Source organism: Vigna angularis, chromosome 6 (assembly GCF_016808095.1).
Source record: "Vigna angularis cultivar LongXiaoDou No.4 chromosome 6, ASM1680809v1, whole genome shotgun sequence".
NCBI classification, from domain to species: domain Eukaryota; kingdom Viridiplantae; phylum Streptophyta; class Magnoliopsida; order Fabales; family Fabaceae; genus Vigna; species Vigna angularis.
In genome coordinates, this window is record NC_068975.1 from 18,821,036 (window position 1) to 18,893,124 (window position 72,089).

At 34.1% G+C, this 72,089-nt stretch overlaps 2 protein-coding genes and 1 non-coding gene across 8 annotated transcripts; all 3 read right to left on the reverse strand.

Moving 5' to 3' along the window:
• Window positions 1-8,504: 8,504 nt before the first annotated feature.
• LOC128197634 (small nucleolar RNA R71) lies at window positions 8,505-8,607 on the reverse strand. Its single transcript, XR_008250262.1, has one exon. It is a non-coding gene; the product is annotated as a small nucleolar RNA R71 (small nucleolar RNA).
• A 19,812-nt stretch (window positions 8,608-28,419) lies between these two features.
• LOC108343543 (scarecrow-like protein 21) lies at window positions 28,420-31,601 on the reverse strand. 3 transcript variants are annotated; one of them, XM_052878746.1, is made up of 2 exons: window positions 31,401-31,601; window positions 28,420-30,382 (listed from the first exon to the last, which is right to left on the reverse strand). In XM_052878746.1, the coding sequence occupies exon 2, from the start codon at window positions 30,240-30,242 to the stop codon at window positions 28,602-28,604; it is 1,641 nt and encodes a 546-aa protein (XP_052734706.1). In that variant the 5' UTR covers window positions 30,243-30,382; window positions 31,401-31,601; the 3' UTR covers window positions 28,420-28,601. The 3 variants fall into 3 exon arrangements, with proteins under 3 accessions (XP_052734706.1, XP_052734705.1, XP_052734707.1); XM_052878745.1 differs by having other exon boundaries at window positions 28,420-30,387; XM_052878747.1 differs by having other exon boundaries at window positions 28,420-30,387; window positions 31,292-31,601.
• Window positions 31,602-67,494: 35,893 nt separating this feature from the next.
• On the reverse strand, window positions 67,495-71,579 carry LOC108341215 (zinc finger CCCH domain-containing protein 18). Of its 4 annotated transcripts, none has more exons than XM_052878749.1 (8): window positions 71,063-71,579; window positions 69,623-70,547; window positions 69,374-69,529; window positions 69,115-69,294; window positions 68,736-68,818; window positions 68,418-68,591; window positions 68,227-68,317; window positions 67,495-67,983 (listed from the first exon to the last, which is right to left on the reverse strand). In XM_052878749.1, the coding sequence occupies exons 1-8, from the start codon at window positions 71,133-71,135 to the stop codon at window positions 67,911-67,913; spliced, it is 1,755 nt and encodes a 584-aa protein (XP_052734709.1). In that variant the 5' UTR covers window positions 71,136-71,579; the 3' UTR covers window positions 67,495-67,910. The 4 variants fall into 4 exon arrangements, with proteins under 4 accessions (XP_052734709.1, XP_052734708.1, XP_017434383.1 ...); XM_052878748.1 differs by having other exon boundaries at window positions 68,673-68,818; XM_017578894.2 differs by having other exon boundaries at window positions 68,673-68,818; window positions 69,623-70,572.
• Between the last annotated feature and the right edge of the window lie 510 nt (window positions 71,580-72,089).

Below are 72,089 nucleotides of genomic sequence, written 5' to 3' on the forward strand. Positions count from 1 at the left end.
TTTATTTATTTTTTTTTTGAAAAAGGATACCGGTACTGTGACAACAGTCTCGGTGGCAACGACCGGAACTATTGCTACAGTGGAAACAATTTGCCTATAAATAGGCCAATCTCAGCGCCTGAGTGGCATTTCCTGACTTCCCACTCTCTCTCTGCTCCTGTCTTCTCACTACTCCTCTCTCTTCTCTACTCCTCTCTCCTCCTCTCTCTTCTGAGCATCTGGAGTCTGCGCGGAGCCTTTGCCACCGCGCCTTCTGAAGAGTCTGAGAACCTCGAGGAGCCTCTGCAAGCCCTACTACTCCAGGTAAGTCCTCTACACCTGGATCCCTTTTTCTTTCTGCTTGCTTTACTTTTCCTGCCGTCTCTTTGCTTCATTTTTCTTCTTTCCTTTCATTCTGCTTATTTTGCTGTTATGCCTTCCTGCTTTCCTTCTTCTCCTTTTCAATTTTTTTCTAAACATAAAACACTTAAAACACATAAAACACAAATGTCTTAAAACTTAAGGGGTATATCGGCTGGAAACCAGACGTTAATCTCCCTTCGTTTGAAGGTATGACAGAGACAATCGGGTAGAACAACGCCACGTACCCCACTTAAAAACTAAATAAACACAAAAACAAAATTAAAACAAGAACAACACGGACAAGGACAACAGGACATAGATCCGTTTAGGACCCTTTTGCAAGGACCGTGAAACAGATCTGAGACCAGACCCAAAAACATCAAAGACAGACAGGACAAATAAATCTAAAAGGAAACAAGAACAAATAAAGAAAACACTCAACTAAGAATCTAATTATATTTTTAAGCTCTTTTCTTTTTTTTTTCCTGTTTTTGTTCTTTTTTTTTTTTATGTTTAAGAATAATAGAGAGGAATGATGAGTGAGATGGAAATCGAGAGATACACGAGTCAGCGGTGGCGTCCAACAGATGATCAGGTCAAGATGATGACCAACATCTTCAACTATGGGGTCACTCATCCAAGCCGAGCGCAAGTCGTCGAGATCACGTCTCGACTAAGGACCTTCGGAGATGCCAGCGAATACAACGTGCACTGCTAGTTCAACAACCACGGCAATCGGGTCAGGCGTTGGCAAGCGGAGATAGACCCCACTGGCACTCAGTTTTCACAACTGCCGCTATATATGTACGGTAAGACCTCTGATCAAATCTCACTTTTATTGATTTTTTTTTCTCTATTTTTATTAACAAGATTTTTTTGTTTGTTGAAAGAATATGGCTGGGTGGTAATGAGGGCACCAAGGCTGCTGGATCTGTTCCCCGTTCCAATCATCATTGATGACGACAGAGACGAACGACAAATCCCGCCACCTATGCTCCCTGCATTCCGCACCAGAGCTCCCTCGACGGAGCTTACGCTAAGATCGCCACCCAGCAACAACTTTCAACTTTAATTTTTTATGTTTTTTTATGTTTTAATGTTATTATTTATTATGGTGTGTAATATTAACGATCAGAAATGATCGAACCCCGAACATCTTTATTATGCTTTTTATGTATTTTATTTTTATTATTTTTTTTTTGTTGGACTGTAATCCTTAACTATCATTACTGATCGATCACTGCCCATGTTTTATTATGTTTTTTTTTATTATTATTTATAATTAACAGAGTAAGACAATATGTTTTCGGTGAATTTGGTTTTCAATAAAAGTACTCAGATAGTTTCAGCTCAAATAACACCTCTCTGCCCTTACATGTTAATTATGCTCTTTGTTGATTTTATTTTTTTATACAAAAACTAAATAAAAAAAAAATAGAACACAAATTAACAAAACAAAAGACCTAATACCGAGCACAAAATATCAAAGCACACAAAACACAAATGTCAAAAACAGCAGACAAACATATATTTACAAAACATAAATTAACAAAACAACAGATCTGAAACATAACACACATTTTTTTTATATATAATTTTTTTTAAAGAAAAATAATAATAATTTGTAAACTAAGAAAATCAGAATGCTCCCCTAATTCGCCAACTAAGAAAATTAAGGGAAGAAGAAAAAAGAAAACTTTCCTGGTTATGGTGGCAGTTTCCAAACTTGGACAAGTAGGGAGATGTTTTTCACCACAGGATTCAGCAAAGAAAATTTGAGGAAGAACTGCTTCATCAGCATTGCCCTATCATCCATAGCAAGATGTTTCTTCTTTCTTTTCATAGCAAACTGTTGTAACAATATCCCTCCTTCCACTAGCAGTTGTCGAGTGTGTGACACTAGAATAGATTTCTCTAGCTCGCTCAAAGAAGTAGCAGTATACTCTCCTTCATTAATCGTGCATTCCTTAATGTCAACACCTGCATTCTCTTTTAACTCTCCATTCTTGTCATCAGACTCACTGACACGACTGTCGCGGTCATACAAATTTTATACAACAAAATTAATGCAGTACAGGACTAGGATGTGACTCCTAGGTCGTCTCTCAAGGACCAATTTTGGTGGTTTAGTCTCAGATTTTTTTACACAAAGTGGGGGGGTTTGTGAATGTTTTGATTTGGTAAAATAAAATTAAAACTGACTGGAAATTAAATTAAACAAAACTGAATTTAGAAACACTGAATATAAATTTTAAAAACAGTAAAATCAAATGGTAAAAATGGAACAGTAAATATTCAGAAATGGTAAAATTAAACACAGAAATAAAAACATTAGCGAAAATAAAACAAACGGTAAAACAAAATTACAATATTTAACAGTGCAGAAAATCATGAACGGTAAATTGAACAGATAAAAACATTTAACTGAAAATGGAATTCATGCATTCAACACTTAAATTAAAATTTTTCAACAGTACAACTAAAAAATGAAACGAGCAAAGTTTACACAATCAGAAATAGAAACTTCTTTTTGAAATTAAAATACAGATAGCTTTGGAAGAGGAAGAGGCAAGAGCCTCTTCCAGACGTGGGTTTTATACTGCACTACTCCTAATATTACTCTAAATATCTGCTTCCAATCTCTGCCTGCTGCTGTCCTTTTATTGCCAATTCTCTAATTTCTTTACTCAATTAATGAGCAAGTGGGATCTCCATTTTGTGGTGTCCGTTTCCAGCCCAAGATTCATGTGAATTCCCCTCCAGCCATTCCAAACTGCTGTAGCTTCCTCTACTGCCATGTCCGTGAACTACTCTTTCTTCCAACCAATCCATCACGTGAATAACTCAACACTTAGTGAAGCACTTTCTCCTTTCTCACGCTGGACTTTGTGGTTGCTGCATTTGAAGCTACTAAATGCTTGCTGGCCGTGAGCTTTGCAGTAAAATAACGTGAATGGTGGTAGTTGTTCTTCTTCCAGCGTGTGCATCCTCCAAGCTCTTCTCCCAGCTGGACATCGCTGCTTCACGGTGCTAGAATGGTGGAGGGCGCTGGATTTGTGCTCCAACCGTGACACCTTCTTCTGCTCCCAGCCATCAACGTGCACATCTTCTCTACTGTTTGTGTGAATGTTCAGCCCATCATCATGTGCATCTCTTTGCTCAAAGCTGGACGTGACTTGTATGCTCCTTCCAACCGTGGCACATCTAGCTGCTTTCATTTTCGTCACAGCCCCTGGAAGCTGGATTGTGTCCATCTTCCTCCAAGCTGCTGGAATACCGTGTGCTTTCCAATACTTCAAGTGCTCCAGTTTTGGCGTCCTTCTCCCTGCCAATGAGTGCAGCCTGTGCTGCTTTTGCTCCATCCATTTCAAACTTTATGTATGTAGCAGCTACCGCCATGGGAAGTGACCGAGAGCTCCACTCCAAGCTGCTGGACTGGTGGAGAACGGTGATGGTTTTGCTGGTGGAGGACGCTGCACTGCTAGATGCTTGGAGGCGGCCGTGGCTTGTTGGAAGATGGATGAAGTTGGAACGTGACGCTTTTGCTGGATTCAAGACGTGAGATGGTGGCTGCTAGACGTGGGCTATGAGTGCCTCTTCGTTCTTGCTTTGGCTAAATGCTGGAACGTGGAAGTGCAGCCCCGTGAGCTCCTTCCTTCACGTGGCCCCTGTCATGCTTTTTAATCTTAAAGAATAACATTCCTGGCAGCCCATACTTTTTACCCATTTGTCTTTCAATTTGTAATTTGGACACATTCAATCATAATGCTCTGAAACCAAAACCAAAACCATTAGTGGTGGCCCCATGTGTCCCATGTATTTATAATTTTCTTCTATCATTTTGACAAAAGTAAGAAAGGGACTGTATATTATTCTATGTTTTCAGATATTCCAGCAAATGACGTGAGCTAGTTTTCAAATGTAAGTTTCAACACTAAATGAGTGTGATGAGTGGAAGAGTATGGTAAAAATAAATCTGCACATTCTTTTCAAGTTAAGGTGGGCCGTGACACATTTTAATAAAATTCAATACTTCATTTTGGGTTTGCTCCCAACTAAACCGTGAATGGTCGTGTGGTGTGTATGTTTTGCAAACCAATTTTTACTCCTTAAAAATTCTAAGAAGGGAGATGTTTCCAAATGTCCAAAATAACACAATGTGCAAATGAATATTCTTTTGAATGTCCCAAATTTATTTCCAAAATTTTCCATGTAATTACTAAAGCGAATAATTAGCTCAGATAATTCAATATTAATTAAAATAAGAATTTCTGATCAAATTAAGCACAATTAGCAAAAACGCAAAATACCGGACGTTTAAGCATAATTCCCCGACTAATTCTAGCACATTAAACTAAGTGAAGTGAGGAAAATATTGGTTCATCACTCACATTTGATAGCATCAATCTCTAAGTCATCAGCTGCATCCTCAGGGATATCAGTATCAGAATCCAGAACAGGCTGCTCAGGTTCTTCCTTTGCTACCTCAATTGGACTTTCACCAGCCAGCTTGCAGAGCAACTTCCTCGCTTCTGTTGGGGTTATATCCATCAAACATCCACCAGAAGCTACATCCACAAGTATCCTTTCACTGTCCAGGAGCCCTTCATAAAAATAAATCAAGAGCAAATGCTCTGAAATTTGGTGGTTTGGACAAGTTGTGCAGAGCCTGTTAAACCTCTCCCAATAATCTGCCAGGCTTTCTTCTTTAAACTGCTCAATGGCAGTGATCTTCCTCCAAATGCTGATCACCCTTGCTGTTGGAAAGAACTTGTCGAGGAATTTTCGTTGTGTTTCCTGCCAACTATTAAAAGGATACTGGTATATGAACCAGTCTCTTGCTTCATCTTGAAGGGACATGGGAAACATTTTCATTAACACTGTCTCCTTTGAAACACCAACAGGCCTCATAGATAAACACACCAAACTAAACTCCTTGAGGTGCCTGTATGGATCTTCATGTGCCAACCCAAGGAATTTGGGAAGACACTTAACTAGATCATACATCCAGTCTTGAGAATCTGTCATCTCCTCTGTTGTAGTTCAAAACCTATCTCAGACCTGGACTTTCACTTCAAGCAAAGATTATAAAAAAAAAATACGAAAGCATAACACGAAGTAAAACTAACAACTATAGTTTTTTTTTACTAACAGATAAAATACATATGACACGCATACAGAAAATAGAACATCACATCCAACACAAAATAAAACACAACACAATTAAACATGCTTCAAACAAGACAGAACACATTTTTTTTTAATTAACAGATATAATACAAAACACAACATAATAAAAATATAAAAGACTAAACATATATTAACACAACATATATTAACACAGTAAAAATATAAAACAAAAAACCTGAACTGAAGTGACAACGCCGCCAAAATTTGCTGAAGGTGTCGTTGTCGCCTACAAAAATACAAAAGACAAAACACACATATTAAGAGAACAAAAATTTACACAACAAGAATCTAAAACCAAACCGTCATTGGTCCCCGGCAGCGGCGCCAAAATTTGGTACGACTGTCGCGGTCATACAAATTTGATTGCAATTAAGTAATGCAGTATAGTCTAGGATGTGACTCCTAGGTCGTCTCTCAAGGACCAATTTGGGTTCAGTCTCAGATTTTTAACACGAAGTGGGGAGGTTTTGTTGGTGTTTTTGGTTGTGGAAAAATAAAAGTTGACTAGAAATTAAATAACACAAAATTAAAAACACTGAAATAAATTATAAACACGGTGAAAACTGCACGGTATAATACGGTAAAAATAGAAAACATCTGAAAATAAAACGAACCGTAAAACGCAATTACAAAATTTAACAGTGTAGAAAATAATTAACGGTAAATTTAACAGATAAAAACATTTAACTGGAAATGGAATAAAAACAATAAAAAAAATGTTTGACTGAAAATGAAATTCAACATTCAACATTAAAAATTCTGAACCGTAGAAGTGAAAATGAAATAAGAAATGCTTCAGAAATAAAAACTACATTTTTGGACTATTTGAAATGGAAACTCAGCGAGAGAATTGAAAGACTGTCCTAAACTACTCCTAAAACTCTACTAAAATCTGATAATTCTCTTCTCTGCCGCTGCCCTTTTATATTGCCAATTTGTCTGAACCCGTGAGCCTCTCTTTTGCCAATTTGTCTTCTTCAATCACTTTTTATGGACATTCCACCCAAGCACTCTTCTCCCTTCTCACGTGAATATGCTAAGACAGTGACATTCTTTTCATTCCCGTGAAGCTTGATAAGTGCCAAGAATTGCATATCCTAAGCACTTATTTTAATCTCCTTTGATGCATTATGGAGTAAAATCTCATGAAAAGTTGTATAATATGTATATATTGTTGATTTTGTATCAGTTTGAGTGTTTTTGTGTGTTTATTTTGCAGTTAAATAAGGATTGGAGAAGAAAATAAAGAGTCACTGTTCACGCGTTGACTTTACTGTTTGACTCGCCCAGCGAGTTGACTCTGCTCGCCCAGCGAGCCAGCTCGCCCAGCGATCTGGAACAGCTCGCCCAGCGACCGACGCTCGCCCAGCGAGCGTACGTTCGTCGCCCAGCGAAAAATCACTTAAGGTTCTTTCTTTAAAAACGCGATCCAGAGGCTGAAACCAGGCAGTTCTGGAGGGGAGAAGCTAGGGGAGACTCTGCAGCTCGCGTCCATGCTCGTTTTGGGTGCTCCGGAGTGGAATTTCACCACTTTCTACCATCCAATCCATCCTTTATCGCTTCTATGATGTATATGTGTAGCTAGAACTCCATTTCACTGGGGTTGAGAGTACATTTCTGAAACTCTTTGTAATTTCTATATTAATGCGTGATCTTGTATGAATTTTGTGTTCTATCTTTATTATTCATGCCTATGATGAGAATCTGAGCTATTTGAACGGTTAAATCATTGAGAAATGTATGAGACCGCGGACATAGGATAGAACTGCTAAAGGATTTCGAGTCCTAGACATAGGAGGAAATTCTTAGTCATCTGTGACATTGTGATTAAGGCAAATCTGATAACTGAATTATCTAAGAGATTAGGATTTAGTTTGAATGATTCTGAACGGTCATCTGAGAGATCAGGACTGCATGCGCCTAGGATGTTGATGCTAAATTTTGAGGAATTGTGTTAGTAGAAAAATTACTTGAGTGATGAACTTGAAAATCAACCCCAGTGAACTTTAATTCATCTGTTTTTACCACTTTAATTTCATCTGCATGCTAAAATTCATCTGTGTTATTAAATTACGTAAAATTTAATCGCTAAATTAGTAAACTTTAATCAATCTGTGAATCAAAACAAATCTCTTGGGAAACGATATTCGGACTTACTGATTTATTACTTGTACGATTCGGTACACTTGCCGAGGTCTCAACAAGTTTTTGGCGCTGCTGCCGGGGATTTGTTTTTTGTTTTTGTTGATTGTTTGTTGTTTATCTGGTTTAGTTGATTTTTGCTATCTTTTGTTTAAGTTTTTATTGTGATCGTATTTGAATTATTGTGCATATTTGTTATCATTTGTAGAAATTGTGTCTTTTTTTTTGGATTGTTTTCTTTTAGTTTGTGTTTTGTATGAGAAGCAGAGAACAGGTTGAAAATCTACTCTTTGATCCGGAAATTGAAAGAACTGCTCGAAGAAACAACAGTAGAAGAAGGAGACAAAGTAGAGAATCTAGAGAAGCCTCTGCTATTTCTGAAGAAATTTTGAATTTTTCATCTAGTCAAGACAAAGAAGAAATGGAAGATAATCGTACTGGAGAAGGTTCTGGGCAAGGAAGACGTACTCTTGCAGATTATAATACTTTCTCAGGACCTCTGCACTTCAACAGTATTGCAAGACCAGTGGTGAATGCTGCTAACATGGAGATGAAGCCAGCTCTTATTCATCTGGTGCAGAACAATCAATTTCATGGATTATCCCACGAGAATCCATACACTCACTTGGCTACTTTCATGGAGATTTGTAATACAGTGAGGATTCATCAGGTTCCAGATGAAGCAATTCGACTCAGCTTATTTCCATTCTCATTGGCTAGTAATGCAAAAATGTGGCTGAATTCCTTTCCAGAGAATAGTCTGACAGTATGGGATGATGTGGTTGCTAAATTTTTGAATAAGTTTTTCCCTCAGTCCAAAGTCAATAAGGGAAAGCAGGAGATCTCTTCTTTCCAACAAGATGCTGATGAAACTCTAGGTCAAGCATGGGATAGATTCAAAGGCCTACTGAGAAAAACCCCTACTCATGGATTTGATGAGCCTACAATGTTAAATTTGTTTCTTGGAGGGCTGAAATCCCAAACAAAGTTAATGCTAGATGCATCAGCTGGAGGTAGTATCAGATGGAAGACGCCTGAAGAAGCACATGATCTGATTGAAAACATGGCTGCAAATGATAATGAAGTTCAGAGTGAAAGAGCTCAATTTCAACAAAAAGGTGTTCTTCAACTTCAATCTCAAGATGCTTTACTAGCTCAGAACAAGATTATGACTCAGCAACTTGAGACATTAATGAAGAAGTTATCTAAGCTACCTAAAGAACTGCAGAATGTTTCTCAAACTCAACATCAGATGGTTCAAAGTTGTGAATTATGCGGAGGAAATCATAATAGTGGTCAATGTGTAGTGCAAAGCATGTCTCATGAAGAAGTGAATTATATGGGAAATCAAGGTCTTCAGACGAATTATAATCAAGGTCAAAGTTTTAATCAAGCATGGAGACCTCATCCGAGTATGGGACAAGCTGTTCCTTTCAATAGACCACCTCCACAGAACTTTCAGCAACAACCTACTCTGACAGACAGAACTTCAAAACTGGAAGAAACTCTTCAGCAGTTTATGCAGGTATCAATTTCCAACCATAAAAGTACAGAAGCCTCACTTAGGAATTTGGAGATTCAGGTGGGTCAATTAGCTAAGAAGTTGGAAGAAAAACCAGTGAAGGACTTTGGGGCAACCATTGAAGTAAATCCAAAGGAAGACTGCAATGTTATTACTACAAGATCTGGAAGAATGCTGGAAGAAAGAGAGAATGAGAAAAAAGTGAGTGAAGAAAAAGATAAGATGAGTAAACAGGGAGATGAAGAAGAAGAGAAAGAGGATAGAGAAATTGAAAAAGAGAGAGAGGGAGAGAAAAGGAAAGAACAGATGTATGAGAAACCTCTTCCTTATCCAAAGGTTTTCTCTAGAAACGAGAAGGAAAAACAGTTCAGGAGTTTCATTGATATTTTCAAGAAGCTGGAAATCAAGATGCCCTTCTCAGAAGCACTGAAACAAATACCCGCTTACTCGAAATTCATGAAAGATTTGCTCACAAAGAAGAGAAAGTATATTGAGGAAGAAACTATAGAAGTACAGGGCCAATGCAGTGCTATCATTCAGAAGTTGCTTCCACCAAAGTTTAAAGATCCAGGCAGTTTTACAATTCCATGCACCATTGGTAAACTGGCTATTGGGAAAGCGTTAATTGATCTTGGAGCCAGCATCAATCTTATGCCTCTGTCAATGTTTAAGAAGATTGGAGAATTAGAGTTGAAGCCCACACGCATGACTCTACAATTGGCAGACAGATCAATCAAATATCCGCATGGAGTAGTAGAAGATGTGTTGGTAAAGGTAGACAAATTCTTATATCCAGTGGATTTTGTTGTCATGGAGATGGAAGAGGATAAAGAAATTCCTTTGATTTTGGGAAGGCCATTCATGAAGACTGCTCGAGTATTGATTGATGTTGATGATGGAAAGCTTAAATTGAGAGTTGAGAATGAAGAAGTAAATTTTAATGTTTTTGAAGCAATGTCTCACCCAAATGATGAAGATACATGCTTTCAAACTGATGAGCTTGAGGAAGTCTGCATGATGGCACAGAAGACGATGCACATATCATCACCTCTTGAAAGAACTCTTGTTGATGCTTGTGAATTTTTACTTGTAGATGAAGAGAAGTTAATTGATGAATGTATACAGAGTCTAGATGCTTTGAAGGAGATTCCATCTGATGAAAAAGAGATAAAAGAAAAGAAGCTGGACTTGAAGTTGCTACTTTCACATTTGAAGTATGCTTTTCTTGACAAAGATGACAATAAACCTGTGATCATCAGCAATGCTGTATCCACTCTGGAGGGAGAAAAGTTAACTGAATTCTTGAAAGTGGACAAAGGAGTTGTAGGTTGGTCAAATTCTGATCTGAACGGAATAAGTCCTTCTTCTTATTCCATGCATATAATATTCATGAAGGATGATTTCAAACCATTGGTTCAACCACAGAGAGCTTCTTAGTGTCAAGCTAAAGACGTTAAACAAGCGCTCACTGGGAGGCAACCCAGCTTTTCTAACTCTATCTATTTATGTTTTCAGTTATTTTGGTTGTGTGGATTGAATCTGAATCTGTTGGTTGTGTGGATTGATTTATGTTTCTGCAATGATTTGATTGTGAATTGTGTGTTTGAAGTTTGAATTTGAATTTGGAATTCTGTCCATGATAACTGGCATGATTGTGAGATTGTTATTGCAAAATCTGAGTTTTAGAACTTGTGTTATGATTATATATGAGTTGTTCTTGAATCTGATTGATTGTGACCCAGAAGTTGAATATCTGAGTGTACTGAGACAGCTTTGAAAGCAAGTGAGAAGTTGTTATTGCTATGAATTCGATTTTTGCATAATTCTTATTGATACAGATGCATTCTGGTTTAGAAATGAGAAAGGCAGTTTTGTTTGATGAAATTAGCTACTTGGCCAGATGACTACCCATATGTGAATATTCATCCTTTGTTATCCTGTTTGAGCCTTATATATATTTGTTGTGAACCCTGAGCTTCTTACAGAAAAATCTACCTTATCCAACACTCTAGGAGAAGAGAACAAGAAACATATTTGTCAAGATGATAGGTAGAAATTAAGTTTGGGGGAAATCATAATCAGTTGAATCTTAAACTGATAAAAAAAAAGGGGTTATTGTATCATGTAAATATGATAAAGTATCAAAGTTAGAGAAAAATTCAAAAAAAAAATGTGTTATGTGATGAATGAAGAGGTAGTTGATGAATAAAGTTTCAATGTTGTTATGTTCTTGTTCTCCTCTTCTTTAGTGTTGTTTTGTTTCCCTGTAAAACCATGTTTCTTCTAGCCAAGCCAAGTTATAACCTGAGAAAGTCCTTTTGATTTAAATCAGAATGTTTGATGTGTATATGAGATGACTTGCAAAAGTTGATGAAGTAGTTGATAACACTTTGAGCGTGAATTTGAGTGTAAACACTTGCAGGTTGAGGTAAACACTGATTGAGCACATTTGTACTATTCTTTTTCTGGTTGTCTTATCATTTCGGATTCAAGAACTTGTTAATATAGAAGTTATAACATTTGATCTGAATATTTGGAGGTGTAGGTACAATCCTTACTTTCGTGACAAAGATTATGTGATGGAATACTAACTGCTTTGTTGGGTTCGTTTTTCTGTTGATATTGCTTTTCATGAGGACATGAAAAAGTTCAAGTTTGGGGGTGTGATAAGTGCCAAGAATTGCATATCCTAAGCACTTATTTTAATCTCCTTTGATGCATTATGGAGTAAAATCTCATGAAAAGTTGTATAATATGTATATATTGTTGATTTTGTATCAGTTTGAGTGTTTTTGTGTGTTTATTTTGCAGTTAAATAAGGATTGGAGAAGAAAATAAAGAGTCACTATTCACGCGTTGACCGGCACTATTCATCCGTTGACTTTACTGTTCACGCGTTGACTTTACTGTTTGACTCGCCCAGCGAGTTGACTCTGCTCGCCCAGCGAGCCAGCTCGCCCAGCGATCTGGAACAGCTCGCCCAGCGACCGACGCTCGCCCAGCGAGCGTACGTTCGTCGCCCAGCGAAAAATCACTTAAGGTTCTTTCTTTAAAAACGCGATCCAGAGGCTGAAACCAGGCAGTTCTGGAGGGGAGAAGCTAGGGGAGACTCTGCAGCTCGCGTCCATGCTCGTTTTGGGTGCTCCGGAGTGGAATTTCACCACTTTCTACCATCCAATCCATCCTTTATCGCTTCTATGATGTATATGTGTAGCTAGAACTCCATTTCACTGGGGTTGAGAGTACATTTCTGAAACTCTTTGTAATTTCTATATTAATGCGTGATCTTGTATGAATTTTGTGTTCTATCTTTATTATTCATGCCTATGATGAGAATCTGAGCTATTTGAACGGTTAAATCATTGAGAAATGTATGAGACCGCGGACATAGGATAGAACTGCTAAAGGATTTCGAGTCCTAGACATAGGAGGAAATTCTTAGTCATCTGTGACATTGTGATTAAGGCAAATCTGATAACTGAATTATCTAAGAGATTAGGATTTAGTTTGAATGATTCTGAACGGTCATCTGAGAGATCAGGACTGCATGCGCCTAGGATGTTGATGCTAAATTTTGAGGAATTGTGTTAGTAGAAAAATTACTTGAGTGATGAACTTGAAAATCAACCCCAGTGAACTTTAATTCATCTGTTTTTACCACTTTAATTTCATCTGCATGCTAAAATTCATCTGTGTTATTAAATTACGTAAAATTTAATCGCTAAATTAGTAAACTTTAATCAATCTGTGAATCAAAACAAATCTCTTGGGAAACGATATTCGGACTTACTGATTTATTACTTGTACGATTCGGTACACTTGCCGAGGTCTCAACAAAGCTCCCTTGGACGTGCTGGAATGGTGCTGTGCTGCTGGACGGGTGGAGCTGCTGTGTTGGCTTCTTGTTGCTGGCTTCCGTGGTGGCTGTTATACCGTGAAGCTTCTTTGCTGGAAGCAACAACCCGCTGGATGAAGCTGTGTGAAGGCTGGCCGTGAAATGTTTATGGCCGTGTTCTTCTCTGGGTTGTGGACGTGGTTGTGTTGGCCTCCCATGGCTGCAACCTCGCTGCACTTGCTGGACTCCACTTCAACAACATGTGTGCATCTTCTCTTCAAGCTACTGGATACCTTGTTGCTATCCACCTGCTTTCTCTTCTCCCAGCTGGACCGTCTCCATGCTCATCTTCTTTAAGTATGGCTGCTGGATCTTCTTGCTGGGTGCATGAAGATGTTGGACGTTGCTGCCCACTAGCCATGCCGTGACAGCAACTCCAAACTGCTGGAGCGTTGGACGGTGTTCTCTCCAAACCGTGAATGAAGCTCTCCAATTGTGTGTTATTTCCTTCCAGCTGGTGTGGGTCGTAGCTCCTCATTACGCGAGCTCTTCTCCAGACGTAACAACAGCCCCCACTTCATCAAAATATTATCCCCTCTCCTAGTGGAGGCCCCCACTTTTATCCCATTTGTTTGCTGCCACATTTTGGATGTAACCGTACACTCACAATCAAATGCTCGTCATGAGTTTTGCCAAGCAAACTAAATGCCAAAAAAATGAAACCGTGAGTGGAGAATGTGGAGAATAAAATCGAGTGTGGCCCCTTTGATTCCAACGCCTGTAATGTTTTGGTGTGTAGTAGAAACACATAGGGATAAAAATCTGCATATATTAAGTGAATGGACCATGAGCTTTCATCCAAGTGGTGGCTCCCACTTTTAATTGCTATGCCGTGACCTCCACAAAATGTCAATTCCATATTACATTTTGCAATTTTCCCGAGAGCTATTCAAGGGTCACATACCACTTTTATTTTTGATTAATTTGCACACTAATTCTCTCCAATGTGCTGCATGTTACTTCCCATTGAGTCACCATTTCAGCCGCTAGGAATGAGATCAACCTGCATCACCAACAATAAATTATCGTGCACTTCCAATTCAAAATGATTTAACACTTTTCTCTAATTTTATTCAAAGAATATATCCCTGGTTCATCTGGATGTCTCAAAGTATTGTCCAATAATTTTCCTTACAATTACTAATGCAAATAATTAACCCAAATAATTCAAATTAGTTAAAATAAGAATTTTTGGTCAAATTAAATACAATTAAGAAATATAGGAAAATACTGGACATTTAAGCATAATTCCCTAATTAATTCTAGTACAATAAACTAAGTGTAGTGAAGAAAATAATGATTCATCACATGGTTATAATGGGCTTTCGTCGTGCATCAACAATCACACTATTAAAACCTTCACTCATGTTATTGTTTAGTGTATCACAAAGTGCTCGACCTGTAAATCTAGATCTAGACCAATACCTGTTATAAGGAATAAAAATTATGTTTATATCCGCTCTATATGTCATCAATGTATTGTTAAGGAACAAAGAATACCTTGGCGGGATAGCAATTAGGTATTTGTAAGCCTATTCATTCACTTCCTTTATATTTAGCATTTCTCTCTCCCAAGCTTGGGGGTATGTACTTGCAACAACCTTTCACATCAAATTCTTCAAGTTTTGCCCAGAAAACTTTTTTCTGAAATTTGCATATAAGTGTCGCATGCAAAATCTGTGCTCTGCCCCAGGTAAAAGTTTAGACATAGCTGGCAGTAAACCTTGTAAAAAGGGACCAAATTGAACATTTTAAACAAAAATGGGGACTAATTTTGATATCACTAATACAATTAATCTTAGGAAACAAAACAAAAAAATATAAGAAATACATTTACCTTTTGTTGATTAGACATAAAAGTGCATGAAGTGCATACTTCAGCACCCCAAGGTCTTCTATCAACAACTCCAAAAACCATGTCCAACTATCTTTGTTCTCTACTTCCACAATTGCATATGTCAAAAGTAACATCTGGTCATTAGGATCTCTACCAATAGCTGTTAATAACTCTCCCTTATACTTTCCTTTCAAAAAACATCCATCCAAACCAATAAATGGCCTACAAGAGAGGAAGCTAACCTTGCAAGCTTTCAAACAAACGTAGTATAAGAAATACATTTACCTTTTGTCTCACCATTGGCACTATCCACTTTAACTTTTACTGTTGATCCAGGGTTACATCTCAATAATTCATGTGCATAGTCATATATTCTTTTGAACTGATTTTTAAAACTACCTTCAACTTTGCAAGATGCAATTATCTTTGCCCTATGAGCTTTAGAAATTGTGACATTAGTATTCCATTTCCTCAAAGCTTTTGAGCGTATTTCATTTATCTTAAAATTCGGATTTTCATGTAGTGAATTATCTAATGTCTCACTCAACCACTTAGCATTCATCGTTTTAATGTTGAATTGCCTACTGCAAGTATGATTATCCAATATTTTTCTAAATTACCATGTCCTACATCCTTCCAAATACCCACAGTAATGTTAGCAAAATGATGAAGATAAAGTTTTGATGATGTCCAAATCAAGTCAAGAAATCAAGATTCAAGATGTTATGAAGACTTGTATTGTTATGGAAAGCTTTTGTAATAATTGTAGCTTAGTGTCAAGGACTTAGATTAGAAAAAGAAAAGTGTTTTGTAAAATACTGTAGCACATTACTGTAGTAATGTACTGTAGCAAAACACTGTAGCAAACCTGAAAAACCAAATTGCCTATGGATTAATCGATTAATCCTGAGATTAATCAATTAAAACAGTCCGTTGGGGGTTTTCAGAGTTGAAGACTAGCCGTTGCACTGGAATAATCGATTAAAGCCTAAAATAATCGATTAGTTAATCGATTAAACCCTAGAATAATCGATTAACACTAGCCGTTGGGGGTTTCAAATTTGAAAAACTAGCCGTTGTACTCAGTTTAATCGATTAATACTTGGTTTAATCGATTAAAACAGTCAGATGGCTCATTTTCGAAGAATGGAAGAGCCTTTGGATGAGTCTATAAATAGACTCTCATTTCCTCTCAAGAAAAAGAACCAGAGACACAGAAACTCTTCCCTTGTGCTCAAAATACTCAGAAATTCTTGAGACTTGTGTGTTCTTGTTCGGCTTGTGAAACTCTTGTCTGTGGAGCTGGTGAAGTGCTGCTACGGTGATAGAGGAAATAGCCGGTTCATCCTTGGTGTGTCTAAGGAGGTGTTCGGAAGAGAATCATCCTTCGTAAAGTATTCGGAGGAGGTGTTCATCCTTCGTAAAGACTCAAAGGAGGTGTAGTTTCATCTCTTGTGGTATCAAGAGAGGTGTTTTCTAAACTCTTACAAATTGTTTATTTGTGATTGTAATTTGTAATTGTTTTGTGTTAGTGAACTGTTTATCTTGTTTGAGATAAACGATTGGACGTAGGATTGGTAAGATCTGAACCAAGATAAAATCATCTGTGCAAATTTCTCTCAACCTTACTCTTGCTTTATTTGTCTTTATTAATTGCTAAGTAAGTTTATTTGAGTAGAAATTAAAAGGCACAAGTTAGTATTAAAAACCCTCTTGGTTTGTTATTCCACGCTAACCATTCCGCTGCAGCCGCTTCTGACAAGTAAGCCATCCTGGACAACTTTCTTGGGCACCCAAACATCTCACTCGTACCCTTCTGTTATGATTCTTAATAAACTTCAAATTCCTCCCACCATGGACTGCATAACTTCTAACGCAATCCATAAACTCATTTTTATTCCTAAACTTTGTTCCCACTTCCCACTTGTATTCAGACATACTCTTTTGCATAACAAATGTCCCAAATGGACAACAACTTTGCCTTTTATCACCTGCACCCTCACTTCCACTTTCTTTCGGAGTGGCCAAAAAATCTAAGTCTCACTCATTATCATACAACCCCTTGTCATATGGGTTTTTCTGGCTATGTGCAATATCATCTGCATCCTCACTTTCAATTTCTTCATTTTCATTAACTTTCACTGATACAGCCCCTTCTATATCGTCCAAAAGTACTTCATCAACATTTATATCAACATCCACTAGTCCTTCATCCACTAGTCCTTCATCCCCTTCTCCTTCATCAACATCCCGTTGTCCTTCATGGCCTTGTCCTTCATCACCATGCACCTCCCCTACATCATCAGACACACTTGAAGTAAAATCTTCAACGTGTACTTCTTCCTCCACATGCACGTGTTGTTCCTCCATGTCATCTGCCTCTTTTTCTTCCTCCCTCTACACCTATTGTTCATCCTCCACCTCTACTTCTTCCTCCTCTCCCTACACTTCATCATTCAAACCATGCACCTCCACTTCATCATCCAAACCGTACACCTCCACTTCATCCAAACCCTTCACTTCATCCAAACCCTGCACCTCCACTTCATCCACACCCTGCACCTCCACTTCATCTCCATCCCCACCTACATGGCTATCTTCTCCACTATCTAAACTTCCATGACAGAGCAAAAGAACTTGTTCACTTACTTCATTTTCAACCACTTCTGGCTCATCATCCACACCGTGGACCACAAACAAGTGAACTTCCCCAAAATACTTAGCAGCGTTTACCATGTTCATTGCACCTCTTTCCTCAACCAACTTATGCAGAATATTTTCAACGCAATAAAATATGTCAGTTACTTTAATATACCTCAATTCCTTAATAGCATCTACCACTTCGAAATAACTCCATTTGTTAGGGTCCACACTCCAATATGTCATTTCCCCACCAACATATTCAAAAGGAATATCATTTAGTAGGGTCCCACTATGGTGGACCACAACATTAAACCTCTCTTCAGAAATCCCAAACGCAAGCCTACAAAATGAGCTTTATGGGCATGGGACCAATATATAAACGCTAAAAGTAACTGCTAACAGGTATGGGAAACCAAAACCAAAGACAAAAAAGCAACAATGACCTTCACACAACCAATTATAATACGTTACACAACAATGCCCTAAACAATTTACATAAATGTTAAAAAAATTCTAACTTTTCCAAAATCTAACACTCACAAACCAAACATTTTCAAGGTTTTACAATGTTGAACAAAAATGTTAGATACAAATGCCACAAAGCAAAGATTACGAACGCAAACCTGATTTTCCCAAAGATGAATGCTTCCAATTCGAACAACATGTCACCGGTGTTCTCTCCCAAACCTGTTTTCCCAATCTCGTAGATTTCCCTCCCAAACCACGATCAAAACTTCAAAACTAAATACCTTTAATTTATTTTTCAAAAGAATAACCTTAATAAAAGAAATAGAATTTCAAAAATAATAAATCCAACTCACAACGCCACAAAGGACTCCACGTAAGCCAATACATGACATTTCACTCTGTAATTCCACATCGACATCTTGCCGTTAACGATTGAAACAACGTTTGCAAAAAGGACTAAATTAAACACAAATTACATTCTTTAGGACTACATTAAACAAAGGTTTAATGTCTTTGTAAGTCCTTATTTTGGTCCGGAATCTCATTTAAGTCCCCTTTCTTTTTGTCGTCTCAATTGGGTCCTCATTTTTGTAAAATTGGAGCAATTAAAGCCCTGCCGTCAAATTGGACAAACGATCGTTTAATTGTGCGTTACATGGCATGGACAGTGTTTTCACTAATCACACGTGGAATTAAAAAAGAGTTTTGTATTAAAAATTTGGATTGAATCAGATTTAGGGAAGGGCAAAGTGGAGAAAATGTAAAAAAAATTTAAGTGCAGCCCCAGGGTCGCGTAAGGGAAAACTCTTTCCCATCTCTTCTCTGTTCCAGTTAAAAGCAAAACTCCAGAAGCTTGAAGCTTCTTCCCTTTCTCCTTTGACGCAAATAGACTTGATGGAATCCTGCTTGATGTACTTCTCCTTTTGTATTTTTACTTTTTATAGTTTAGCTCTTAAGGAGCATGGTTTACTATAAATACCCAGCTCCTCTATTGTATTAGGGACTTTTGAAATTAATGAGAATTGAGTTTTCTGAAACCAGAAACAATTCTCTTTTGAGAGTCAAGGCTAGAGAGTCCAAGGACTCCCTCTAGCCACCTTCCAAGCACCTTTCTCACTCTCATATTCCATTTTCCACGGTGCTGCCTCTCCTCCACGCTGCCTCTCCTCCACTGCCACATCTGGCACGCGTCAGCTACTGTCAACACTCAATTTCGTCCGGGTTGTTTAAATAAAATTTATTTTCACCAACAAAGGGAATAAATATATAAAATACAAAAAAAAAGGGGTATATAATAACAAAAATTAGAAAAAAAAATAAAAAAAATAATAATAAATAATAAAAAAGGGGGATCAGACGTTCGTCCTCTATGAGGCCGTTCGTCCAAACAGTTGCTGTGGGCGCTCGTCCGAATAGTGAGCGTTCGTCCTTCCCCTTTGTTGCTGTGGCCGCTCGTCCAAACAGTGAGCGTTCGTCCTTCCTCACTGTTTCGGCCAGATGTTCACTAGTCGACCGTTCAGCCACTCGGTCTTAGAAGACGTTCGTCCTCCTTTGGACGTTCGTCCATTATCATTGACGTTCGACTCTTTCACTATTCGGCCGTTCGACCATGTGTTAATTTAGGACGTTCGTCCTCAGTTTCGACCGTTCGGCCTTTTGTTCATTTTGGACGTTCGTCATTTGGTCTCTACTGTTTGAACGTTCGTTCTTAATGTGGTTTTGTTCTCAGTTTAGCGAGCGTCCCAGCCGAGCGTTCGGTCTGTTTGAGATGTCGAGCGTTCGGGTTTTGATTGTGAGCGTTCGGTTTTCTTTGGTCGACCTTGTGAACGTTCGTTCTTTGTTACTGTTTGCGTTCGGCCTGACCTCGTGAGCATTTGGTTTGAGCGTTCGTTCATTTAATATGAACGGACGTTCGTGTTCTGTTTGACCGAGCGTCCAAATAGTGGCTGCGTTTTAATTTTGTCTGAGCTTTCCAGCTGCAGCTGTCTGCCATTAACGTCTGAAAAAAAAAAAAACACTCAGAGTATGGGTCTTTGGAAATTAAAAAGAGGAGAATCAATCTGCTGAAGGCCATCTGAGTTGGTCTCCCACGAACTTCAATCTGGCATCTCTGTACAGATTCCAGATGGCATCTGTAAAGCCTGCAACGTCCAGCAGCTCTATCTTCATCCAGCAATCACCAAGAGGAAGAGAAAATATCACGGCCTTCACATGCAAAATGATGACCAGCGTTTCATCATGGCTGGGAGAAGCACACCACAGCAGAGGCACTCACGCTGGAATGGTGCTGCACTGTATTGAATAGGCTGTCCCATGCACTCACTAAATCAAGCACATGGAAGAGACAAAATCAGCAAGCAGCACATGATTTCTCTCTTTTAAAATTTAGTGCAATATGACATGGAGAGCATTACTGGAGTTGAAGAAGAAGAGGAGATTAGGTGAGCAGACACGACTGGAAGCATGGGGAGCAACACGCTGGCAGCGTCATGGGCAACTCCATATTCACGGCTTCGCTGGAAGGGAAGCACACCAGCACGACTGAGCAATGATTGGAAGCACATGGTCATGCGGCCACTCTGAAAAATCACTTACAGTATGGGTCTCTGGAAATTAAAAAGAAGCAGAGAATATTCCTGGCTAACACTTCCACTTGTCTTCCACGTGCGCCCACATGGAACCTCTGCTGATTCCGTCTGCCATCTGAAACGCATGCAACACCTGGGGCTTCCACTTACCTTCAGAATGGTTACCTTATTCGAAAAAAAAGAGAAATCTCCAGAAGGTCACCTCGGCATATCCATCTTGAACACCCATACCTTAGATACAGCCCACACTCTGGACCCCTCTGGAATAATCTTCAGGGACCTGGGGAAACTGCCTGGACCGGATCTTCATTTTTCAAGAACCCAGACTCCACTGACCCGGGGAGGATCATCATTCGCATACAGCCCAGATCATCACCACCCCTGCATATCCATCTCGAACAGCCACTGTCACATCCACCCTAAAACACCTCATAACTACACCACCATCACCACCACGAGTCCCCACCGTATCCAACTCCACTATCTCCACTTCTCATCATCACTCACCTTTGTCTCCCACTCACCTTCAACTCCCATGGCCATCAACCTAAAAACTCCATTGCCTGCAACCATCATGCAGAGGCATTGACCACATTACTGAACACCATGGCCTTCACCTCACCACCGCAAGCCACCGTGAAGCTTCTATCACGCACCACCACGTTAAAACTCTGCATGCAGTAGTCTCCATCACAGCCTCATCCACCGCCACACAAACTCACCATTTCCTCCTCTTCATTTTTTTTTATTATCACCAACACCCACCACCAGCCCACCATATTCATCCCTACCCTTCGGCCATCACTTTCATCTCCAACATTGTTCCACCACTGGACCTATAATTAACCCTTATACATTATCATCTCCATCCATATTCACCCATTGTCACAGCCAACCTCAAACGCCTCGTAACTACACGACCATTACTCACTACGCCGATCATCCTCACCAAACCAAACTCAACCTCCAGCATCATCATCTTCATCCATCAGATCCAACACCCATAGCCAACCTCATCACCTTCATTTCCAATACCCCTCACGACCATCTTTCTTCATCCTTATACCATTTCATGGCAGCATCTTAATCTTCATCCATTTCCAATCACCAACACCCACAACCAGCCCTCCTTTTTCATCCTCATTTCCAGTAACTATTCTCACCCAGTCATCACTTTCACGGCCTGCGCCCATCACCATATCCAACATCTTAACCTCACAGCCAACGTCCACATCTTCATTCACCAGAGAGAGGAAACCACTAGAGAGGCTACGGGAAGGAGAATGCCATAGAAAGAGGAAGGAACCGAAGTGGAAAGGAGGGACCCGAAGCGAGTAACTCTGAGTGTTGCGAAGAAGCCGCAAACGGAGAGAAGGAAGAAAGGAAGATTACAGGGAGGGCAAAGAGAAAGCTACTGGAAAGAGCAAGGGCATTTGAAGGAGGCTACGGAGAGCGGAAGAAATTAAAGGAAGCTTCAAGAGGTGTGTGTTTAAATTGCGAATTGTATTCATTGTTGAAATGCATCTCTGAGGTACGTAAAACTATTTAGCTATGATATGGGACTGCACGTCAAAGATTATCTCGTATGTTGATTGTGAATTATAATGTTGCACTGAGTTCATATTATCTTTCCCATGCCCATTATTCAATCTGAATTTCGAAGATTCATGCATAATCCACCAATTCATGGTTTCATCTTTCTATCAATCAACCATATCCATACTCATGCATCCGACAACCCTTAACACAAACCAAATCACCCAGCCACCTTACGCCATTATCACTGAGACCACTGGTTCATTACCGTTACCTCCCACCATACACCAACCGGGAAACCTGATACATCCGGCAATCCTTCAATCACCACCTCTGACCACCACCAGGAATCCATCTTTGAGTCACAGCCGCACTATCACCTTGCTTCACTACTCCCAGCTAAACTTCTCTTCCTCTCAAATCGCACCCCCATCTTCATCATATTCCCATCTAACCCAACACTACAGTGGCAGTCACTGTAAGCCACCATCGAAACTACTTTCGTCACTGTGACCTGCCGCAACAGCACCTCCACAACCAATGTAACGGTCACCATCCCAAGCTCTTCTCCATCTTCATTGCATCATCCTCAGCCGTTTTGGTTGCCGAGGACCTCTATTCTTCTCCCCATTTTCACTGGTCATCATCAACCTCCCAACACCTTCGCGAGCCACCCATCTCCTCCACCACCGAACACTCTCATGCTTCCTTAAGCACCAAAACTCGCAACCAAACCCATACCATCCGTGAAACTCCTTATCACCATCTTTCCTCCTAGCCAATATCATCATCTTCACCGTCACCTCTCACTAACAACACAACCTTATTTCCATCTTCAACCTCACTGCCATCATTTTTCAGCCGCCACTGTCATTCAGGTCACCGCCGCACTATCACCTTGCCTCACTACTCCCAGCCAATATACTCTCCAACCCCTCTGCTCCTCTCATCCGGAACCATTCCAACCATTTCTTTTTCACAACTCACTCACCGCTTCCATTACATCTTCCCATCACCATCCTTATTCTCTCGAAATATCATCATCTTCACATCATCTTCATCTTGCTGTTCATTCATCTGGAACATCTGGTGACCACGGATAGAGGAAGGCACTGGCTCTCCCGCGACGCCCTTCCAGCCACCTTTTCCTTCCACTACCACTTTTCACATGACCAGGGAACCAAGCTTTCAAGCCTCCCTTCATCTTCAACGTTCAAGGCTACTAGAAACACACATCATATCCAGCATCCATCTCTTCATCCATACGACCACTGCTGCTAGTAACTGCCCATCCTCTATATTCACTCACTACCATAGCCATCTTGACACGGCCAAATACCCATCCTCCATATTCACACTCGCGGTCCATAAATAAACGCACGTTATTTGGCCTTTATCGAGCGTGCGTCACCATTTTCTCTCATCTTCACGAACGAACGCTCGTCCATAACGAGCGTTCGTCGTCAATTTCCCACATCTTCCCAACGAACGCTCACCCATAACGAGCGTTCGTCACCAATTTCCCTCATCTTCACAACGAACGCTCGCCCATAACGAGCGTTCGTCATCATTTTTCTCATCTTCCCAGCGAACGCTCGTCAAAACGAGCGTTCCTCATCAATTTGCCACATCTTCCCAACGAACGCTCGTCCATAACGAGCGTTCGTCATACAGCCTCATGTTCTCAACGTTCGTTCGTCATCTTCAAAATGAACGCTCATCATTAAGCCTCCTTTCCCAGCGTCCGCCCGTTATCTCCACCAGCGAACGCTCATTATACAGACTCCCTTTCTCAACATACAACGTCAACCTTCCCCACGAGCGTTCGTCTTCTCAACAGACGCTCGTCCACAATGGATCTCCTACCTTCCCCACGAGCGTTCGTCTTCTCAATAGACGTTCGTCCCCATTGGAACGTCAGCCTTCCCCCACGAGCGCTCGTCTTCCCAATGGACGTTCGTCCTCAGCGGATCCTTTTTTATGAACGTTCGTCTTCCCTAACGAACATTCGTCCTTGTACAGTAACCATCACCCCTTTATTTTATTTATGTATAGTAACTTGTTTATGTTGTTTTTGTATAAAAAAAATTATTATAAAAACTGTAAATAATAAATATATATAAAACGTTAAAAAAACATTTAATGTAATAAATCGGTATGAGTACTCGTGCGATCGTACGCATCAGCCTAGTACTTATTGCCCAAATATAAATAAATAAAAAGCCGTGTGAGTGCTCGTGCGATCGTACGCATCAGCCTAGTACTCATTACGCAAAACAATAAAAGAGAAAGCCGTGTGAGTGCTCGTGCGATCGTACGCATCAGCCTAGTACTCATTACGCAAAACAACAAAAGAGAAAGCCGTGTGAGTGCTCGTGCGATCGTACGCATCAGCCTAGTACTCATTACGCAAAACAATAAAAGAGAAAGCCGTGTGAGTGCTCGTGCGATCGTACGCATCAGCCTAGTACTCATTACGCAAAACAATAAAGGAAAAAGCCGTGTGGGTGCTCGTGCGATCGTACGCATCAGCCTAGTACTCATTACGCAAAACAATAAAGGAAAAAGCCGTGTGGGTGCTCGTGCGATCGTACGCATCAGCCTAGTACTCATTACGCAAAAAATATAAATATCACAACAAAAATACCAAAAAAATATAAAATCTTCAAAAAACCAAAAACATCAGCATTTTCAAACAACAAACAATATCGCCTTGCCAGAACTACGTGATCCTTGATTCTCCACCAAAAGTGGAGATACGTAGGAGCAAGGCCAGTCCTTGTCAGGCTCACTCTCCCAAAAATCCAAATCATTTTCCAAACAATTTTCCAAACAATGTTCAAGCAAATTTTCTCAAGCAGTTTCTAAAAGAACTACGTAACCCTGATTTCTCACATGAGAATACGTAGGAGCAAGGTCAATCCTTGTCGGGCCCCAAAAAGCTAAAAAATATTGTTTGTTTCTTTAGAGTTTTATTTCAAGGGAATGTTAAACACTTTGAAAACCACATCCACATTCGCACATTTAGTTAAAGGTACTGCCTTAGGGCAGGCGTTGTAGGGTGCTGATACCTTCCCTACACGTAACCGACTCCCGAACCAAGAATCTGGTTCAATTTGACCATGCCTTATCATTTTATGGTTTTTCCGTAGTTTTCCAGAATAAACTATGGTGGCGACTCCAAAATCTCTTTTCAATATTTAACCTTTTTTTTATTGGATCGTCGTCCCGTCGCGATTCCGGTTGCGACAGCTACCAGTACATCTTTCTCTCAAATCCGCATCATCAACATCCACGTCTTCATTATCCTGAGGCTTCATTTCGCTCAAGCCTCTTCTCGCTTCTCCACACTCCCAATCAGGTTATCCTCTTCACAGATCTACATATTCACCTTCTTCTTCATCACAGAACCACATCTTCATTCTTCTTTTTCAATCTCCAGCCACACATTAGGGTTTCTTCCTTCTTAGACCATTTTCCTCCATTTTGCCGATTGAAACCCTCCTTTACTTCGATCTAACCCTTTTCCACATTCAATCTTCATTTTGAACCGATTAATCGGTTCATTTTGGTTTTCCCCTTTTCTAGGGTTCCATCGGTCAGTCTAGAGTTTGGTCCGATTAGAGCTCGACTGTAGTTTTCCTTCGAGTCAATCTTCGATCTCGTGTTATCGTCATCATTTTGTCATTTTCCGCTGCGTTCATCTCTCTAGAGGAAGCTTCGAGGAGTCCGCGTCACGTCTTCGGTCTCTCCTCGGGCATTCGTCCATCAAGACTCAACGTTGGGGGAGAGAATATTCTGCATTTTCGAGCACAGGCAGAGACCTTGTGGAGGGGCAGCGGAGGCGCGACGATAACAAATCGATGGAGCACCAAGGTCGCGGCGACTGCATGAGGACGTTGGTCGGTTCGCTTCGTGGTGCAAGGAGGGAGGGTTCGTTTTGGCATCTCAATGGTCGTTCTCGTGGATGGTGCGGATCACGTTCTTGGTTGAGTTTCAGATTAGGGTATTTTTTTTTAAAATTGAAATTAGGGATTTGATTCATCTGTTTTCTCTGCAGATTGATTTATTTGGGAATTAGATTAATCTAGGAAAGGTCAGGACTTGGGATTGAACCAAGTGGCTTATGATGAGTTAACCATGCCATCGTCTGTATGTTCTTGTACTGGTGTCCTGAAGCAGTGTTACGAGAATTCCATTCATCTGTAATTAGTGGATTATTTGATGATCTTCCACATCATTGCAGCATTTGTGGCTTTTTAGACTTAGATGGTAAGACTTGATTTCATGCAAATTTCTTATCAGATAACTTGATTTCAAGTGTCCTTGAGATGGTAAGACTTATTACTTGATATTCGTGGACAGAAACGGGGTTTTGTTTAAGTTCAATGTAACACACCTTTCACTCACAGCATGATGATGGAACATCAGAAAAGCTTGGATGAGGGAGATAAATGCTCCAGAGATTAATTAACAATATAAAAACCAGAACTTTAACGAATGAGTTTTCCCACTTTACCCTTTCCTAAATCTGATTCAATCCAAATTTTTAATACAAAACTCTTTTTTAATTCCACGTGTGATTAGTGAAAACATTGTTCATGCCACGTAACGCACAATTAAACGGCCGTTTGTCCAATTTAACGGCAGGCCTTTAATTGCTCCAATTTTACAAAAATAAGGACCCAATTGAGACGGCAAAAAGAAAGGGGACTTAAATGAGATTCCGGACCAAAATAAGGACCTACAGAGACATTAAACCTTAAACAAAAAAAAATCGGACCATTTCGAACGTTCCCAACCAAAATTTGAACCAAAAAAGTTATTAAACCAACATTTAGAGTGTGATTTTTAGAGGCGTGAACATCATCAAAGAGTTTTGTCTCTTTCTAAACAAAGGTTTTTTTCTATTCACATTACCAGAAATCAAATACCTTGTAACATGATTAAGAAAGTCAACTATCTATCAATGACCCTGAATCTCGTTGATAGACTGTAAGAACTAATAATCCATATATTGTGTGTCTTACCAAGACCTTAAGCATGAATTTACAAACAAGTGATAAGATATTAGCAGTGGCTTAAGAGCTTTTGTTGGTCAAAATGAAATTCTTTGTCCCTTAGAAAAGAGAGATCTTTTGATAAAAAAATCTCAGAAACTCAAGTAAAGTAAAAAAGTTTAAGATCTTTATGAATACAATAAGTACGAATGATTATTAAGTGAATCTTTTTTTAGAAATACTAGTTATATTTATAGAATTAACATAGCTATGGACCTATATTCTCATAGGAATAATACTTATCTCAAGTATATAATAACATAATGATACTTTATTATAAATAATAATCATAATATCAAACTATTGAGATTAGTTATGATATGTGAATATTATTCCAATAAACATAAATTTGGACTCCTCTATAATGAAGTTTATTGGACCGTGTTTTTTTAGTATATCTATTCGATCGAGTAAGAACATGTAAACATAATTGGTTTCGAGGTCATGTGACACTGTTGTTGTAACTAAAAGACATGAAATGTTGAAACTGTATTTAAATAAACTGAAGACAGTAACATTGTTGAAAATGACCCTCTAGTATTTAAATGAAATAGTCTAAAGTAGACACATGTCTCGGACAAAAGTCTGTGCTGTTTTGCTTTGTCTCCATACTGGAGGGGACAGCTAATTTGACTAATCCCTTCCTTCGTCATAATATATTTCAAACCACACGCGTTGCAATGTTTCCTAGGAAGCCGGAATCATACAGCACAGAAATTATTAGAGACTACGAGTCAATGATCACTCTGCTACCTTAGAGTTATTTCTAGGCCAAACAACACGGTTTCACGTGAGCTTTTAGACTAATAAAACTCTTTTACTCGACACTTTTGATTACGTTAAAATAAGGCACTTCAGATTTTACATGCATTCACACAGCTTGTGAACCCTGTGTAGATCCGTGTAGTGGTTGTCAGTGACAAGTAATTCAATTCATTTTAAACTTGGAATATGGCCATATTGAATTGAATTTAAAGAGCAAGGAGTTTAGTGTACAAAATTACCACAAGCGTAAAGAATATAAGGATATGAGTGTTACTGGTGATTATGAAGGCTCAGATCAAACTCAGTTTAAGAGAAATGCAATTAATCATAGAAAGAAAGTGAAACTGCAGTAAGAAATACCAGATCCATACTTTGTTTTGCTATAGATTTCAACTTACATGTTTTGCAGTTATAAAATACATCTCAGAAAATTTAGAATATAAGTCTTTCTTGATATTGCTTGTATTGCTGACATAATAGATTAAGGATGTTCTCTTACAAAACAGTAATTTGACTATGAAGTGAGGAGAAATTTTTCAAAGAAGTTAAGGATTATACATAACCTAACTAGAAGCCTGGAGTAACAAAAAATGAAATCACTGTTGTCGGATTTTCATCTCCAAGCACAAGAGGCAATAAGAACTTGATTCTTCCAACCAAGAAAAAGTGCTCCATCTTTCTCTTCTAGAGTGTAGTGGCCATGGTAGCTCTGGAGAAGATCTTTGATTGAAGAATTAATAAAGGAGTTCAAAGGATAAGGTGAAAATCCAGCATCTGTGAAACGCATTCTCCACTTATTCAGAAGCTCATGACGTTCAACTCTTTCTTCTCCTTCACATGCTATTAAGTTGACAACTTCACGAGCCAAACAGTGCTGCTCCACATTAATCCTCTCTTTGTCCTCCCTTGGACGAGCAGCATCAATTGAATCAAAAACAGCCAAGTAGTAGTTCATTGTCTCAACGAATCGCTGCAAGAATGGGGCGTTGTTGGTGTTAAATTCTTGCTCCACAAGAGTCACCACCTTAGGAGACAAGTGCTTGGCTAATCTCAACAACCTATCGCGATGATTGTGGCCATTCACACTTGCATCAGGCACATGGTGCAACATAATGGCAAAGTTCACAGCCACAGCTTCATAAGGGCGTAGTTCAAGGTCTTTAAGCTGCACTTGAGAAGCAGGTACTCTCACAGCATTGAACTCAAAGGGTACATTGCATGACTCTGCAAGTGCTGATAACCTTTTCCCTACAATATCAAGTCCTCCTCCCCGGGCATAAGATGAAAAGGAGTCATCGACACCTGATATTCTGATCTTTGGTGGCCCTCCGGGACGGTGAGCAAGAGCATGAATCAGGCTCACCCATTGAGTTCCCTGGGAAATCTGAAAGTCTATTATGTGAACTTCACTTTCCTCCTTCAGAGCTTCAGCAATTGCTCCATTTGCTGACAAGTATCCAAACTTGAAATATGGACAAACTTCATAGAGTACATGCATGTATGAAAGTAGCTCATTACCAGTAGGCTCACTACATTTCAAGGATTTATAGATTGTGCTTCCTGAATCAGCCATCCTTGCTACAAGAGACTCCACAATGTATGCTCCCAACCGCTGAATCGGATTGCCAGAAACGGAAACCATCTTGCGTGACTCTGACATCATCCATTCAGTTGTCTCCATATCATTCACAGCCATTGCCTTTGCACAAGTATAAAGCATCTCTTTCAAATCCCCTCTAGATACCATCTCCATCATTTTCTTCCACTTCTCAGCCTCTAACAAAATCGAATCAGCTTCTCCTGGCATTAGAGCGCCGTAGATATCTAGCATATCCACATTAGGTCCTAGCATAGCAGTTTCCAGTTCTCTCATCTTATGCGACAGGTCATCAAGGTCGAGAATCGCGTAAGGATCATTCTCAGGTGGGCCACTAGCAATTTCAAGAGAATGCTGTGGCCTTAGCACATATGAATTTGACTCTATCTTTGACAATGGGCTATTGTTTGATGAGAAACTGAGAGCAGGTGGAGAATTTTGGCAAGGGAAACTGTTGCTTGTGGAAGCAGATTCAAGGGTGCAATATTGCTCTAAAGTTTGGACAGAAGGGTAGGTTGTTTGGCTGCTGTTATCAGAGGAAGAGTAATTGTCTATGTTCTCACTTGATGGTAAGCAATAAGACTCCAAATTTTGCACAGGCTCAACATAGAACCCACCAGAGCCATAAGAAATTTTATGATTCTGAGATGTTTGCATTGAGAACAAGCCAGCCAGTTCCAGATCCAGATACAGTCAAACTCCAAAAGATTTCCACACAAAATCAGCTGAATTATGGACTCTATTCAAGCCTGGCTAGCATTATCCGTCTTTTAATTGTAGTGTAATGAATATCTGAGCTGTTCTGCAGAAGGCCAAGGAATCAATTTAAACAAATATGATACTTAACAAAGAAATCTTAAACTGTAAAAAGATCAAAACAAAGATACAGTCTATTAATACTGATTGAAGAAGGTAATGTAGTTTTCCTAAATCTGTTGGCAAAGGAGCATGTGATCTATTATTCACATAAAGTTCAGAAACTAAAGATTAGAGGTGAAATTTTTATTAAAAGATTCCTTGCATTTCAAAACCAGAAGAGTAAGCTTCTTGACAACACAATCTATATTTCCCAGATTAGTAACAAGCTATTGACATGAACAGCAAACCGAAAGTGTCAGAAGATCTTTTGATCAATGGTTTCGATTTAAGCAATAAAAAAAATTAAAAAATTAACTAAGATAAATCTTTACACTACGTAATGGATTCGGAACACCTACATAATGTAAAAACAAGACCCTATTCTTTTCTTCTTGGCTTATCCTCAATAGAAAAAGTAAAAAAAGGTGAAGTTATTCCGAAAAGGATCCCACGTGCTATACATCGCTTTCTAAACACAAAAGATTAGCTATACTGTAAAACCACCAAACGGGCAATTAGGAAAACTCTATTGGTATTCTGGGTTGGACTCAACTCTGGGAACTCAATTAACACAGAAGATTTTATCAAACAGTTTTAAACCTTCCCTTGGTCAGAAACTACCTCCAAAAAGTATGCATTCAAATCCATATTCAAACAGAGTAGAAAAACACAGATAAGAAGCTTTCCCTCAATGACTATTGAAACAAAGCCAAAAGGTAATTAGAAAAAACATACAAATATAGAACAGAAAGAGCTTAAACATCCCATGAGTATCAATGAACTCCAACAACAACCCTTTTTCACAAACTCAATAAGAACAACCATTGAAGAAAAAACAAAAATAATACATTTGATGTGGAGCACCATCATCAACTTAGCAAGAAGAGACACTTGATGATATGAACCAACAACACAAATCATGAAAAGGGAGAGTTCATAAATTTGAGAGACTCTCACCTCTGCAAAAAAAGCTGATCTGAAAGAAGATTACCCAGTTGGATTTGAAGCTCAAAGTGAGTGAGAAGAGTCTATCATGCACATACACATATGTGTCATACAAAGAAATTTTGTTTGGAAATATAGAGATTATATCTTAGAACACATGGCAAGTCACAAAGGTTGTAGTTGGGTGGTGCTATGGTCCCTATGAACTATGAATTGCACTTTTGCCATTTTATATATGGACGCCAACATAGAAAGTCTCCTCCACTGCCAAATTACATTTTTGACTCTGACATCGCACTTAATTTACAAAAGACTTTGATTACTTTCTTAACTTTTTCTTTCTTTTGTTTCTACTCACTTCAATTATTCTCGAATATCTTTCGATTTCTAAGACTATATTTATATCTATTAATATTTTACTTTTAACACCAACATGTTCAAAGGTTTGTGACGAAGAGGGTGATCGCTACATCGACATTTATTTAAAGAAAGTAACCAAATTCTTTTTTTTAAGATAAGAAAGAGACATGATATTATTTTCTTTTATTTTATTTTTTGTGTTTAATTTCTACACCATTGGAGTTATATTAACACTTATTAAGTGTTTTAGTGTATGTTTTGTCATCTTCAACAAAAGCTTTTGTACCTTTATTTTAAGTAAGAAGGGAGAAAAAAATTTCTCAATTCTTTTCTTTTTGTCAAAAATGAAAAGAAAAAGGTATGCATAACACGTTAAGTTATAATTATTTTGTATGTCCCTTATGTAAAGTTATTTTTACAAAAATTTCTTTTGAGTAAAATAAATAATATTCCAGTAAATATATAAAAAAAACTATATATAACCATAGAATGACTAAATAACATGTTTTTTTTTTTCACATCCAGCAAGAGATTTGGAGAAACCAAATCAATACAATTACAGAGTCTCAATTATCTCAAATTACTGTTTTTTAAATTCCTTTATTGTTTTTTAGTTTTTCTGCTCCTCCTAATTTCACACTCTTTAGACAAAAAATTATCAAATAAAATAAATGAAAAAAAGCCAAAAAGGGAATTCCTTTTAATGGAATTAACTTCAATTTTAATCCCAACAGAAGAAAAGTTACACTGCCTCAGTTCTTGAAAGTCCTTATGTAGACATATAAATTCTGTGAATAAAAAACTTGTTTATAAGCTGGATATTGAGTAAGATAAGCTTGTGAAAAAGTTGGCACTTTAGAAAGTTTATAAGCATTCACTTTTAAACACTAACATTTATGGATAAACAAAACTAAAAAAACGTACGAGTTTAATACTATTATATTGAAAATGCAAATTTAAAGAAACAATTTTAAAAATAAATATCGTAAAAATCATTATACTTATTATGCATAATTGTAAAACTCTTGAAATATTATTTTTTTTTAAAATACAATTGGAACATTATTAATTTTTTTGTTGTTTTGTTTATTAAAAAAGGCATGGAAAAGTGGGTATGAGTGACATAGACACGTCATGGAATTGAGTGGTAGTAAACATCCTAATGATGCATGTGCTGGCGTCTCCTGGAGTGGGCCCCACACGCTTTCACCTCCTTTCATTTTAATTCCTAGTTTTCCATAAAGAAAAGTAAATAACTATAATACATAATATAGATACATAAATAAATTTCATTATTTTTTGTGTATGACAATTTATTATTTTCTTCCTTAGTTCTTGTGAGTTTATTTTATATTTTTGTAATGTTTAAATTTTGTATAAAAACGCAAACTGCTAAGATATGTGAGATGAATTCGCGGAATAATTTCTTTTAGATAGATAACTTACTCACTATAATAAGTATAATTTATAATCTAATGAAAAAGGCGTAGTTTTAATACAAAAAATTTAATTTTTTAAACTTATATAAACTTTGTGAATGATTAGGATAATAAAATACGTGTTTGATCTTTAATCATTATTATATATTATACTTATTAAAGAGTGAAAATTAATGTTAATATATGATTAGTTTTGAAGAAACATTTATATTTTTTAATCTAAGTGGTTATTTAAATATTAATGTTAATTTTTACTTTAATAATTATATGCCGATTATTAAAGATTAACTGTGTCCAATTATTTTAATTATTTATAGATTTTAAATAAAATTAACAAAATTAATTTATTATATTAAAAAAAATATATTTATTATACTGAATCGATTAATTATCTAATTTTTATTTGTAAAATAAAAGATTGAAAATCTGAAAAAAAAATTATAGGAGGTAGATATACAAGAGAAGGCTAGCATGTTGAAAAGTAATGTGATGGTGAGTAGTTATTTATTATCATTAAAAAAGTTCATATTTTATTTAACGCTTGAGATGGTGAATTGGTTGTTTAAGTTGATTAAATTGTGAATAAATTGATTAAAAGGTGGAATTTGTCCTTCTAAGATACGTCGGAGGAAAAAGAGTTAATGTGGTGAAAGAGATGAAGTAGATAGATTGCGTTGAACGTTGAAGCCCTACGTGTCCGTGGGTGTGCATGGCTCTAGGGTTTCTCATATCAAAGGACTTTCAATTTAAAGCTTGAGTTCAGGATATTTTTATGCTTAGGCTGCACTTTTTAAGCTCATTAACATATTTGCTTCCTTCTCTACTTTCAAGATACTTGAAGTTAACTTTATTTTAAACTAATTTTATATCTTAATTAGTTTTGTTATGAGTTAGTTCCTAGATAAAATGAAAGATTTAGTTAAATTGTAGGATTTTGAGTTGTTAGTCCATCAAAGATTTTGAATGTAATGGTTTTATTAAATGCACATTCAATAGATGATATCGTGACATACTTTTAGATTTATTTGACACAGACTATAATGATAAAATGATCAAAAAAGTATAAATTTTTGTATTGTTTTAAGAAGAAAAGAGTGAAAAGTAAGTAACGATAGTATTAAATGAATATAAAATATTTAAGTGTCAAAGAATCTTTAGTCTTGATTTTAACCATATTATATCAACAAATTTAAAATTAAAAAAATACTTTTAAATTATGTTTCTTTGTATAACGTGTTTTTGTTAAACATATATATTTAACCTTTATAGTTTAAGACTAAGATATTAGGCTTTTTGCTGGATATTATTTTAATGAAAGGAACAAACTTTTTGCATGATTACGTAACATTTGATGATAAAACACAAATTATTGTATTCCGACAAAGAAACGTACACATGATAACTTAATTGTACTGTATATATAATTAAATACTTCTTGGTTATACTAGTATAAAACTCATTCTTAAATAAATACATGTCAGACTTATAAATATATATATATATATATATATATATATATATATATATATATATATATATATTTATTTATTTATTTATTTATTTATTTATAAAAACTCATAATAAGTAAATATAAATAATATATATTATAAGGTATGTTAATTATGTTTCATTAATTACTATATTATTTGTTAACGTGCTAAATTAACTTGAGTTGTTGACATAATCAGTCCAGGGAGAACAAACACTTAAAAAAAAGACAAATATTATAGAGATTGATTGTAAATATTTGAAAGACAAACATACACTCGAATAGATAAGAATACTAACCTAACACATGACAAAGTAACATCATCACATATCTAACGTATAAACTTGAAAATATACAAATTATGGATTAGCTGTAAACTTTTAAAAAAATTATACTTTAAACTTATTTATTTTTGTAGCAAAATTTCTTTATGTAAAATAAAACTTCTTCAAGTTTACATATTTAGCAGTTTTACATTAGATTTTTAAAATCTTTTGATTATTCTCAATATTTATAAGCTTTATAATCTTTTTAATTGTTTTCAAATGTATCTTCGCAGTTGAAATCACTTTCAATTTCATTATTAGGATTAACAATGAACTAATTCAAATTGCTCTTTGCAGGGTTAATGGTTGTTATTGCTAGGAGCACTTTTTCAAGGGAATTTTTGCTTTTGATTATTTATGTATTTTATTCTGGATAATTTTGTGAAAACAGATAGAGTAATAAATGTCAGTAAGAAGTTTTTTTTTTTTATTTCTATAATTTTGTATTTGATTTGTTATATAACTCTAATTTAGGCTTTCTTTCTATATTTATTAATTTTAATTTATTAAAAAGATTTATTTGAGAAGTTTTTTTTTAAAACAGGACCTAGTTATTTGATTCATTAGGATCTTGCATGATTAATAAGAAATTTCTCCATATATGCAAGACATGTTCGGAAAGTGAAGAGAATGTTTAAAATAAATAGCAATCTTTGAGTTGAAAAAACAGTGGGTGAGAAAGTATGTCTCATAAACTTTATAGATGCAACTTCACTTACTATAAATGGTTACAGTGATGAAGGCAAATTAATAACTTTATAGATGCAACATTTTTTAATAATAAATAAACTTATTTTCAAAAAGACATTCATAAGAATCTTTATTCACATCATCGTCATGATAGTCTCCATTCATGTCATCACAGTCATCATCAATATTATCATATTATGTGACAACTTTTATTAGAAAAAGTTTATAATTTTTCTTAATAATCTTACTTCTTAAAATAACTTTGGTTTAATCATTTTCGAGGTCCCTAATTTTGTTGAAAAGTCTTAATTAGTTTCTTAGTTGTTTTTTTTTTCTCAATTGTGTTCCTATTTTTGAAAATTAAAGCAATTAGATCATTGTCGTTAGTTCCGTACTAACACCTTTAAAGGAGGTGTCACGTGTCAGTTCCTGGTTTTTTTGAATTTTTTGAGTGTGTGTAGTTGAGGTTCCTCTAGACGAGAAGGTTTGGTTTTTGTTTCTTCTCACCCAATGTATAATTATGGATTTGGATAAAAAGGGAGGTAGAAGGAACTTGTGAAAGCAACAAGTGTGGGTTTGACTTATTTATTTTCACAATACACTTTTTTTAGGTGTAAAGGCACCTTGTTTTCACTATTTTAGTCTTTTATTCGGTAATTGTGGTTGTCCACCTTGTAATGTCACACTTTTTTAATGTATTAGTTTTCTTGTTCTGCTTCTCTTTAAACGATGTTATCCCTCTTATCTCTTGTGTTTTTCATATATTTTTTCAACTAGGTACTTCCATTTAATATTTTATTATTCTTTAATATTATGTTGAAATTACAGTCTTTATGCTAGTTAAAAATTTACAAAGATGCTTGTATATCTATAGTTATATAATGCCACGCCAAGGGTAACTTGAGGATGAATTGTATTAATTTTGATTTATCTTTTTCTTTAGTGATATATTCTTTCTTTTCTTTTCTAAAGTTTCCTGTCTTTAATATCCTACAAATAAACACTTCCAAAATTCTAAACTTTCATTATTTATATATTGTGTTATGGCACAGAAAGTAACAATATGGATACAAGTTGGATAAATTCTAAACACACAACTAATGAGAATAAGAAGAGCAAAGTAGAACAATTTATTAAATTTTCCATGAGGAATGTTCTAGATAATAATGAAAGATTCTATTGTCCATATGTGTTTAAATGAGAGAAGACTACCCACTGAAATAATATGAGAGCATGTTTTATGTGATGGATTCCTATATAGTTACACAAAGTGAACATGACATGGTCAAATAGTAGACATGCCAACAACACATATAGAAGATTAGTTCGATGATATGAATTGTGATGTTAGAGATAATGTCTTTCAACATTCACAAATGTATGAAAAATTGTGTGTGGACTAAGTTCATTCGATTGTCGACAATATTAAAAGTGTTCAATCACTAGTACAAAAATCGCGTACAACGTTGAATATTTTGGGCTTTTAACGGCGAATTCACGAACGAAGTCATATTAGGAGATGTTAAATTGACGTCGAATTTAAAAAATTCGACGTTAAGTTAACGTCGAATTTTGTCAATATATGACTTTAACTTAACGTCCAATTTTGTTAATATACGACGTTAATCATCTTTTTTTTTAATTAATTGTGATACTTTTTTACAACTCTACGAGACTTGAAAAGTAGAAAAACAACAAATTTCAGTTTTTGTTATTTTATAAAGCAAGAACCATGAACGTAGTATCAAGAACAAACAACAATAACCAACAACAAACAAGTTCAATTAAACAACAACAACAACAAAAAAGTTCAACCAAACAATAACAAACAAGTTCAACAAATAAGTTCTTCAAAACGAAAACGAAAACTAACCTTCAAAAGGTGAGTTCGTTGGAATAAAGTGTCGTCACTGGTGACAGAGAAAACAAAATGCTCCTATGAAGGACAAAAGCACGAAAATAATCGGTCAAAACAAACGAAAATCATACATAAAATGCATTTGTATCAAATGAAAGAAAGATTATATGTGATGGTCGTCAAACTTCGTTTTAGAAAAGTTTGAGAAGAGAAGAGGATCTCGCACTCTAAGATAAAGTGAATGAATTTTCAATCTCCCGCTCAAATTTTTATTGAATTCACTAACCTTTTGACGTTTAACGCTGGGGCATTCGACGTTTTATATCATTTTACATCGAATTACAATTCTAAACGACATTTAATAATTGCATTAATTTACAAAAATGCCATCGATCCTTTTTAACGTTGGCTATTCAATGGTTGGACGTTAAACGCGTGACGTTATACGCTGATTTTGTACTAGTGAATGTAAAAGCAAGAAGTGAGTGGACTAGTAAAAGTTTCATAAAATTGCTTGAGTTGTTGAGTGACATGCTTCTTGAAGGTAACACAATGCCAACATCTAATTATGATGAAAAAAAGATATTGCATTTGTGTTACAAACAAAGTTTCACATTGGGTAAAGCAAGATATGAACATGAGTTTATATACACATAAAATATCTTCATTGGTAAAAGACCTTTTGGAGTGGTACCAAAAGAAAATCCGCGAGGGCTTGGTCCAAAGCGAACAATATCATGTGTTTTGTGTTGAATTCCATGAAAAGATGTAAGATTTGTATATATTCTTCATAGATAGATATAAATTTCTGTATATGGATTATTTTGTTGGAAAATGGAAGATTGAAGAATAATAGAGTTGCTACCAGGAGTGATCAGCGAGTAGAGTAATCCAATGTGTCAGATAAGCTATATCTCGCCCAATGAGAAAACACTTTCTAAAGAACTATTAAAAATGTCGAGAGTTGAAGAAAAGGGTATGGGAATGCAACTAAGACTCAAGACACGGGTTAAGGCACTTCCAGGGTTCAAAGACTCCATCTTTCTTCATCCATTTCACCATTTCAATCCCCTCTTGTGTTTTAGATGTATAGGAGTAACTAAACTTCATTTCATTGGGGTTGGATGTAATGTACCTAAACTCTTTGTAGTTTTTTCTATGTAAGACAATATCTTTCAAAAATCTTGTATTCTCTCTCTCTCTCACTCTCTCTCTCACTCTCCCTCCCTCCTTCCCTCCCTCCCTCCCTCCATTTAACTAACTCTACAAAGTTCTAAAAAGTCCTACAAAAATGCTATTTTTTGGTGTATTTTTCTAAAGTGCCATTGCTTTGAAAAATGTGGTGAGGTAACAATGCTCAGTTGTCCTATGTTGCTCCTTATGGGCCATCTCATGATAAACTCATATTAAGGATGTGAGCTACAAAAAGAATTTATCCTAGGAATTGCTAATTACACCAAAATACAAAAGAAACACTTAAGTTAAACTAGTTTTTTTTTCTACCCTTGGAAACTACTATGATCTTCCAACTTAAACTGCATCTAGTTCAAATGTCCAAAAGTTATTTTCTTGTACTCAAATTAAAGCCTTTTTAGTCTAAAATCCAATGCAACAAATTTAAGTTCAATTGGACATTTGTGGAAAAAGTTATGAACACAACTATTAGCAAATATTATTGTCTGAAGTAACTTAACCTCGTACAATTTGATGAGAGTATCACAAATATCCTTTGATGTAGTCTTCTTCGTAATGCTAGATAAAATCGCATTTAATCTTTCTAAGTGCAAATTTGTGATAGCATTATCATTAATTTTTTTCCACATTTGATTCATGATGTTTACAATTTTTTCTTCATTTGTTTCTCATAAATTTTCCTATCTTAATATTGTATTCATCTTCAATTTTCATAATGAGAAATTATTTTCATTGAACTTCGCTATCTCATTTTGTCATCATGGTTTTAAATTTGACTTATACACTTCTTATTATCGATAATATTGTCTATTAGAGCAACGCCAATCAACAATATTATTCTAATGATAATAACAACAAAATATAATTTGAAACAAAAGTTTTTACAAAAGAACTAAACATATATATACAATAATATAATTTTACTAAAAAAATTACGCACCATTTTTTTGAACAATAATGTAATTTTACTAAAAAAAGAAAATTACATACCATTTTTTTAATTCCAAGGAAAAAACTATACACTCTTTTGGAAATAGAAAAAACAACTTCTTGAAATATCTTAAAAGAAAAACTAATTTTCTCTTTAACTTTTCTCTCAAATTTTAAAATAATAATAAAAGAAAAAGAAAGAAAATTACATACCAACTTTTTAATTCCAAGGAAAAAACTATACTCTTTCTTGAAAATATAAAAAGCAACTTCTTGAAAAATCTTAAAAGAAAAACTAATTTTCTCTTTTAACTTTTCTCTCAAGCACTAAAATAATAAAAAATAAAAGGAAAAGATTTTGATGTCCTACTAAGAAAAGAGTGTGCTCCTGTAAAAAGTAAGACTAAGTCAAGTTTTCTCATTATAATTTTGATTAAAATAATTTTTTTCATTGTTATGATACTTTTTTCGATTCAAATTTATTTCACTATTTTGAATATTTTTACTTTGATCTCATTTGTTTTAAAAATTTGTCAAAATAATGATAAAAGTATTGCAACAATGACATATCACCTGTAAAAATTGATTTGTTGATGAAAGAAATATATCGCATGAGAAATTAATATTATACGATATAAATTTGAAAAAAAAAATTATATTAAGTCGTTTTTTAAAAGTTTAGAACAAGTAAGAGTAATTCAAAATAGAAATTAAAAAAATACCAGTGAAACTAAAAAAAAAAAAACTATTCAGCCTCTACAAGAGATGTATTTCATAGAAAAGATTATGCAAAATTTTCTTCCGGTTTAAATTGTGGAAAATTCTCTATAGATAAACTTAGGGAAATTTCCTAAAAAAAACCGTGACAAATATTTCCCATATATATTATCCATGAACTTTCGAACGTATATTTTTATATAAATTTAATTATTATTCATTAATTTTAGACGAGCGATTACACTATAATTTAGACCTTAGAATAAATTTTAAATTTCATACAATTCATTGAACTTTGAATATTTCATCTTGATATTGATCTTAAACCTTGAATCCTAAATAATACTTAATAAAAATAACATCATCTCTTATTATTTTTGGATACTAATCTCAACCATTTAGCAATCACACCAACATATACATAAATGTGTTTCACATTCAAGTATGTGATCATGCATTATTTTCTCTCGTGGTGCTATTTGCTTAAGCTGAAGTTATTCTCATTGTGACCCATAATCTCTAATAAATGCTTATTATAAAATTACATGTTGAAACCCTAAACTCTTTCATATTGAGACTAAAGTAGTAAACCCTCCTTTTAGGTATAGTTTTAGGTGAGAACTTCAACATTAGAAAAGAGGAAAAGAATGTTTGGTTAAGTAGGGACAAGGCTAATTCTTTAATATTTCATGTAACCACAAAACATCTTTTGCCATGCATCTAGCCATTAATTTAGTGAACTTTCAAATGCACTTAATAAATTCATATTTGTAATATTTTTTATTTTTTTCATAATAGAATTAATTTAGATTTTTAAGTACTTTCATTTTACAATTTACATGGTAAAAATGATGGCCAAAGGATCAATTTTACATGAATTCAGCTTTATAATATTAAATGTTAACCTGGATTTTACAGTCAGAAAAAACAAAGCGCTACCAATTAGATATTATTATAATTCATAAACATTTCATCTAATATAATATTTCAGCTTTCTCATCCATATTTTTTCAATATTTTACCATCGCTTTTATTCACATATTAAATGTCCAATACGTCTTAAATTATGTAGAAATATAAAAATTGCTTGAGTTTTTTGACAAAAAATATTTCAATACGAATCCTAACTAAGAGAGTTGCTAATTAATCAATTTAAAGAAATTTACATTTATGAAACTCGTATTAAGATATATTTTTATTAATAAATTATTTATATAACTGACTCCCATTAGATGCTCTTATATATTAAGAAATTATTTTAAAAGACTAAAATAGTGACATTCATATCATTACGCATTTAAACAAAAATTGAAATATAATAAAATATGTAAGCAGAATTATGACAAAGTTGATAGCGTCATAATAGTTTAATTAATTTTAAAATATACTATCAAACTTAAATATTCATGAACAAATCCATTAAAATATACAAGCTGATAGATTTGGACCTAATGCAAAAATTTTCAAAACAACAACATACTAATAACATTTAAATAATGTTACTCTTGTTGTGTTTATAAATAATTATTTTTGTTGTCGATTGTCATACTTTAAAGTACAGTACACGACAGCAATTTCCTTGAAGACAATGATAGAAAGATAACGTTTTTGTTTTTCAACTTTTTTTGTATGACTTTGTTTAATTAATCCTTATTAATGTATGATTCACAAAATTCAAAGCTGCATGTTATTCAAAGGTAAAAAAGTCTAAAAAGTATGCATTGTCATTCCTGCTGTGTTATAAAAGAAAAGAAAAACTATGCAAAATTCCAAATTTAGAAGATTCTAAAGGATAACAAAAACAAGGGTGTTGCATGCCATGAGAGCGAATTAAACAAGTTTAAACTCAGTTATCCAACTTCTTATAATTTGAGTTAGGTTAATTTGAGAAAAATATATAATAAAATGATTTTGGTTTAATTAATCTACATATTTAAATTTAAGTTGGGTTGAAGGTAGATTCACTCCTAACTCAACTATATATAAATTCTAAATTTTCTTTTTCAACTTAACAATATTTTTAAATTCCAATTTAAATAAGTTGAAGAATAAAATATATTTAAGTTAGTCAATCTACCTAACTCATTATTTTATGGTAGGTTAAATAGAGTTTTTTCTAAACTTATTATAAAATGTAAAATAAGTTTAGTTGAATTGATCAAATCTTAACTCCATCTATGACAAAAGAATCCTTATAAGATAGGGTTTTTCACTTTCAACAAGTTGGTTCTCTTATCCCATATTTGAAAGTAAAAAAGCTTATGCTATGGTTTGTTGAAGTTGAGTTGAAAGTTTGCCTTGTTATTAAGTTTTGAATTTGTTGTTTTGTGTTTTGTTTTTCAACGCACCAAAATGCACGCCATGATTGTTTATGTCATATTTGTTGTTGTAGAATGACATTGATTCATCGTCAACCGTGCGTCACGCATGCTGCCAACAATGGTTTTCATTCATTTTCCTTCTCATTTTCTTTCATAACTTTGTGATGTGATGATGTAACTTGTTACATTTTAATTCCTTGTCGATATAAGTCTAAAATTGTGGCTCTTCTCTTATTCAAACATCACGACAAAACACTCTTAAATGTATCAATGACTCAAATTTGAAAGCTCATCAACCTTTTTTACCTTCTAGTTTCCAATAACATGCAATATCATTAAAGAATCTAAATTTAGAAGAGACGTGATTATAGTTATTCTTGATGCTAAACTACGGGGTTCTTTAAAGGAATCAAAAATTATATTTTAACAACCAGAAAATGTCTACATTTCTTTCAAAGAAACTATATTTTATACTTATATACACTATTATTTTATTTTATTTGAGCTGTAGCTTATCACATTTTTAATAAAATATGTTTTTCTTATGATTGTATCTTATATTGCATAATTAAATACGCTATTTGTATTAATATTAGTTATCAAATATTAAAAACACATTTTAAAAAAAAGTATATATAGCTACTTTCGAATTTCTTGATGTAAAAGATTTGATTAATGAAAATTTATATGGAGGATTCAAAACAGAAAATTGAAAATGTTTAGAAACCAAAATAATAAGTTGTATAAAAATAAGTGTATTTGCAATGAGTAACCATCATATAGGTATATAATATTGTCATATCAGTATGGGAATTCTTCTGCAAAGTCTAATCTTTCTGCTGGATTCACATCAAGAAATATTCCATTGGATAAAGCTGGTTCCCATCAATTATTGTAAAAGAAAACTATACAAGAAATATAAAATTTTAGTTTCAGGATATAGGATGGGTCAACTGTTTAAAATTTACTCAGTTGTTGTCTTGAAGTCTAAGTTTTAGTGTAATTGTTACTAAATAGTTTGGAAGGTATTTAAAAGAAGGTATTATGATATTATAGTTAGTTTAATATTGACGGTTTAGATAATATTAGGATAATAAATATAACTCTAAACTTGTATTTATAAATTTTGAAGAAGATTTTTAGTTTAATAATTATAATTCAATTGTGGAAACTTTACTTCTAAATTGATTAATAATAAGATTAATTATATTTACTCATGATTGATTCATTTCCATACCATTCGATTTTGATAGTGGCTACTTCAATTATTCAAGTAAAAATTGATCTTCGAATCCGTGACTGACTGTATGATAATATGATACAATAATATTTTTTATTAATTAAAAAATTGAATATATTTTATATCAAAATATGTTTATATTTAAATGGTCTTAATGCTAAAGTTTTAAACGCAGCTCCTAGAGAAAAATAAACCTGTTTATTTTTGAATGTCTTTGTCCTAGGAATGTATTGTTTCTTTAGATATGCTAAAGGTAATGTTGACCTTATGATATATGGGACTTATGCAATGAATACAAAAGTCAGACAAAAAAAATTGATAAAATTTTTGTTCCCCGCCAACTTGCAATCTATGGAATCATCAGTAAATCTGAATTTCATTTATGTGGATTTTACAATTAACATCTTAGTATTAAGAAAGGGGTTGAATTATGTTATTTAAGAAAAATGTTTCGAAAATCCTTTTATTTTGTTTCCGGAAGCAAAAACTTTTTTATAAAGAGTTTTAGAAAAAATAAGGTAAAAATATATTAAATATTTTTATATTGATTCCTCTTTTTACTTATGTTATGTTTAACCTTTCAAATTTTCTGCTCATAATTAAACATAAGAAAATATCTAAATAATAATTCATTTTAGTGACTAAAGATATTTAATCATTCAAATTTAGATATTAATTTATAAACTAAAAATCATTGGTAATCAAAATAAATTTTAAATTGATCATTGTAATGAATTGATCTTTAAATTGTCACTAACATTAGCTATCAAGATTTTAACTATAAAATGAATTGATCTCTAAATTAATCACTATTAAAGACCAATTTAGAAATCAATTAATTAATAATGAGAATCTTAATAATTAATGTTAGTGATCAATTTAGAGATGAATTTATTATATTGACCAATTTAGAAATCTATTTATAAACTATTTTAGTTATAAAAATATTTTGGTTTATAAATTATTATTTAAATTGGTCACTATATAATGATGATTTTTTTTTTGTCATTAATATTGATTATTATTTTAGAATTTGGAAGGAGTTCTTTTTTCATAAATATTAAAAAAAACAATACAAGATATACTTACAAATAATGTAAAATTATATGTATAATCTATTCTAACATATAGACCAGATATATCAATTCATCTACACTAAAACTCTAAATTATATTTCTTCTTCTAACTTAAGACATTTATTTATATAATATTCATTAAAACAAAGTCTTTACCCAGTTCTTGTTTTCTTACTTATTTCCTAACAATGTTTTGGATTTTACACATTAATGAAACATTGAAATTTGGTCCATAAGACAAAGTCTCCTCCTTCATTTTTAAGTCAACCTCAGTAAATTAACCTACAAAGTTTGCTTCCTAGTATACTTCCACAAATCATGGGTAGATCATTTAACAATAAATGTGATGTGTATGTTTTCAGGTAAAAATTAAAATTAAAATATAAGTTTTATATATGATGAATATTCTTTCGATTTTAAGTGTAGTGAAATAGCATCGAGTTTGAAGTTCGTTATAATTTTATTTTTAAATTGTATTTTGAAAAAATAATACAAGAAGGTGTATTTAAATTTTTCTGGATCTTAATTGTTTAAGTAATGTCAGATTATTTAGCATATCTAAACTTAAAGTCCAAAGGAAATTATGTTCATCTTTAAAATCATTTTCCTTTAATAACAATTCACATTTAAAACATTTCATTCTCACAAATAGTGTTAATGTTATGATCCAAGTCGTTAAAAAATATTTATCAGATCAATTGCACTGAAGAAATTTAAAACTCTCTTACATTTTATCCTTAAATTATGTAAGATAATACTAAAACGAACATCATTAGTTATTTTATATTTTTATCTGTCGTATCCTAATATTACATATGTATCTTAGTGTTTTTTAACCAAAATACAAAAGGACTGTGGATCTTAGAGTAATTATCATTCATATAGACAATTAATTAATCAGAAGTTCAATAAGAATCATAAGAATTTTAATTAATTTATTAATAAAATTTTACATTTTAATTTATCAAAATATATATATATATATATATATATATATATATATATATATATATATATATATATATATATATATCAATACAATCCCTAAAATTTATCCAAAATATTTGTTGATAAATTATCATCACCATTCTTGATGATTGAAGCTCTTAAAACTATCGGTCTGATAAATTATAATTTTATTGCTAATAGATATTTCTATCATTACTTTATCATAAAAGATGAGTGAGAAAAAAAAAAGAAGAAAAAAGAAAAAGAAAAAGAAAAACAAGAGGAAAAGCAATAATATGAATCATTTGACATGCTCATATATTGTTTCAATGTGATACCCCCTGTAAAGTAATTGGATTAGCCTACTCTTGTATAGTTTTAACTCAATTTTTCAACCTTATTAACTAGTATATTCTGATATTAATAAGCATTATTTTGTGTGCTTTAACTTCTTTTTTATGCATAGAAGCATGATCTTTGCATTATTGTCATGTATCCACCTCAAGTCATATAAGTTAATACATAAGAGAAAAAAATGATAACAAAGGGTGTAGGGAAGAAAAACAAATTGAGAAGAAATTTCAACCTAAAGAAGAAATAAAGAAAGAGAGAAAGAAATGATTCGTAATTTTTATTTTTTATCAATAATATATTTACAGTATAATTTAAAGAGTTATATTTTGAGTGTTATTATTCCACATTTATATTTTCTCTCATAAATCTGATTAAGAGAAATTATACTAAATTTCTCAATAACTAGTATCAGAGCCGATTGTTATTATTGTAATCAACGGTTCAATGAGAGTCAGATTTAAGTGAAAGAATGGCTGCAGATGAAGGAAAAATAAAAATTGAGAAGTTTGACGTTATGGACTTTGACTTTTGGAAGATGCGTGTAACATCCCAAAAATATAGCATAAAACTATATATAAGTGTCATCATTTAATAATATGATAGAACAATTATAGGCCATAAAGTTAACCTTACCGTTATTACAAAATAACTATAAAATTTAAAACTTTACAAAAGCTTCCTATACTACTGCAAAATTATACCCATAACCGATCAGTTATATACAGAACTAAAATGATGACCGAACGGTTCACCCAAAACTGTCAACACTACTATGATCGATCGGTCATAACCTATTCAGCAGGAGTCTCGCCTTCTAGCTCCTGCTCCAACGTACACTCCTCCTCCTCTGCTCACATCCAAAAAGGATGATCATCGCAAGAGAGAAATCGAACGGTAACATGGACAAACAGGAAATAAGGGTAAGCTAATGTAATTTAATTGGGCATACATACATACATTTAGTATAAGTACAAACAATACAATGTCGAACACTACAACATACCAAAACCAATACAAATAGACATATACAAACTGGACATTATATTTCATGCATAAATCGAGCACCTGACTTGACCATCCAGATTGTATGAATATGTAGCTTGAGGTTGTTCATGCACTCGGGTGGTGTAGTAACTGGAAAACCATCAGCTACCACCTGAGGTTAGTCCGTTATAACTCACCCAAGAACCTATGGGCTAGGACCTCTTGCCATTCTCACATAATGCATTACCCATCTCTATTTGAGAATTGGTAATCATCAGAATATCAGGATGAACTCCGTGAATTTCACTATCCATATTCATACTTTACCACATCAATACACATTTCATTGAGACATTCCTCCTTGGAATTCTCTTCCACATTACATGAAACTTATACCTTATTGGAATATCCATAAAATTCCCCATACACATTATTAGATCAATACTCTTATCTCAAACAATCAGAGTTACATAGTGAAAATATCAAATATTCCTTCATAGAAGAAAATCGAGCACTCAAACTTAGACTGAACACTTATAATTACTGAACCTTTGGTGTAATACCGAACGGTATTTCACTATCCACAAAACAAGACCGAACGGTATTTCATACTAAGCAAGGATGAGAAATAGCTGATTACTAGAACTAAATAAAATACTAACACGAAACCGAACGCTATAACCTAAACACAACATTTCATACAACATAACCAAATCATCAAATCATTCAATTTCACATAAACACAGAATCATCACTCAAAACAATTAAATTAAATGGCTTCCCTTACCTCGTAATAGAACGCAACACTCATAGTGAAGAACTTACTCACCACCAAAAGTCTCAAAACCTAAGATTCACTGGTTGAGGAAAACAGACCAACCAATAGACCAGAAATGTGATCAGAATTTTAAAAGAAGAAGAAGATAAACACATGCAAATGGAACTTGGCTTGCATGTGCCAGAAACTAGACTTTCTCAGAATAAGAAAGACCTACCAGTTCAAACCACCACTTGATTGTTGAAAAGAGAACTCTTGCTACCAGTCAATCTCAGACACAATCAATGAATGATTAGATGAAGGAAAACGTGAGAATTTGTAGAGAAAAGGAGGATAATTTAGAAAGAAGTTAGAGAGAAGGAGGAGAAAATGAGATTTCAGAAAGTTGGGAAAGAAATTGCATGTAGAAAGTGGCATTAGATTTGAAATTTTCACTTAAATACTACCGTAAAAAATCGATCGGTCCACTCTTCTACTTACACCTATCTTCCACTTTCTAAATTTCTACATTCTCACCCCTCCACCTGACTTCCACTTTCTCTACAGAAATTAAGGGTCCTGACAATGCGGATAAAAGATTATTTGTAACAAAAAAAGCTATATCAATCTCTCATGACATAAACCAGAAAACATGAAGGATGAAGATTGAACTCTTCTTAACCGACAAGCTCTCGAAGTTATTCAATTGACATTATCCTGCAATGTTGCATTTAATATTGTAAAAGAAAATGCTATATTGGGTCTCATGACAACTCTTTTAAGTATGTATGAAAAGTCGTAATCCTCAAACAAAGTTTAGTTAATGAGGCTGTTATTTAATTTGCAGATGTTAGATGGTGTAATGGTAGCGTAACATCTTAAGGAACTCAATATAGTCACAACCCAATTAAGTTCAATTGGAATCAAATTTGATGACAAAGTACGAGACTTGATACTTTTGTCTTCTCTACTAGAAAGTTGGAATGCTACAGTCACAGTTGTGAGTAGCTCATCAAGCAGTAATAAATTGATGCTTGATGATGTTCGTGATATGATTCTTAGTGAAGAGATTCGACGAAAAGAGTTAGGAGAATTTTCAACCTCTTTAGTTTTGCATACAAAGTTAAGAGGAAGAAGCTTGATTAGAGGATATGGACGTGGAAAATCCAAGGAAAGGAGGTCCAATTCTAAGAATCATCGTAGTTTCCAAAACTCAAAGACAATTGAGTGTTAGAATTGTGGAAAGGTGGGACATTACAAAAATCAATGCAAAAGCGTATAAAAGAATCATGATGATAAAGCATAAGCAAGTTTTAGAGAATAAGGTTCATTGATATGTTCTTTAGAGAACAAGGTGGGTGTTAGACTCGTGAGCATCCTTTGATGCCACCTTACATAAAGAATTCTTCAACAATATGTCCCTAGAAATCTTGGAAAAGTTTACCTTGGTAATGAACAATCTTGTGAGATTGTTGGTGAAGGTGTGGTAAAGTTTAAGTTAAATGGTTGTATGAGAATTGAAAAATGTTAGACATATTCCCAAACTAACAAAGAACTTAAAGTCAGTAGGCCAGCTGGGGCTACACAATAGTCTTCCATTCTGATCATTGGAAGATTTCAAAGGGTGCAATGACAATTGCTCGTGGTAGGGAGAGTGATACTCTTTACAAGATAGAAGAAGCTTGTCATTTGATTGCAATCGCAATAAATGATAATCTCAACCTATGGCACCAAAGGTTAGGTCATACGAGTGAGAAAGGGATGACGATCATGCACTCAAAGGGGAATCTACCAATTCTTTGGGCAATAGAAATTGACATATGAGAGACTTGAGCTTGTTCACTCTATTGTTTGGGGTCCAACAATTGTCTCATCCATTGGCGGTAAATGATACTTTGTGATTTTTATTGACGAACACTCTAGGAAGGTATGGACATACTTTCTTAAAAATAAGTCTGAATTATTTGAGGCTTCCAAATTTTGAAAGCCATGATAGAAAATGAGACAGGATTAAAGATCAAGAATCTTAGATTGGATAATGGTAGTGAATATAAAGACACTAGATTTAAGAAGTTTTGCTATGAGCACGGAATAAAAATGAAGAGGACTGTGCTAGGTACGTGTCAATACAATGGTGTAACAAAACATATGAATCAAACATTAATAGAGAGAGCTAGAAGCTTGCGTTTTCAATTAGGCGTACCAAAACAGTATGGACAAAAGCAGTCAACACAACAACTTACTTAATCAACCGAGGTCTATCGGTCCCATTGGAGCAAAAAATACCAGAAGAGGTATGAAGTGCTAAAGAGATAAAACTTTCACATCTTACAGTTTTTGGTTGTGTAGCATATGTGCACATTAGTGATCAAGGTAGAAATAAGCTTGATCCTAAATCAAAGAAGTGCACTTTCATTGTTATGGTGAAGATGAGCTTGGTTATAAGTTATGGGATAATGAAAACCAAAATATGATTCGTAGTAGAGATGTGATATTTAATGAAAAAGGTGATATATAAGGATAGGGATAACACATGCAATAACAATTCATATTAAAGTAAGCCAATGTATGTGGATGTGGATGATGTCCTAGAAACTCCTGTAATTGAGACTCCTCAATTAGAGGAATCAATTGAAAATAATGATGATGAAGAACTTGACACACCAAAACTTCTATTCCAGCTCTTATTTTGCGAAGGTCTTCTTGGTCTCATGTACCCAATAAAAAATATCTTAGTTATATATTGTTAACTAAGGAAAAGGAGCCTGAAAATTATGAGGAAGCATGCCAGATGAAAGATGCTAATAGGTGGGAGCTTGCCATGAAAGATGAGATGAAATCTTTAATGTCCAATCAAACATGCGAACTAGTAGAGTTACGTACTAGGAAAAAGGCATTTCACAAAAAATGGATGTATCGGGTGAAGGAGGATCATGATGGGTCCAAGAGATACAAAGTCCGACTAGTTGTCAAAGGATTTTAGCAAAAAGAAGGGGTTAACAACACTGAAATCTTTGCTTCAGTTGTGAAGCTCAATACAATTATATTTGTTTTAAGTATTATTGTCAGTGAATGAATGTACCTTAAACAACTAGATGTGAAGACTGCATTTCTTCATCGAGACTTGGATGAGGAGGTTTACATGCATCAACCTGAAGGCTTCTTAGAAGAAAGAAAAAATAACATGGTAACAAATTAAAGAAAAGCTTGTATGATTTGAAAAAAGCTCCAAGACAATGGTACAAGAAGTTTGAAAGCTTCATGCACAAGAAAGGTTTCCAAAAGTGTAATACTAACCATTGTTGTTTCTTCAAGAGATATAAGTCCAGTTATATCATTTTGCTACTTTATGATGATGATATGTTAGTAGTTAATTTAGATATGAATGAGATTAGAAGCTTGAAGCTACAATTATTGAAGGAATTTGACATAAATGATTTGGGTCCAGCAAAAAGGATCCTTGGAATGAAAATCACAAGAAATAAGCAAAAAGGTATTTTGTAGTTATTTTAGGCATAGTACATTAACCTTTTTTTTTCAAATATTCAACATGGGTGACACCAAAGGAGTTAGCACACCTTTGGTCAGTCATTTTCGTTTGTCTAAAGAACAATCCCCTCAAACGGAGAAAGAAAAGCAGTTCATGGATGAAATTCCATACGCTTCAACTATTGGATGTTTGATGTATGCGATGGTATGTACAAGGCCAGACATGACTCATGTAGTGGGAGTTGTTAGCTGGTTTATGTCAAATACGGATAAAACTCATTGCAAAGTTTTTAAATGGATTTTGAGATATCTACGAGGCACTACAAAAAAGTGTTTGTACTTTAGCAAAGGAGAGTTAAAAGTACAAGGTTACCTAGATGCAGACTTTGGAGGTGAAGTAGATCACTGAAGAAATACCACTAGTTACATTTTCATTGTTGGTATTACAGTTGTTAGCTGGATGTCACAAGTACAAAAGATTGTTGCTTTATCTACTACAAAAACTAAGTATGTAGTAGTAATAGAAGCTAGTAAAGAATTAATATAGCTTCAAGGATTATTAACAAAGTTGGGATTCATCCAAAAGATGAGTGTTTTGCATATTTATAGTAAGAGCGTAATACATCTAGTAAAGAATTCAGCACTTCACTTTAGGACAAAACATATTAATGTTCGTTATCACTTCATTAGATCTTTGCTTGAATTTGGAGATGAGTCGGAGTGGATTTGGAAGTAAAGTTTGTGAAAATTAATGCAAGATTTGATCGATGTGATAGATGAAAAAATTTGTTTAATTGGTAAAAATTTAAGATTACCAAAATGCACATAATTATTAAACTAATATAAAATGATAATTGTTAATGTTGTATTTATGAGTAAAAATATTTATAAAGAGGAAAAAATTAAAAATTAATTATTAAAATTAATTTTAAAAATGTAAAAAAATGTAATTTAGTAAAATGAAATATTTTTTTCTAAAATATAATATTTTTTAATATAATTTATCACTAAGTGGTATGATTTTATTTGTTTCTAACCCAAGTCACTTTTGTGAGATGCTCTTAAACTATCTTGATCATTAGCCATTATTGTTGCTAGAATATAGCTATAATTTTTTTTTGCAAAATAATTATAGTAAAAGTAGAGAAGTAGAAAAAAGAATAGGAGTAGTGGTTGGTGGTAGGCAAAGGCAAAAAGGGAAAGAAGGATTGTTTTAGGTTGTGGATACAGTAACGTAGGGTAAAAGGAGTCATGTACATTAGGTTAGATTAATAATTTTTTTAGTGGGCTTGGACCAAATTTTACCTTATAGTATAAACATACATACATAAAAGTATGAGTGTTGCTACCTCCACCACCACCAAATGCTCCCTACATCACTCCATATTTAATTTGCCCTTTCAATAAAACAGATGTCAACATCCGTTTCACCTTCAACGGATTTCAAACATCTGTTTCACCTTTAACGGATGTTAATTTCGTATCTACCACAATAACATGAATTCATTTCAATGAGACATATTGCACAATAGTTTAACAGTACTTAATCTGTACAACAAGATTTAAGTTAAAAACCTGTCGAGTAGACTTCTAGGAAAGAGAGGTGCGTCAAATGGACAACTTAAGTACCAAGTCTTTCCTTAGCCAACGTGTTCCTCAACTAGTTTTTAACAAATTTCTTATTTACAGATTCAAAACAACAACATATAATACTAACACCGAAATTCAATATAGATAGGCATACAGTAAGCATTAACAGTATTCACACATAATTTCAAGACATGCATAATAATAAACAATACTAAATCATAATATAAAAGCATAGAAAGGTTAGCTCACCTACCTCTATTCCAGACTTTTCTTGCTCCGAATTTGTTTTCCTCGAAAACCCTTGAGAGCCTCTACTCTTCTTGCAACTAAAAATTTCTTCCTAACTCTTTCTTCTCTATTTCTCAAGGTTTCTCACTTGATTCATTCTCTCTTTGTGCAAAATAGCCTCCCCCTCATGGCTATTTATAGTCCAAAAATTTTACTATTCATCAATTTTTTTAATATTATTTATTTTTTTATATTATTTTATTATATTAATTTCTTAATCACCACTTACATAATGGATTCATAATGGATTTCCCAATATTGACTTCAAATCTGAATGTTTTCTCCATTATCAATATTTTAAATTTTATTTTACTTTTTCGTTTTTTGTTTTTCTAGAAAAATGGTAGAAAAGAGTTTGAATCCATCACCAAAATTTTCTATCAATTAAGCTACCAAAATTTCTTATTTAACTTTCCACATTTTATAAACTTATTATATTTTCCATTCACAAAGAAATTTATTACTACTAGTAATAAAATTGTTACTATTAAGGTAAATATTTTTCATGGGTCTTATAGTATATGTATATCCGTTTAACTAATTAAATAGAAAATATTTAAATAGTTAATTAAATAATAATACATAAATTAAATTAATAATAATTATTTTATTAAATAAAATAAAATTAATTTATACATAATTAGTAATAAGTTTTAAAACAATTTAGATAATATTTATATATTAATTTAAAATACAATAAATTAATAAATTAAAAACTAAAAAAAAACCTTAACCAATATGGTGTGGCCACATCCGTTAACGGCACATCTGTTTAACTAATTATATAAAAAATATTATAATAATTAATTAAATAATAATACATAAATTAAATTAATAATAATTATTTTATTAAATAAAATAAAATTAATTTATAAACAATTATGTAATAAATTTTAAAAAAATTATATAATATTTATATATTAATTTAAAATATAATAAATTAAGAAACTAAAAACTAAAAAAGAAAAAAAAAACTTAACGGATGTTGTGAAACCCAGAAAATGGTATTTTAGAAGTGGTGGTACTCTAAAAATAGTGAGACTCGATTATTTTAATATTAAACAGTTTTATTATAAATAGTTTTGTTATAAACGAATTTTATTATTTTAAAACGTATCATCTCTCTATAAACTACTTTTCTAGAGATCTCTACCATCTCTCTAACCTTTCTCACTCTTGGATCATTTGTTCGACGATTAGGAGGTGTCTAGACGATTGCGGCGTCAAGGTCTACCATTCTATCCGATCAATTTGTTGTTAAGAGCAAGTAAGTTAGAAACCCTTTTCTTTGGTATTCTAGGGTTCTTGATCATGCATGACGTTTCTGTTTTGCATGAATCAAGACTCTCTCTTCTTTGTTTCTTGGTTCAATTGAGGTTCTAAGGTTTCTCTTTAATCGTCAATCAGTGATTTGTAGGTGTTTTTAGAAATTCCTTGCGGTGCAAGCCTCGGTCGAGGTATTTCTTGAGTTGTGCGAGTTGGATAGAAGTAAGGGAAGCTAGATAATTGTTTTGAATTAAAGTGTGTGGTATAAGTTTAATGGTATATGACTACTAAACTGTTTGGATGAAAAATGTTATTGTGTGGTAGTGATAATTGAACTAATTGGGTGATATTGATGATTTGAGTGATAATGAATGTTGTATAACATGTTAATCTGTTGTATGTATGTTTATGATAATGAAATTTGATATTGATGAAGTGAATTGTGTTAATTGTACTGTTGAAGGAAAATAATAATACTAGTTGAAGAGGATTTGGTTGAAATAGGGGTTTTGAGTAGAGAATTGGTGAGCAAGAGTGTGTGAACCATTTTGAGGTATTGAAGATTAGTTATGAACTAGTTTGATGCAAGTTGAACATCTTGGAAGTGGTAGAAATCTAAATTGTAGGTAGATAATAAGGATGGAGTAGAGTTCTACTTGGTTTAGAACTCATTTTGGAGGAAGTGAACTAGTGAAATCTTTAGTTTGTGGTTCTGTGTGCATATGGTCAGTTTGGAGAGTTTTGGTAAGTCATTTGGGACTTATGAGAGCCCCTAAGTTGTTTGGAATTTTGCCACAAATGGTACAATTCAAATAATATTTATATATAATTACGTAATAATATTTTGCCACAAATGTCACAAATTAATTTATATATAATTACGTAATAAATTTAAAATAATTTGAATAATATTTATATATTAATTTAAAATATAATAAATTAATAAACTAAAAATAAAAAGAAAAGAAAAACCTTAACGGATGTGGCCACATCCATTAACAGATGTGGCACATCCGTTTAATTAATTATATAAAAAATATTTAAATAATTAATTAAATAATAATACATAAATTAAATTAATAATAATTATTTTATTAAATAAAATAAAATTAATTTATATATAATTAATAATAAATTTTAAAATAATTTAAATAATATTTATATATTAATTTAAAATAAAAAAAATTAATAAATTAAAAACTAAAAAAAAACTTAATGAATATACACAACACCCATTTAACTAATTATATAAAAAAACACTATAATAATTAATTAAATAAAAATATATAAACTAAATTGATAATAATTATTTTATTAAATAAAGTAAAATTAATTTATATGTAATTACGTAATAAATTTTAAAAAAATTAAATAATATTTATATATTAATTTAAAATATAATAAATTAATAAACTAAATATAAAAAAAAATAACGATGTGGCACATCCATATAACTAATTATATAAAAATTATTTAAATAATTAATTAAATAAAAATACATAAATTAAATTAAAAATAATTATTTCATTAAATAAAATAAAATAAATTTATATATAATTATGCAATAAATTTTAAAAAAATTTAAATAATACTCATATATTAATTTAAAATATAATAAATTAATAAAAAAAAACCTAAAAAAATCCATTAACAGATATGTCCGTTTAACTAATTATATAAAAATATTTTAATAATTAATTAAATTAATTATTATTATTTTGTTAAATAAAATAAAATTAATTTTTATATAATTACGTAATAAATTTTAAAAAATTAAATAATATTTATATATTAATTTAAAATACAACAAATTAATAAACTAAAAACTAAAAAAAAGAAAGAAAAAATTGAACTGATATGACTACATCCGTTAACGGATGTGACATATTTGTTGAAGAATTTTTTCTTTAACAGATGTCGACATCCGTTGAAGAAAAGAAGTGGGGTTGTAGGATATTTTAAAATATAAAGGTTAGTTTTAAAATTTTTAAAAAATGTGGTGGTGCAGGGAATAATATGGGGGTGGTGTAGGGAGTAACCCTCTAAAAGTATGAATGCAATTAAGTTTTGCTGGTTATCACTTATTTCTTTCTTCTACATGGTTGTTGTCATGTATCTTCCATTTGCTGCTCTTTTTCTCCAAGTCTCAATTGCTCATTTCTTCTCTTCTTTTTTGTTAAGTTCTCTTTTGTTAACGTTTTCACCACCAACCTTGGAACCAAACACCAAAACGCCAAATTAGGCTGCATCCTCCACCTTCGTCACATATAATGGGGCACCCACCACAAACCTTGCAACCTCTAACATCATCAAAGATCATCACGCCTCCACCACGACGCTTGCAACCCAAATTGTTCCAAGGAAATCGATTACACTCACTTTGGAACCGAATACAACATCCAACGTCCATGCCAAAGTGTCATGGAACTAAATACAATGTTGAAACCAAATACACTTTTTCTGAAAATTAGGGAACTGAATAAAAAGAAATGGGAATCGAATACAGATTCCTGTGTTTTTCTTGCTACTCTTGGAATCAAATACGTGTTCCATGAAACTGAATATGCCTCAAAAAATTTTAATCTTCAGCCATTGTTCTTCTTCTTCATCTTCAAACACTCTTCCTTATCTTCAACCACTTTGTTCTTCGTATATGAACTTCATCTACCATTTACAAAACATAGGATAATATACAATGATCAATGCCAGTTCAATGTGTTTTTAGTATTACCAATGCATTTGGAAACAATTCTTTTATTAGTTAATCAAATATGTCAACGTGTGGAATTATAGAATATCTAGAAAGCAAACGAGACTTTATACCCTTTATTCTCGGCATTTAACCACATTTGCGAGAAAAATTTCTTCATCCCGTAATTTTCTACATTTCTTTTAAAATGAACATAAATTATAATAAACATAAATTTCACCTCAATTCTACAAAATTTCTGAACAGTAAAATATTGTGAATCCAGCCTTAAAAGTTTTTTAAGTGTGATGCGATACATGGGACCTACAGAAGATGAGATATAAGAAGCTAGTTGGATTGTCCTAATATTTCTAGATTCTCTCGGTTGAGTATTTTAAACGTATTTGAATGAATTTAAAATGTCAAATTGGAGACTTTCAATTCGCCGTTGAAGACTCTGAAAACACTTTTTTAACGTTGAAATGTTGACACGTTAGAGCCTTCCTAGAAGCTCCAATCAACGATGCCTATTAAATATTAAATATTGTCACATAAAAGGTAAATCAATTAAGATCACGTCAAAGGATGTGACATGGATCACAATATATAGATATTGTATACCCTAACAATAGTATTTAATTGTTTTGGATAAAATCTCACCCTTTCTTTCCATAAATTCACGTCTTCCCCCTTTTTAATAATACTCTTTTTACTATATAAACTTATTACACTATATCAGTATCATAGCAATCAATAGCTAATAGAGAAGGCGTAGGACATAGAGAATTGGAAGGATTTAGGTAATTGTTTAAGGAAAAAGGATGTGATATAATTAAGATAAAATATGAATATATTATTGTTAAATATAAAATAGAAAAGAATTAATTATTTAAACTTTATTTTAGAAAAGTTATTGTTTTATTAAAATATTGTTTGTTTATTTTTTAATTTTTTTTAAATATGCTAATTTTTTATAAATTAGATCTTATTTTAGGAATTTTGACGGAAAACAAAGTAAATATGTTTTACCAAAACTTATTTTAGAATAAGTTTTTTTTTTTTGTCTTAAGTTGACTTTGAAAAATTTGTAGAGTGTTGCTCCCTCCACCCCCACACATCTCTTCCTCCACCTCCTCTTTACTATTTTGCCCCTTCCTTCACCTTTCCTTTACTATTTTGCCCCTCAGTAAAATTTTATTTTTAAAATTATTGTTTTTTAATTTTATTCATTTATAACATATTTCACTGATAACCTACGTAGTTCCTTGTATGAGTAAAATATTTTTCTGCAAAGCTTGGTGATCGTGAAAAGAATTATCAAGCAATCTTCCTCTTGTTCTCGGTGCAGTACGTGGTGCAGTGCGTTTGTGGTGTAGTGTCCTTGTCGTGGTTCCTCTCCAGGTACGTAGTCATAATCCTTCCAATAATCCTAAACCCTAAACCCTTCCCATACTTCCAATTATCCTTTTAATATCCAAGCCTATAATCCTTGCATGAGCCACAAAACGTTAGTAAAATAAAAATGAAACGTAAAAGGAACACTGCCTCTGGACGGATGACATCCTTCAACGGATGTCAACATCCGTTTAAGGCGAAACGGATCCGTTTCGCCTTAAACGGATGTTGACATCCGTTGAAGGATGTCATCCGTCCAGAGGCAGTGTTCCTTTTACGTTTCGTTATTATTTTATTTGTTTATTTTATTTATAGTAATTTATATTTAAATTTATAATTTTAAATGTTATATATGGTTAGTTTTTAAACGTAATAATTTTGTTAAAATATGAATTTTGTTAAAATATGAATTTGTTACAAATTTACTAATATTAAATAAATTAAATTGATAATATTTATTTTAAGAAATAAAAATAATTTAAATATATAAAAGTTTTCGTATCTAATTCTTAATCAATTTATTTACAAACTACAAATAAAAAAATTTATAAAATATTCAAATAATAATCTAAGTCAAAGAAAATTTAAAAACATTTAACAATAAATATATCAAATATATAAATATATATTTCAGTTATAATAATTTAAAAACAATTAAAAAAGTAAAAAAAATGCAGCAGAGCCAAAACGGATGTGGGATATCCGATTGGCCTTCAACGGATATCCCACATCCGTCGACGGAAGTCGGACATCCGTCGAAGGCAAACGGATGTCCCACATCCGTTTTAGCCTTTCGTGCACAGTAAAATCGACAAACAGAGCACGGTGAAAGAACCAACCTAGACGCAGATCTCGCTCCTCCACGCTGTTCCTCCGCACACGCTATTCCTCCGCACCAGTCTTGCTCCACACCAAACGGTCTTCTACAAAAACGAAAAACAAAGAAGAAGTGGAGAAAGAAATGGAGAAAGAAAATGGAGAAGTTGGAGACGGAAGTGAGAAGTGAGAGAGAGGTTACGGAAGTGAGAAGTGAGAGATGGAAATGAAAGGTTGGTAGGTGTAGGCAGTAAATAGAAAAAAGTAAATTTAAATTAATTAAAATATTAAAATAAAAAAAGTAAAAAAATTTAACTTTAGGACATAATTGGAATTATATAAAATTGGGGAGGTGGAGGGAGAAGCATGTGGGGGTGGAGGGAGCAACGCCCAAATTTGTATGTGTTAAAGATTTTGTATTTGGTCCTATTAAGCTACATGTCCAAAAGCCTTAAACAAAGGCCCAAAACGTAAGGCCTAAAAGAGATAAAATATCTCTAAGATAAGGATACTGCCTTGAGGCAGTCACATAGTAGAGAGAGAAAGTGTGCAAGACTTCTAAAATCTAGAGAGAAAAAGCACGAAGCTCTTTGCGGTGTGCATTCGTGTCTTTAGGAAGAAAGAAGAAGATTTGTGTCTTCAGGAAGAACGAAGAAGAGATTATCGGTGCAAAGTCTTCTATAAAGGTAAGAGAAAACTTCAATCTTTTGTATTACTGTAATAGTGTAGTCATTTTCTGTATTACATTTTGAAAGGGAAAAAACCCTAACCTTAAATAGGTTAGGAAAAAGGGGGAAAAGGGAAACAACTAACTTAATCGATTACTACTGCAAAGTAGTAATCCTAACTGAAATAACAAACTTCAATATCCTCCCCTTAAGCTGGATTATGTATGTTCATCAATCCAAGCTTAGGAATGATAAATTGGAAGCGCACGCGATGAGGGAGCTTCGCGAAGATGTCAGCAAGTTGTTTGTTGGAGCGAATAGGTAGGAGACGAAGGAGATTTGCTTGAATCTTCTCGCGAACAACATGACAGTCTAGTTCGATGTGTTTAGTTCTTTCGTGAAAGCTCTGATTGTGAGCAATATGTCTAGCAGACTTATTGTCATAGTAAAGCGCAACAGTAGTAGTGGTCTCAACATTGAGATCTTGTAGGAGATAGTGGATCCATTGAATCTCACAAACTGTGGCAGCCAGGGCACGGTATTCAGCTTCAGTAGAAGACTTGGACACAATGTTATGCTTCTTAGTCTTCCATGATATAAGAGAGGATCCGAGGAAGATACAAAATCCAGTAGTGGATCTTCTAGTGTTAAGACAAGTTTCCTAGTCCGAGTCACTAAATGCCTTTATTTGGATATGGGAATCAGCAGCAAAGAAAAGGCCTTATGAGGGGCTGGACTTAATGTACCTTAACACATGTTGCAAAGTCCGATAGTGATAATGAGTAGGAGCTTGAACAAATTGACTGAGAAGATTAACAGAAAAACATAGATCAGGTCTAGTATTAGTGAGGTAAAGCAACTTCCCTATAAGTCTACGATAGGAATTGGGATTGGCCAAGTAATTCTCTGTCTTATACAAAGAGATGGTGTCACTTAGAAAGGGGGTAGTGCGGGGCTTGCATCCTAGCATTCATGTCTCTTCAATAATGTCCAGTGCATATTTCCTTTGGCATAGGTGTATCTCCCTCTTAGATCTAGCTACTTCAAAGCCTAAAAAGTATTTCAGCTCCCCTAGGTTTTTTATACAAAAGGATTGATGAAGAAGACTTTTAATGTGTTCTATTTCGGTAATAGAGTCTCCTTCCAGAATAATATTATCTACATACACAAGGAGAGCAGTGACATTTGTGGATGTTTTATGAATAAAGAGAGAATGATCAGATTTAGATTGAGTGTAACCAACAGAGAGAAGAAAGGATGATAGTTTATCAAACCATTGTCTGATGGCCTGCTTTAGCCCATATAAGGATTTAGTTAGCCTACAAACCTGACCTTTTGTATGTATGTTTAGTCCTGGTGGTGGCTCCATATATACCTCTTCATTAGGTCTCCATGCAGAAAGACGTTATCAACATCCAGTTGATGTAGATGCCAATTTCTTGAGGCAGAAATAGCAAGAATAATTCTAACAGTGGTTAGTTTAGCCACAGGGGAAAAAGTGTCTAAAAAGTCTATACCTTCTTATTGTGTATAACCTTTAGCAACTAACCGAGCTTTGTATCTTTCTATGGTGCCATCAGCTTTGTGCTTGATCTTGTACACCCATTTGCAACCAATGAAATTTTTTCCAGGAGGAAGTTGAGCTAAGTACCAAGTGTCATTGTCCTTTAAGGCTTTTAATTCTCTTTGCATGGTGTTAACAACATTTTTGATCCCCGGCAGCGGCGCCAAAAACTTGTTGATGAATCGGCAAGTGTACCGAATCGCACAAGTAATATAAAATGGTAAGACCAAGTATCGTATCCCAAAGGACTCTCGGCACTAAACAGTCTGTGATAACTTGATTAATTAAGACTTAAAGAAAACGAGATCATTGGTTTCAGATGCAAAGACAAAAAATTAAATATGAATGCAGTTTGATCAATAACATAATAGCACAGTGATGAACGAATGTTGTTTTGAATATGAGATGAATATGTTGTTGGGGTTAGATTTCACCAAGTTCCCTCTCATTTATGTAAGAATTCTTCTTTATGCATTAATGTTAACGTCACTCACTAAATCACTTAAACCCGATCCCTCGGTGAAATAAGCCTATCCTTAATCACCAATTCATGCAATTCCTAGCATTCCTAGTAATTAAATGTGAAGATCAAGAGCTTTAAGACGACCAAGACTCATACCCTCATCCCTGAGAAATACTACTCTTATGAGTAATTGAACAAGAACCTGAATTGCAAGGAACCTCCCGGCACTCATGCAATTCATACATCACGCTATGAATGAGTTAAAAAAAGCATGTAATAATCACAAATGAATTACTCGACCAATTAATGAGAAAATATATATTATTAAGAATCAATTCAAATACATGAGAGTTCACAAGGTTACATCATCCTCCAACAACAAATAGAGTTTAGTTCACCATAGACATGGTGAAACTAGAAGAACAATGGAGAAGAATGAGATAGAAAAACCCTAAAAGTAGAAGATCGAAGCTCCCGCATCCAAATCCGCCTCCAAAGGGTGAAAGAGTGTGTTGTTGCGCTCCTCAAGCCAAAGATACAAAACATAGGACGTCTAGGTCCTTTAAATAGAGCGAAAACAGAACATAAACAAGGCCCAGGCCCGTGTCGCTGGCGCTCAAGCGCCCCACTTAGGGCGCTCGGGCGGTGAGCGGTGGTTCCTGACGCTTAAGCCTCAGAAAGGAGCGCCCAAGCTTCGTGCTTCTAACGCTCAAGCGCCTCAAAATGGGCACCCGGGCGGTGAGCGACACTCTTCTGCGCTTAAGCCTCCAAAAAGGGCGTCCAAGATTCGTGCTTCTGACGCTCAAGCACCCCAAAAGGGGTGCTCGGGCGGTGAGCGGCACTCTTCTGCGCTTAATGCTCCAAAAAAGGCGCCCAAGCTTCGAGCATTCCTTCCTTCTGTGGCTTTTCCAGGCCTTTCTGAGCTTCATCTCCTTGGCACTTCATCTCTGCTTTCCATATTATCTCATTCCCTGCTAAAACAAGATAAATTAGTCATAAAACCATCAAATTCAACCTCAACTCTCTTATTCACACAACTTAACAGAAAAACATGATTCTAAGCAAGTTTCTAAGCAGAAAAGGGTGCATTTAGTGTCAAAATTACATCACAGATAATAGTATTTTCAACCGTTATCACATGGCCATGACCCATTCACTGTTGTCTTTTGCCTCATTATAGGATTTAGGCTCAATGTTGGCAGATATGGCAAGGTGTACTTTAGATGTTTTTCCGATAGAGAGTTACAAGACAGAACATTGGAAATAGGATAGGGAGTCTTGTAGCTATTTTTTGCATGAAGATAATTGGTTGAGGAATGATTAACCTGGTGTATGTAGTCATTTAGGTATCCAAGGACCCTTTTAACTCTAGTAGATTTTCTGGAATTGTGATCTTCTCTATCATTAGTGTGATCAGTACTAGTCTCAATGATAATATCTTCATTGTCATCAAACCTCTGTTTTGTATCTCTATTCTCCTCAAAATTCTGAACTTCATCACAGTTTTGACCATACCAAAAATCATTAAGTAGAACATTGTCAATCTCTTTCGCATCATGGCTGGTCTGATTACCTTGCGCATCCTTGTAGAGAAAAATATTTTCATAAAAATAACATTTCTGCTTAAAAATATCTCCCTAGTACTAACATCCAGTATAACATATCCTTTAACACCATTTTTATATCCTAAGAAAACACCTTTTGTGGCTCTAGAATCGAGTTTATGTTTGTTGTGCTCTAAAGTGGAAGCAAAACATAGGCAACCAAAGGTTTTTAAATTCAAATAGGTGGGAGGATTGTCATACATTAAATCATAATGAGTCTTACCATTTAGAACAAATATGGGTAATCTATTTATCAAATAAATTGCATGAGATATAGCATAAGACCAAGTGGCAGTAGGTATATTGGATTGAAAAAGAAGAGTACGAGTTTTATCTAGAATATGTTGGTGTTTATGTTCAACAATAGAATTTTGTTGGGGAGTCTCAACACAACTTTTTTTATGTTCAATACCATAACAATCATACATAGCAACACAATTAAATTCAAGATCATTGTCAGATCTAATAGTCTTAACAATTTTGTCAAATTGATTTTTAATCTTTAGAATAAAATTTTGCAAAAGTTCTCTAGTTTGTCCTTTATTATGCATCAAGAAAGCCCAAGTGTGTCTAGTGTAATCATCAACAATTGTGAGAAAGTATTTATGTCCATGAATAGAAGGGATAGAGATAGGACCCTATATATCACAATGTATCAATTCAAAACAGTTAGTAGAAGCAGTAGTGCTTTTAAAAAAAGGAAGTTTATGTTGTTTAGCATAATGACAAATGTCACAAACAGTTTTGGATGACATTTGAACATAAGGAATTCTTACAGATTTGTTTTATGATTTTGTGGCCAGGGTGACCCAGTCTATAATGCCACAAATCATCATTAACTTGCTTATAAGAAAAAACAGATTTAGGAACCTATTCCTAACTAAAAACAGGGAAAGATTGTAGATAGTAAAGGCATTTGTAAACATTAGCATGCCCAATCTTCTTCAAGGTAGAGTTGTCTTGTATCTGACAAGTCTTAGAAGAAAATGTTAGAGTGCAGTTTAAGTCCCTAGTTAGACTTTGTACAAATATTAGGTTAAAGGAAAATGCTGGAATATAGAGAATATTAAAGATGATGAAATTCTTTGAAAACTAAATGGTTCCACCATGTTGGGCGGTAACTATAGAATTATTTGGAAGCCTAACAGATATGGGTTTAATTTTATGAAAGGTAATAAAATGTTTTCTTTCATGGGTCACATGATCAGTGGCCCTAGTGTCTATAATCCATGAAAAATTACTTGGGTTGTCTCCAAGAGTGTTTCTTTGCACTTGGCTAACACTGTGTGAGGAATTGTCAATGCCTTCTATCATTTTAGTAGTTTCTGCATCTGTTCAGGGGTAAAAGATTGCATAGAATTACTGTTATGTCCTTGTTGAACATTCTATGTCTGGGTAGAGGTAGAGTCGTCCTTGTTGACATTAGCAAAACTCCACTCATTTTGTCCTCCCTTTTCTTGAGTGTTGTTGTTGTCAGTTTTTTTGTACCATGGTAGGTAACCATGTTTGGAATAACACTCATCAACTGTATGATTCATCTTGTGACAATGGGAACATTGTTTCCCATAATTGTTATTTCTCCCTCTTCCTCTGCCTTGGCCACGTGAGCTAGTGCCACGTCCTTGAGGCTTCCAAGTGGATTTGTCAGTGGTGTTGGCCAGGATCTTGAAGGGGTCAGTTTGAGGAGTTGCTCCAGTATGTGGTCTTTCCTAACGTTCTTGCTGCATGAGGAGAGAAAAAACTATGTTGATGTTGGGCAAAGGCTCCATCAAGAGGATCTGGGTTCTAACAGTTTGGTAAGTGTCATTTAAACCTTTCAGGAAGCATATGACGTGCTCCATCTCTCGGTACTTGAGAGTAACTCTAGACAAATCACAAGTACAAGGGATTTGATAGCTGCAACAAGGTATGGGTCTAAGAGATTCTAATTCTTTCAAGTCGGTGAAATACTGGCTGACATTGCGCTCTCCTTGTTTAATGGAATGTATATCTTGTAGTAAATCAGAAATCTTAAAATAGTCTCCTTTAGAAAATCTTTCTTTAAGTTCTTCCTACAAATCTTTGGCATTGTCAACATAGATGACACTATCTGCAATCTGGGTTGAAATGGTATTGATGATCCAAGATAAAACCATAGTGTCATATCTTTCCCAAGCATCAAACAAAGGATCAGTTCTTGGTGGCTTCTTGATACTGCCATCAATGAATTTGATCTTGTTTTTGGAGAGAAGAGCCTGTTTCAAATTTCTACTCCTAGATGAGTAGTTAGTCTCTTTGAGAATCTGGGAAATAAGAGTAGTACCTGGATTTTCTCCAGGGTGAAGATAAAATGGGCTTGAAGGTTGAGTGGTGGGATCTGGGGTGTCCATTTTGCCAAGAAACAATAAAGAAACATGTTATACTTCTGATACCATATTAAGCTACAGGCCCAAAAGCCTTAAACAAAGGCCCAAAACGTAAGGCCTAAAAGAGGTAAAATATCTCAAGATAAGGACACTGTCTCGAGGTAGTTAAACAGCAAAGAGAGAAAGTGTGCAAGACTTCTAGAATCTAGAGAGAAAAAACACGAAGCTCTTTGCGATGTGCATTCGTGTCTTCAGGAAGAAAGAAGAAGATTCGTGTCTTCAAGAAGAAAGTAGAAGAGTTGATCGGTGTAAAGTCTTCTATAAAGGTAAGAGAAAACTTTAATGTTTTGTATTACTGTAATAGTGTAGTCATTTTCTGTATTACATTCTGAAAGGGAAAAAACTCTAACCTTAAATAGGTTAGAAAAAAGAGAAAAAAAAAAGAGAAAACAACTAACTTAACTAATTAGTACTTAATCCTAAATGAAATAACAAACTTTAACATGTCCTTCTAAGATATAAGATAATAAGTTTAAAAATTTATTATAAAATTATCACCTATCAATTTATTATTATAAGAGCTGCACTATACTTTTGATAATAAGTTATCGTTCCTACTATTTTTCTAGTGAAGATATTATTTTATCAAGGCTATGAAAATGAAGGAGAGGACGAAAAAACAAATAGACGCAAGCACGAGGAAAAACAAGAAAAGCAAATGGTTATTTTATTACAGAAAAAGTAGAAACGAAAAAGTTTATATACACCAATGCAAAACGACTTTAAACAAAAAAGACTGAACTAAGAATACTAACTAAAGGACTTAGCGGTGTAGTGTAAAAAACAGAAAACAGAAGAAAATAGAGATGCGATGCAAAAATAGAAAACAAAAAAAAGGGCAGCAAAAAAAAACTATTTCTCTTGTTTGAAAAGCAATTCTATTCATTAGATGTTTGTTGGATTTGCAACTAAATCTATGTTCTTTTATATAATAGTTTTGCTACATATTGAAATCAAGTTTTACTAAGTCAAACAAATAATAATTATTTACTTCAAAAATAAAGATTTAACTAATTACATAATAGCTTTTCAAAAATGAAAACTAAAATATTTTTCAAAGCAATACAAACTTTATGATATAATCAATTATATCACAAAATAATCCATTAATATATATATATATATATATATGTATATATATATATATATATATATATAATAACTAAATAAACAACAAATATTTCTTTGGGATCAAGAAACAAATACTTGTAATTTATTTCCCTTACTAAATCCAGAGAGCATTTACTCAATGTATAACATGGAATCAAGATCAGGTAAAGAAAACCAAAAACCAAATACTTGTGACACAAATTAAATTATTTGACTGTTCTCCTCGTAATTGGTTACTCATACTGTTGTAGAAACCAAACATCCTCGTAATCTTTCTGTGATTCTTTAAAAGGAAAACTATAACCTTCTGAAAAGTTGTTATTGTTAATTCCACCAACTCAGCTTTTATGTACTTGCAACTTTGACTAAACTGTGATGAGCCAGTTGAGGAAAGAGACCAATGGAAGGGCCCAATTATGTGTCAAACTAACTCTCTATATTTCTCTTCTTTCTCTTGTAATCTTGTATGCAGTCTTCTATGTCTTTCTGAAACTAAATTACTGCTGAAATTCCACTATCTACTGGAAATGAAAATGGGCTGTCTGGGAGATTCAGTCCTTGATTGCTGCATAAAATATTTTTCAAAAAAAACTCAGTTAGACAAACTAAATTAACTCAGAAAATAAGACATGTTTGGAAACCATTATCATTATGAATGAGTGGAACAAAGAAGAATGAGATTAAACCCTTTGCAAAAGGAACAAGTGTTTAAAGAGATTCTAATGTAACTATGATTTTTATCAGTTACCAATACCAGTCCTTTATTTTCCATAAGAAAATATTTTATGTATCATAACATGATTCACACCTGTCCTCAGCAGTGTAATTGTTATCCATATATCCGGATTTGTCATTCACAACATGATTCTGAGATTCTGCAGAATGGACATTGAAAAGATCTGCAAGAAGGGAAAATGAATACAAGATAAGCAAAGAGAAGTATAATGAAACTGATCATGAAAAATATGCAATCCATGTTAATAATATATCACAGCACACCATTTGAAGCTTTTGCTACGCCAGTGTTAAAGCCTAAATGGGGTGAAGTGGTAAAAGATTTCTGGGCCAACTGCAGCTCTGCAAAACGTCTTCTATGAAATTCAAAGGCAGCCTCCTCTTGCTGTTCAATGATCAGGCTCCTGAGTAATCGAGGGTTACTGCAACCTCTTGGAACTATGAAAACTAAGTATTAGTGCAAATGCTTCTTAAACAAAAGGAACAGAGTGAAAGAAAGAGCATGTGCATAATATATACATATATCACTTTGAACTGATACATGAAATCTAGGTTCCAAACTAGAGTATATCATGTTCTCACTTGGCGTAGGTTCAGTGTCAACATCTACGTAGTGTGCTGAGTAATAAGCATGGTGCTGGTGCTCAATTCTGTCTGATTGCTTTCTGCATCCAAATTGAAGATAACATAAAAAAACAATGATGGTACTAACATCTGTCAATGTCTCATTTTACTTCATCATGAAGGATTTAGAGAGTAAAAGTGAAAGGATATAGAGAGAAAAAGTGAACAGGTGAGTTTTGAGACTTCAAATAATCACCACCAACCACGACTTCACGTGCTTAGCTTTGTGCTTGAAGCTAACATGTTAGTGAAACTATAATGCGAAATTAGCATTAGGAACTACAATGCCAAACCGGGAAGGTACAACAAGGTATCAGAGATAGAACATGGAATTTACCTCAGCATAAGTTTTGGCTTCTCTTTGTAAGGTTTCACAAGAACCCTTGATTCGCAGACATAATGGGGATTTCCCTTATCCAAAATTGCTTTTACAGTTTCAGGATCATCAAATGTCACAAATCCAAACATCCTTCTTTCTTGGCTTGGAATCCTTACATCTTCAACTTTCCCAAAAGTGCTACACAGAAGAATATGTTAAAGCAATTTGAATCTTCCAACACAAAATAACTACATAGAAGTTTGAAGCATTCATTCACCTAAAGTAGTTTGAAACATCAGCCTCGCTAAAAGTGCTGTCAGCTGGAAATGTCAGGTATATCTGTCGTGATGCACTGATGTATCTACCATAATCTCCCTTTCCATTGAACTTCGGAGCATCTTCAGCCAGAACAACCGAATGCTGCCCATGAGGCCTGGTAATCAACCATCACAAAATGAAAATTCTAGCATGAAATATTCAACAAATTTTCTACACAAGAATCCAAAGGGAAAGTACAAATCTTCACCTGTCAATTAGCCTGATGCTATTTTTCAACCGTGCAAGAAGCTTAGTCAAACTGTAGCCAGATTTTCCATGTCTCTGACTCTCAGTGAGGTAGCCATCAGCCTGCAGCACCTTCTTATACTTCTCAAAGTATGCCATTGGAAGGGAAGCAATTGATATAGAACCACCCTTTTTCAGTTTCAGGAGTTCAACAATTTCAGACTCTAGTTGTGCCAGTGACCCAGGTGAAATCATCTGATCATCATTAAAACTATCATTTCCATACATGTGAGGGAATGCATCAGGGGGGCCCAGTCCATGATAGTATCTACAGCTATTTCCATGCTTACAAAATCCTTTGTTAAAGTAGTGACAGGTCTTGACTGGATGGTCGAACCTTCTACCAGCTTTTCCACCCAAATTACCAACTGATAAAGCATCTAAGCCATAGTAATCATTAGAAATACTTGGAGTGCCTGAAGTCCCAACAGCACGAGAATTTACAGCATCCATATGATTCTCCAGAGTGAAGAACGGAGTTTGCTTTTGAAGTTCAGAGATGGAATCCAAATAACCCTGTGCCATATATTCTGCATTGGCATTGTTAACAGACTGAGGATCCCAGAAGGGAGATTGAAGCTGGAAGCTTGGCGCTGTGGTAGGGGTGTCAGCTGTGATTACTGAAGTAGGGGAGATTACTGAAAACTGGGAAAAACCTGGTTGACAGTTCATGGGAGGTGAAATTGGAGGAATGATTGATCTAGCAGCTGACCTTGGAAGCTTGGTTCTGGTCTGGAACGCCACTTCACCGATTAAATGGTCAGGGAGTGAAGCCAATTTCGCCATTTCTTCTTCCCCATGTTCTTGGACAAGGAGATACCCTAAGATCTTTGAGGCGTTCTCAGGCTCAAATTTCTGAAGTTTACCTAAAATTATACCTGTGTACTCTGAAATATCCATAGCTTGAAGTCACTGCAAGGAGTTAAAACAACACTCAACAGAAATGAGTAAACACTGCTGAGAAAATAGACAAAGAGAAACAATGGCCATAATTTAAAAACATCAAACATAAACGAGTCCTAGAGTAAGAAGAAGATAAGAAAAAGTGGGATAAAACCTCAGAACAAGAAGTACGTTCTTCCAGCAAAAGGTATCAAACTAGTCCATGAATATATTAGTAAGCAGTGAATCTATTATAGATCATAAATTATTTGTTTCCTAATTTGGAATATGAACAGTGAGAAATAATCGAATGCTCCCAAAAAGTACAAAAGCTGTACCCATCAAAAGCAGAAACATATGGTGAGAAATAATCAAATGCCAAAAGAAACACAAAAATTGTAGATTCTCCTGTCTTTCATCCAAGAGAATCCTCATCCGATCAAACAAAAGAAAAGAAAGCATATATTTAAAATGTAGCAAGGTTCATACTCATCAAACACAAAAGAAGGACATAAGCAACCTGAAAGTGCTTCAAGCACAGATCTTTCAACAACCCTTTTCTCTTCTACATATCTCAGAGCTTCACCTGACATTCAGAGAGCAGTGTCGTCACAAGCTGAGGAAAGGAATGCTTTTGGAAAAGGTCCAGTGAGCAACACTCGCACACTAGACACTAACACTCTCTGTTATGTGACTCATTCACTGTGGTGACTAATCTATATTTGGCCTTCTTTATACCCATCTTTTCAACATCACACACAGCTGTTACGTAACCACAGATACCAGGCAAATTATTTTGCTTAATTCTCGAAGTCTATAACTGCTTCTCACTGACTAAAACACCCTAAAATTTATTCATTTTTTTTAATAAATGCTTATGATATATCTGCCATAACAAGCATAAAAGAATTTCTTAATCATAATATATACAAAATATCTGCATTTCATTGTTACATATTATTATAAACATTAAGAATAGAAAAGGTCCGCCAGCAATGTGCTAAATTTAGGAGTTGATAACAAGAACACGTCTGCAACCTATGTATGGCACAAACTGAATTTTTGTTGTGTCTCAGTGAGAAAAATTAAAACAGGGAAGTGGGGTCCAGATGGATCTGAACCACTGGGTTGGATCCTTCAGATTCTGAAACTCAGATCATGTTGGTGGGACCATACCAAGAACAATATGTATCTTCCATGCAAGTTTGTTATAAAAAGAAATTTTACTTGCACAACATTAAAAGATTAAATTAAATCTAAAAAAAATTAAAATAATTCAAATAAATTAAAGAACTAAATCATTAGTTAAATCTTAAAAGTAATATTTAAAACTCATTTTCACAAATTTTAGGTTACTTTAAACCACTCCAATACACTCTAATTTAAATTAGACTAAAATTATACAAAAAGTTATATGAATATAATTTTATAATTTAAAGATGGATAAATATATAAAACGTAATGCCACATCTAAACTACACGTGGCGTGTTAAAGGGCCCATTGTTACCTATGCCACTACATTTATCTGTGTTGTGATAAAGTGGGG

What these genes read in the sequence shown, in the direction of transcription:
- LOC108341215 (XM_052878748.1), bottom strand. Translation starts at nt 71,135, where the DNA reads ATGTCAGGTGAAGCTCTGAGATATGTAGAAGAGAAAAGGGTTGTTGAA. An exon ending in ATCAGTTCAAAGTGATATAT is followed by an intron (nt 68,592 to 68,672) that starts GTATATATTATG and finishes TAGTTTTCATAG; the next exon opens with TTCCAAGAGGTTGCAGTAAC. An exon ending in CGTAGCAAAAGCTTCAAATG is followed by an intron (nt 68,318 to 68,417) that starts GTGTGCTGTGAT and finishes CCCTTCTTGCAG; the next exon opens with ATCTTTTCAATGTCCATTCT.
- LOC108343543 (XM_052878746.1), bottom strand. Translation starts at nt 30,242, where the DNA reads ATGCAAACATCTCAGAATCATAAAATTTCTTATGGCTCTGGTGGGTTC.